The following is a 72089-nucleotide window of genomic DNA, read 5'->3' on the forward strand; positions in this document are numbered from 1 at the left end:
ATAACAATTATAAAACAAGCACCTCCGAGAGACACAGAAGAATAAATACAGCCCAATTCAATCCCGTTACAGAGAAGCAAATGTCCTGTTACCCTCTCGACCTTACTTTATTGTTTTACGATTGCCATTTGGCCTTTGACAACAGAGAAGAGAACCTGACTATAGTAGACTGCAGTAAGTGTCAGATACACATGCTCAGTCTCAATCTTCAATCTTCTTTGAAGTACAGTATTATTATGGCAGATGAAGTGGACTTTAAGCATTTTTAGACACTCTACCTATCCCTGGCTTCTTGAAGCTTTGCCATTTATTTTTGACAGGGTGCATATCAAGTGAGCTGCCCCGTCCTGCCTGGTGGTAATGTCAGGGTTAAACAGACCATGTGAACTAAAATGGAGTTGTCGGCTAAATCAGCAGCTCAGCATTTCAAACCCTGATTAGATAATTAAGTAGATGGTTTGGAAGAATGTTTGGGCTAATTCAAAGGGACCAGTAGATCATGAGGACACCTGCAAGTCCATTCAGATAAGCTTTGCTTTCCCAGAGACATCCGAGACCAGATCGGTATCTGATAGGACACATAACTCACGCCATTAAGGTACCAAGGAGGATAGCATATAATCAGCTGTTGTCCTTGGAGATAAAGATGATTAAATAGGTGACATTTCAGGTTTAGAACCTTCTTCAGATTCTGAGGAAGGATCTCAATCTGAAACGTCACCCCATTCCTTCTCTCCAGAGATGCTGCCTGTTCCGCTGAGTTTCTCCAGCTTTTTGTGTCTATCTTTGGTTTCAACCAGCATCTGCAGTTGCTTCCTACGCACAAGGTTAGTGTGGGAATGGGAAGGGGAGTTAAAGTGTTCAGCTACCTGGAGATAATGTCGGTCTAGGCGGACTGAGGGGGGGGGGGTGCTCATCGAAACGATCGCCGAGCCCCCGCTTGGTCTAGTCTGTGATTTATTCAGATACCAGCAGAAAACATAGCTACATCCCCATTGTTTCTGGCCAGGCCAGAACAGATCAGAACGTCACCACAGAGATAGCAAGTGCTGAATTGAATTAATAATAATAATAATGGATGGGATTTATATAGCGCCTTTCTAATACTCAAGGCGCTTTACATCGCATTATTCATTCACTCCTCAGTCACACTCGGTGGTGGTAAGCTACTTCTGTAGCCACAGCTGCCCTGGGGCAGACTGACGGAAGCGTGGCTGCCAATCTGCGCCTACGGCCCCTCCGACCACCACCAATCACTCACACACATTTACACACAGGCAAAGGTGGGTGAAGTGTCTTGCCCAAGGACACAACGACAGTATGCACTCGAAGCGGGATTCGAACCGGCTACCTTCCGGTTGCCAGCCGAACACTTAGCCCATTGTGCCATCTGTCGTCCCAATTGAATTGAATCCTTTATTTGTCATTCAGACCTTTCGGTCTGAACGAAATGTCGTTGCCTGTAGCCATACATGTAATAATAAACAACACACAATAAACACAAATTAACATCCACCACAGTGAGTTCACCAAACACCTCCTCACTGTGATGGAGGCAAAAGTCTTAGGGTTACTGTCTCTTCCCTCCTCTTCTCCCTCTGTGAACAGGTTGAGGGAAGCAGCATATACTTGCAGTCTTAGTTGGCACTCGGCCACCTATGTTGTGAGGACCAGAGGACGAGGGACATTAGTGGAAGTTAAAAGAGAAGTTTTCTGAAGAAGTGCTTCAAACTATTGCATTCAGCCAGGATATGGTTTCTCGAGGCTTGCACTCGCTTGGTTTTTGTGACTTTACTCCTTTCAACGAAGCTCAGAAAGTAAGATTTCCATGTGAGGCAAATGTGAGAGAGAATTCTGCTTATTGGCTGTGCAACTCACCAGCGTCCTCTGATGAAATGAATCCTCGTGCAAGTTGTGACAAGGAGGCAGAATGAGGAAGTGAGTCTGAATTGCGAGCGAGCAAACCAGCACAAGATCTGGAGCAACATTCTGGTTGATCAGCCAGCAGCCGCCAGCACAGGTGGAGTGTCAGCAAACATGGTCGATGCCCGATCTCTCCTGTGTTCTCTCCTCTTCTGCTCCATTCTGCAAGAGGCTGGTAAGTCTATGCTCTCTACTGTTAAACCATATGCCTTTACTCAACCTGAACTATGTGCAATCAGTTCTTTGACATTTACTGTGAGACTTGAATTTATCCTCCTGCCTTCATACCGTCGAGTTTAGTTTTGTTTTGTTTAGTTTAGACGCACAGCACGGAAACAGGCCCTTCGGCCCACCGAGTCCGCGCCGACCCGCGGTCCCTGCACACTAATACTATCCCACACACACACGAGGGACAATTTACAATTTTACCAAGCCAATTAACCTACAAACTGCACGTCTTTGGAGTGTGGAAGGAAACCGGAGCGCCCGGAGAAAACCCACGCAGTCACGGGGAGAACGTACAAACTCAGTAACAGACAGCACCCGTAGTCAGGATCGAACCCGGGTCTCTGGTGCTGTGAGGCAGCAACTCTACCGCTGCGCCACCTTGCCACCGTTCAAATACTTTATTCCTGACTGTATAGAAAGTGGACATTTGGCCCATTGTTCACGAGGCTATCCCTTTGCACTGCTAATTTTTCCCTCTTTTCTCCCTCACATTCCCATCAACTCGCCCTCCCCAAGGTTCTGCACCAGGCCCTAGTAAATGACCAATCTGGTGCCTCAAGAGGACCCGGTGGAAACCAGGGACGTGCGGTCAGGGGAGGCAGGGGGAGGCAGAGCCTCACCTGTCATACTCCCAATGGACATAGCTGTTAAGAAAAGTAAAACACTGTCCTTTAAGTCCTTTACTGTTTGATATCGCTTTGGAACCTTTGGCCACCGCTATTAGGGAATCCCCTAATATTTTTGGTATTGTCCGTGGGAATAAGACATATAAGCTATCCCTTTATGCAGATGGTTTGTTATTATTCATCTCTAGCCCTGAAAAATCTATTCCGGCAATAGTAGCTTTACTTAATCAATTTAGTAGCTTTTCTGGTTATAAACTAAATCTTAGTAAGAGTGAGCTTTTTCCATTAAACAATTTGGTTTCGAATTATGGACAGTTTCCATTTAGATTGACAACCGAATATTTTACTTATTTAGGCGTTAAGATTACCAAGAAACACAATGATTTATTTAAAGCCAATTTTACGCCTCTAATTGACCACATCAAACAACAGTTCACTAAATGGTCACCAATATCCTTATCTTTAATAGTCCGAATCAAGGCTATTAAAATGTTTATCTTACCTAAATTTTTGTATTTATTTCAGACAATATCAATTTTTATTGCTAAACCTTTCTTTGATATTATTGACTCCAAATTTTATTTGTATATATGGCAGAATAAACATTCTAGACTAAGTAACAAATACTTACAGAAATCAAAAAAAGACGTTGGTTTGGCATTGCCGAACCTTAGACTTTACTATTGGGCAGTTGATGCTCGCTATCTAATGTTTTGGACAAAAGATTTAGAAGATGCCCAGGATGGATACATCTTGAACGGGATTCTATACAAGGGCTATCATTGGCTTCTATTCTAGGGGCCTCGTTACCTTTTCAAATTACGAGATTGACTAAATATACGACTAACCCAATAATAAGGCATACACTCCGAATATGGTTTTAATTTTGTACGTTTTTTGGATTGAATGATTTTATCTTATCGAGTCCTATCATATCTAATTTTTTCTTCCAACCTTCTAGTACTGGACAAGCCTTTCTGTTATGGTTGAGGAAGGGATTAGTAGCTTTTCGTGATTTGTTTTTGGATGGTTCTTTTATGTCTTTTACATATTTAGAAACATAGAAACATAGAAATTAGTTGCAGGAGTAGGCCATTCGGCCCTTCGAGCCTGCACCGCCATTCAATATGATCATGGCTGATCATCCAACTCAGTATCCTGTACCTGCCTTCTCTCCATACCCTCTGATCCCCTTAACCACAAGGGCCACATCTAACTCCCTCTTAAATATAGCCAATGAACTGGCCTCGACTACCCTCTGTGGCAGAGAGTTCCAGAGATTCACCACTCTCTGTGTGAAAAAAGTTCTTCTCATCTCGGTTTTAAAGGATTTCCCCCTTATCCTTAAGCTGTGACCCCTTGTCCTGGACTTCCCCAACATCGGGAGCAATCTTCCTGCATCTAGCCTGTCCAACCCCTTAAGAATTTTGTAAGTTTCTATAAGATCCCCTCTCAATCTCCTAAATTCTAGAGAGTATAAACCAAGTCTATCCAGTCTTTCTTCATAAGACAGTCCTGACATCCCAGGAATCAGTCTGGTGAACCTTCTCTGCACTCCCTCTATGGCAATAATGTCCTTCCTCAGATTTGGAGACCAAAACTGTACGCAATACTCCAGGTGTGGTCTCACCAAGACCCTGTACAACTGCAGTAGAACCTCCCTGCTCCTATACTCAAATCCTTTTGCTATGAAAGCTAACATACCATTCGCTTTCTTCACTGCCTGCTGCACCTGCATGCCCACTTTCAATGACTGGTGTACCATGACACCCAGGTCTCGCTGCATCTCCCCTTTTCCTAGTCGGCCACCATTTAGATAAAAGTCTGCTTTCCTGTTTTTGCCACCAAAATGGATAACCTCACTTTATCCACATTATACTGCATCTGCCAAACATTTGCCCACTCACCCAGCCTATCCAAGTCACCTTGCAGTCTCCTAGCATCCTCTTCACAGCTAACACTGACCCCCAGCTTAGTGTCATCCGCAAACTTGGAGATATTGCCTTCAATTCCCTCATCCAGATCATTAATATATATTGTAAATAGCTGGGGTCCCAGCACTGAGCCTTGCGGTACCCCACTAGTCACTGCCTGCCATTGTGAAAAGGACCCGTTTACTCCTACTCTTTGCTTCCTGTTTGCCAGCCAGTTCTCTATCCACATCAATACTGAACCCCCAATGCCGTGTGCTTTAAGTTTGTATACTAATCTCTTATGTGGGACCTTGTCGAAAGCCTTCTGGAAGTCCAGATACACCACATCCACTGGTTCTCCCCTATCCACGCTACTAGTTACATCCTCGAAAAATTCTATAAGATTCGTCAGACATGATTTACCTTTTGTAAATCCATGCTGACTTTGTCCAATGATTTCACCACTTTCCAAATGTGCTGCTATCCCATCTTTAATAACTGACTCTAGCAGTTTCCCCACTACCGATGTTAGACTAACTGGTCTGTAATTCCCCGTTTTCTCTCTCCCTCCCTTCTTAAAAAGTGGGGTTACGTTTGCTACCCGCCAATCCTCAGGAACTACTCCAGAATCTAAAGAGTTTTGAAAGATTATTACTAATGCATCCACTATTTCTGGAGCTACTTCCTTAAGTACTCTGGGATGCAGCCTATCTGGCCCTGGGGATTTATCGGCCTTTAATCCATTCAATTTACCCAACACCACTTCCCGGCTAACCTGGATTTCACTCAATTCCTCCAACTCCTTTGACCCGCGGTCCCCTGCTATTTCCGGCAGATTATTTATGTCTTCCTTAGTGAAGACGGAACCAAAGTAGTTATTCAATTGGTCCGCCATATCCTTGTTCCCCATGATCAACTCACCTGTTTCTGACTGCAAGGGACCTACATTTGTTTTAACTCATCTCTTTCTTTTCACATATCTATAAAAACTTTTGCAGTCAGTTTTTATGTTCCCTGCCAGTTTTCTTTCATAATCTATTTTTCCTTTCCTAATTAAGCCCTTTGTCCTCCTCCGCTGGTCTCTGAATTTCTCCCAGTCCTCCGGTATGCTGCTTTTTCTGGCTAATTTGTACGCATCATCCTTCGCTTTGATACTATCCCTGATTTCCCTTGTTATCCACGGATGCACTACCTTCCCCGATTTATTCTTTTGCCAAACTGGGATGAACAATTTTTGTAGTTCATCCATGCAGTCTTTAAATGTCTTCCATTGCATATCCACCGTCAACCCTTTTAGAATTAATTGCCAGTCAATCTTGGCCAATTCACGTCTCATACCCTCAAAGTTACCTTTCTTTAAGTTCAGAACCATTGTTTCTGAATTAACAATGCCACTCTCCATCCTAATGAAGAACTCAACCATATTATGGTCATTCTTGCCCAAGGGGGCACGTACAACAAGACTGCTAACTAACCATTCCTCATTAGTCAATACCCAGTCTAAAATAGCCTGCTCTCTCGTTGGTTCCTCTACATGTTGATTTAGATAACTATCCCGCATACATTCCAAGAAATCCTCTTCCTCAGCACCCCTGCCAATTTGATTCACCCAATCTATATGTAGATTGAAGTCACCCTTTATAACGGTTTTGCCTTTGTCGCACGCATTTCTAATTTCCTGTTTGATACCATCTCCAACTTCACTACTACTGTTAGGTGGCCTGTACACAACACCCACCAGCGTTTTCTGCCCCTTAGTGTTTCGCAGCTCTACCCATACCGATTCCACATCCTCCAAACTAATGTCCTTCCTTTCCATTGCGTTAATCTCCTCTCTAATCAGCAACGCTACCCCACCTCCTTTTCCTTTCTCTCTATCCCTCCTGAATATTGAATATCCCTGGATGTTCAGCTCCCAGCCTTGGTCACCCTGGAGCCATGTCTCCGTGATCCCAACTATATCATAGTCATTAATAGCTATCTGCACATTCAACTCATCCACCTTATTACGAATGCTCCTTGCATTGAGACACAAAGCCTTCAGGCTTGCTTTTACAACACTCTTACCCCTTATACAATTATGTTGAAATGTGGCCCTTTCTGATTTTTGCCCTGGTTTTGTCTGCCTGCCACTTTTACTTTTCACCTTGCTACCTATTGCTTCTACCCTCATTTTACACCCCTCTGTCTCTACGCTCACACATTTAAGAAACCCTTTCCCTTTAACTCCATCCTCCACTATCCCATTCGACACCCATTTATGTCCAATAAATATAATTTACCTAAACTCACACTTTTTTAGATATTTACAAATTAGACATTTTTTGAGGGCCACTCCACCCTTTTTTCCGTTACCACATCAAACCGAAAACTTGGAAACATTTTTACATTTGAACCCTTATCAGAAGGGCATAATAACGACTATTTATGAGTTGATTTTGAAAGATACATTTGATAAAATTAAGAATGACTGGGAAAGAGAAATCCAAATTTCTCTTTCTATAGAGAAATAGGAGAACCCAACTGCCCAAGTACAAGCCCAGCTGCTCCATTCTATCAGCATATGACAGTCCCGCCATCCCGGGAATTAACCTTGTAAACCTACGCTGCACTCCCTCAATAGCAAGAATGTCCTTCCTCAAATTAGGGGACCAAAACTGCACACAATACTCCAGGTGTGGTCTCACTAGGGCTCTGTACAACTGCAGAAGGACCTCTTTGCTCCTATATTCGATTCCTCTTGTTATAAAGGCCAACATGCCATTCGCTTTCTTCACTGCCTGCTGTACCTGCATGCTTACTTTCATAGACTGATGTACAAGGACCCCCAGATCCCGTTGTACTTCCCCTTTTCCCAACTTGACACCATTTAGATAGTAATCTGCCTTCCTTTGGGTGCAATGGTGCAGTTGGGGATTCGGCTGCGGCGCTCAGAATGGGACGGCTGCGGGTTATAACATGCCATCGTTCCTCTCTCCCTTCTCTCTCTCCCCCCATTCTCTCTCTCTCCCCTTTCTCTCTCTCTCTCTCTCTTTTATATCTCTCCCCCCATTCTCTCTCTCTCTCTAATTTTCTCTCTCTCTCCTCTCTCTCTTATTTTCTCTCTCTCTCCCCATTCTCTGTCTCTCTCCTTTCTCTCTCTCTCCCTTCTCTCTCTCTACCTTCTCTCTCTCTCTCCCCTCCCTTCTCTCTCTCTCCACCTCCTCTATCTCCCTCCTCTTCTCTCCCTCTCCGCCTCCCCTCTCCTCATTCTCTCTCCTCCTCTCTCTCGTCTCTCTCTCATCTCTCTCTCAGTCTCTCTCTCTCTCTCTCTCTCTCTCTCTCTCTCTCTCTCTCTCTCTCTCTCCCTTCTCTCTTTCTCTCCCTCCATTCTCTCCCTCCCTTCTCTCCCTCTCTCCATCCATTCTCTCTCTCCCTCGCTTCTCTCTCTCTCCCTCCCTTCTCTTCTCTATCCATCCCTCCCAGCCACGGCTCCACCCCCCTCTCTCCTCGGGGAGATGCGTTGATCAATACAGGGAGGGCCGGGCCACTGATACAAGCTTGTCTATCCCTCCCCAGCCATTGCTCTCAACGCACGTCACTGATGGAAATCCATGCAGTCACAGGGAAAACGATGTGTTATATCTGGACTTTCAGAAGGCTTTCGACAAGGTCCCACATAAGAGATTAGTATACAAACTTAAAGCACACGGCATTGGGGGTTCAGTATTGATGTGGATAGAGAACTGCTGGCAGACAGGAAGCAAAGAGTAGGAGTAAACGGGTCCTTTTCACAATGGCAGGCAGTGACTAGTGGGGTACAGCAAGGCTCAGTGCTGGGACCCCAGCTATTTACGATATATATTAATGATTTGGACGAGGGAATTGAATGCAACATCTCCAAGTTTGCGGATGACACGAAGCTGGGGGGCAGTGTTAGCTGTGAGGAGGATGCTATGAGGCTGCAAGGTGACTTGGATAGGCTGGGTGAATGGGCAAATGCATGGCAGATGCAGTATAATGTGGATAAATGTGAGGTTATCCACTTTGGTGGCAAAAACAGGAAAGTAGACTATTATCTGAATGGTGGCCGATTAGGAAAAGGGGAGATGCAACGAGACCTGGGTGTCATGGTACACCAGTCATTAAAAGTAGGCATGCAGGTGCAGCAGGCAGTGAAGAAGGCGAATGGTATGTTAGCATTCATAGCAAAAGGATTTGAGTATAGGAGCAGGGAGGTTCTACTGCAGTTGTACAGGGTCTTGGTGAAGCCACACCTGGAGTATTGCGTACAGTTTTGGTCTCCTAATCTGAGGAAATACATTCTTGCCATAGAGGGAGTACAGAGAAGGTTCACCAGACTGATTCCTGGGATGGCAGGACTTTCATATGAAGAAAGACTGGATAGACTCGGTTTGTACTCGCTAGAATTTAGAAGATTGAGGGGGGATCTTATAGAAACTTACAAAATTCTTAAGAGGTTGGACAGGTTAGATGCAGGAAGATTGTTCCCGATGTTGGGGAAGTCCAGAACAAGGGGTCACAGTTTAAGGATAAGGGGGAAATCTTTTGGGACCGAGATGAGGAAAACATTTTTCACACAGAGAGTGGTGAATCTCTGGAATTCTCTGCCACAGAAGGTAGTTGAGGCCAGTTCATTGGCTATATTTAAGAGGGAGTTAGATGTGGCCCTTGTGGCTAAAGGGATCAGGGGGTATGGAGAGAAGGCAGGTACAGGATACTGAGTTGGATGATCAGCCATGATCATATTGAATGGCGGTGCAGGCTCGAAGGGCCGAATGGCCTACTCCTGCACCTATTTTCTATGTTTCTATGTTTCTATGTTTCTATGAACCAACTTTACACACAGAGCATCTGTAGCCAGGATCGAACCCGGGTCTCTGGCGCTGTGAGACGGCAGTTCTACCCGTGTGCTGCTGTGCCACCCCCTAATTATATGTTGGTTCAGCCTTCGAAGGCACACACCTCAAGAATTAATACTTAAATCTCAAACACATCCGGGTGTGACAAAGGGTCTTGACCCAAAACGTCACCTATTCCTTTTCTCCAGAAATGCTGTCTGACCCGCTGAGTTACTCCAGCTTTTCATGTCTATCTTCTGGTAGTTAGCTAAATTGGTTCATGTAAATGTCCCACATGCTGGAGGGCAATGAGAACATTGGAGGGATGAGCTGCTTATGGACACATCAGAGAGAATTGGTTTATATGGAATATAAGTGGGCAATATGATTTATGACAATGTTCTCAGAGTTGCAGAGACTAAACAAGAACAGTTTCCTGAGCCCATTTCCTTCCCTATTTTTAGCAGTCCCTTGAGTCGGTGAAACAGTTGCAATTTTCTGCACCACCCTGTGGTGCGGCAGTTTTGCATAGCGCTATAACTGAGCCAATAAACCCCAGTGGCCGAACCTGTTGAACAAGATGTGGGATGATTAGAAGATTCTTGGATCATCTTTGTGTCCAGAACATACCTGGGGCTTGTACCAGTAACTACGCAACCTGCCCGTTACCACGGAGATATCAGACCTCAGCTGTTGTCGTATGACAGACCCCGATTGTAAGCTTAGCTTAGTTTAGTTTAGAGATACAGTGTAGAAACAGGCCCATCGGCCCATCGAGCCTCTGCTGACCACCAATCAGTTCCATCTTACACACTTGGGGCAATTTACAGCAGACATTGAACCTGCAAACCCGCACGTCTTTGAAATGAGGGAGGAAACCAGAGCACCCGGAGGAAATCCACACGGTCACAGGGAGAACGTGCAAACTCCGCACAGACAGCACCCATAGTCAGGATCAAACACGGAACTCTGGTGCTGTGAGGCGGCAACTCTACTGCTGCGGCAGTGAAGAAAAGTATTTTTCTGTATCTGAAATGTTATAGTTTTCCCTGGAGGAGAGAGGAGACTTGAATGAGGGATATAAAATGATGAGTTGACATGGATAGGGTGGACTGCAGGAAACATACCCGCATATCTGTAGGCAGAGATGAGTTTAAATTGGCATCATGAGTGATAGGAGCAGGATTAGGCCATTCTGCCCATCAAGTTTCCACCTGGCTGACCTATCTTTCCCTCTCAACCCCATCCCCCTGCCCCAATTTCATAACCCTTTACTTCTCCCTTGAGCAGAAACCAAGTCATCCACCCACTACCAACTTCCTTCACCTGCTGAAACCAACCTCACGTTGAATAACTTCCCTGTTACACCTCTCACCTCCTCTAAATCAAGGCTGTGACTAAAGGAACCCATGTTGGTCCAAGCTGTGCCTGTTTCCATCTGGGTTAGGTTGATCAAATCCTTGATCCAGTCCTTCTCAACGCCTCCCCTGATTTGTATATCGACTTTATTGGTTCCCCCCTTCCTGCCCTCTCAGAATTCAGTTTCATCATCTTTGCTCCAAGTTTAGTTTAGTTTCGCGATACAGCCCGGAAACAGGCCCTTCGGCCCACCGAGACGTGCCGACCAGTGATCCCCACACATTGACACTATCCTACACATACTAGGGTCAATTTACACTTATACCAAGCCACTTATACCAACCTACAAACGGGGAGAACGTGCAAACTCCGTACAGACAGCACCCGTAGTCGGGATCTAACCTCGGTCTCTGACGCTTCCTCTTCTTGCGTATGGCGTGCACAGCCTAAAGTTGTAAGACAACTTGTTCTATTTGATCTTATTTGATTGTGCACGCCAGGTTGATTGCATTAGTTGAAACAGGGCGGACAGAGTGAAGGTTGCAATCTCCCACCCCGTCTCCGATGCTGTCAATGCTCCAAGGCAGCAGCTCTACCACTGCACCAGCGCTCTGATTCATTGTTGTCTTGATATCCCAATCTCTGCCTAAAGGGTTGGGCTAGGGTCTAACACCACAGATTCCTAGACCTACCTAGGTCGCACCTCCCTACCGCTCCCAGTAAGGACTCCATTCCAGTCTCCCTGTTTTTCCTATGAACATTGACTCCTCTAACTACAAGTAGCCCTTACTTTCCCTCTCTCTCCATCCCTCCCCCTTCCCAGTTCTCCGGCCAGTCTTACCGTCTCCGACTACATTTTATCTGTTTGCTTTGGTGTTACCTTCTCCCGGCAAGCAATGATCTATTCTACATGTTCCTTGATCTCCATTCCCTTTGCCGTGTTTTCACACCTTCACACCTCCTTATCTAGTCTCCCGACTGGTCTAGCACGACAGCTACTCTGCTCCTTTCCATCTGACATTTTGGTTCCAGGATGGTGCCTGATCAATGTCCGCTGTTTGTTTGCAGTGACCTCGACCACAAGGCTACAAGGTGTACAGAATTACCAGGTGGTGAAACCACGCAAACTCCACGCCAAGCAGAAACGAGAGACGGAGGTACGGTGCAAAACCCAGTCACTTCTTAATGCATGGATCCTTCACACATGGGGTGTTTGAACAGTGGTGGACAGAGAGTAATGGGCAGCTTGGCAGCATAGCAGTACAGTCATAGAGTCATAGATTAATACAGTGTGGAAACAGGCCCTTCGGCCCAACTAGTGAATGTGATCTGTATTCTACTAAAAGCATTAAACACCTTTTAAAACATTGAAATGCCTGAAAAGAAATGACATTAGCAAACAGACTAGTTTAGTTTAGTTTAGTTTAGTTTCTAGATACAGCACGGAAACAGGCCCTTCAGCCAGCGTTTCCCACACACTAAACAATCCTACACACACAGGGGACAATTTTACAATTTTAACCTACAAACCTATGCATGATTGGGATGTGGGAGAAAGCCGGACCACCCAGAGAAAACCCATGCAGGTCACGGGGAGAACGTACAAACTCCATACAGACAGCACCCGTTGTCAGGATCAGACCCGGAACTCTGACGCTGTAAGGCAGTGAAGGGCCTGACGCACTTGGGCGTCATTTACGCAACATCATTTACGCGGCGCCCCAGGATTTTGGGATGTACAAAATTTCCGCACGCCACCTGCGTGACGTGCAAATGACGCCCAAGTGTTAGAGGCCCTTCACTTTGCACGACACACAGATGGCGCGCGAAGATTTTGTACATTCCAAAATCCTGGGGCGCCGCGCGCAGCCGCCCGTCACTGCCTACGTCACCACGCACCATGCGTGCGTAATGCGTCGTGATGCGTAAATGATGTCGAGTAAATGACGCCCAAGTGGGCAGGCCCTTAACTCCACCGTTGTGCTACCCCATATTGCCGTTAATCAAACTAATTCTATCAAGACATACAAGCAGTAATTGTTAATTAAATCAGAAGGTGTAGCTATGTAAACAGAAAATATCGCTCTAAGGACAGCACAGAGTGGGAAGCCACGAGACAATGATTGTTCCCTCAGCGTCGATGTATTTGTTAGGAAATAATTTGAGATTGTATCTGAGTCTAACTTCGTAGATCTGCGGATAGCAAATCAGCAGATAGCGAGGTCTGAATCCGCAGAAGTCTAGAGTTGACGAGAGAGATTTAAATAATATATTTAAATTTAAAAAATGAGGGCAGCACGGTGGCGCAGCGGTAGAGTTTCTGCCACAGCGAATGCAGCACCGGAGACCCGGGGTTCGATCCCAACTACGGGTGCTGTCTGCACAGAGTTTGTATGTTCTCCCCGTGACCTCCAAGATTTCGGTTTCCTCCCACACGCCAAAGATGCACAGGTTTGTAGGTTAATTGGCCCTAGTGGGTGTAGGATAGTGTTAATGTGCGGGGATCGCTGGTCGGTGCGGACCCGTTGGGCCGAAGGGCCTGTTCCACGCTGTATCTCTAAACTAAACTAAACTAATGGTGAAGGAGGTTTCTAATGGGACAGGAATATGGTGTGGCTTTGGTTAATAACGAGAAGATAACAGGCAGAAAACCGATAGCTGATAGTCTGACTTTGAGTGTGATAAGACTTGCCAATTGAGTCTTTGTATATATTTAATGCATTCAGTGTTCATTTTCCAGTTTGGTTCATCTGAGACCTTTTCTGTTGCAGGGGCTTTATCCATCGGTTGTCCAGTATGAAGTTCCCGTAGAAGGCAAGGAGTTGGTTCTACATCTCGAGAAGAATGAGTAGGTGGCCTTGAGTTGTCCCTGTCTATTGGCATGAAAACCCGGAGAGGGTTGGTGTCTTCTGCCATGTTTCCTTGGGATTGGGTTGGTCCTGACCAAACGTACCATGGGAGTGTGCCCTGTGCTTCCAACACAGTATCTCAAAAATTGCTGAGAAATCAGGGACATCTATCAGAGAGGTACCAACATCCACATGGGTGATTAGGCCTCCAAAGTGTAGGAATGAAGGGGGTGGCAGCTTCAGGGAAGGGATGCAGATCAAAGGGCAAAACCAGAGGGTCTAGAGGGCCCTACTCTTCATGCTAATCAATGCAATGTTCATCCTTCTCATACTCACCCGATCATTTTTGAAATCAAGGGACAGATCGGCATGTAGCATAAAAAGACACAAAGTGCTGGAGCAACGCAGCAGGTCAGGCAGCTTTGGGGAACATGGATAGGTGAAAGATTCCAAGGGGAGTAAGAGGTGACCGTGGCTGACAAGGGAAGTCAAGGACAGTATAAAAAGAAAAGAAAAGACGTATAACAAAGCAAAGATGAGCGAGAAGCCAGAGGATTGGGCAACTTTTAAAGATCATCGGAAGGTATCTAAAACAGGTTAGGAAAATGGGAAGTACAACGAGACCTGGGTACATCAGTCCTAGTACATCAGTCACTGAAAGTAAGCATACAGGTACAACAGGCAGTGAAGAAAGCTAATGGCATGTTGGCCTTCATAATAAGAAGAGTTGAGTATAGGAGCAAAGAGGTCCTTATGCAGTTGTACAGGGCCCAAGTGAGACCACACCTGGATTATTGTGTGCAGTTTTGGTCTCCTAATTTGATGAAGGACATTCTTGTTATTGAGGGAGTGCAGCGTGGGTTCACGAGGTTAATTCCTGGGATGGCGGGACTGTCATATGATGAAAGAATGGAGCGAATGGGCTAGTATTCACTGGAATTTAGAAGGATGGGAGGGAATCTTATGGAAATATAAAATTATTAAGAGATTGGCAATGCTAGATGCAGGAAACATGTTCCTGATATTGGGGGAGTCCAGTACCAGGGGCCACAGTTTAAGAATAAGGTGTAGACCATTTAGAACTGAGAACTTTTTCTCAGTGGTGAATCTATGGAATTCTCTCCCTCAGACGGCAATGGAGGCTGATTCACTGGATGCATTCAAAAGATAGTCAGATAAAGCACTTAGGGCTAGCGGAATCAAGGGATATGGGGAGAAGGCAGGAACGGAATACTGATTGAGGATGATCAGCCATGATCACATAGATTGGCAGTGCTGGGTCGAAGGGCCGAATGGCCTACTCCTGCACCTATCGTCTATGTATCTATGTATCTATGTGACATTTTGGGTCGGGACCCTTCTTCAGACAGAAGACCAGCATCAGTCTGAAGAAGGGTCCTGACCAAAAATGTATCCTATCCACATTCTCCAGAGATGCTGGCTGAGTTACTCCAGCACTTTTGCGATCTTTTGTGCAAACCGGCATCTGCAGTTCCTCGTTTCTACATTTTGTCTGCACACTGCATTTTTGTTTTATTTTACTTCACTCCCACTGACTACAGCCAACTACAGCTGAATAAACGTTACTCCCATCGACAGCGATTCCTCCTGTCTAAACCCCTCTCCACTGTTTCCCCTCTCTCCACCGTACAGGGGTCTGTTCGCCAAGAACTACTCTGAGAGCTACACTTTGGAGAACGGGACAGAAGTGTGGGAGACCCCCGTCTATCCGGTGAGTACCACACAGCGTTCCCAATGTCGGCAAAGCTGCGAGTGTGCTACAGGTCACAACGTGCTTCCCTGACAAAAATCCGGAAATTCCATTCGTGAATCAGACTCGGGAAAGTCCAAAAATCGTGTCAGCCCATGAAATATGAAGCACTGCATGCAGTTCTGGATGCCCCATGGCAGCAATGTCGTGGAGGCTTTGGAGAGGGTGCGTAGGAGGTGTACCAGAATGCTGCATGCATTGGAGGGTGTCAGCTACAGGGAGAGGTTGGATGGACTTAGACTGTTTTCTGGAGAGTCGGAGGTTGAGAAGTCGCTTGATAGTAGTATATAAAATTACGAGGCACAGATAGGCTCAAGGGGCCTGTTGCACTTTCACGACCTCTGCTGAGTTTGCCCTTGACTCATACTCGCAGCATGGTCGTAGGAGGTCGTAGGAGGTCGTAGCAGGCCGTGATGCTAGTCGTAGGTACTCGTGGCATCAAGTAGGTCGGGGCGTTTTTCTAGCCTGAAGAAAAATGCCCACGATAAAAGAGGTTGTGAATTAGGTTGTGAAAGTGGGACAGGCCCTTCATCCTACCACAAGCAGTGCTGAACTACTATCCACCTCTTTGGTGACCCTCGGACTATCCTTGATTGGACTTTGCTGGCTTTACCTTGCACTAAACGTTATTCCCGTATCATGTATCTACACACGATAAATGGCTCAATTGTAATCATGTATTGTCTTTCTGCTGACTGGGTAGCACGTAACAAAAGCTGTTCACTGTACCTCGGTACATGTGCCAATAAATAAACTAAACTGGACAGTCGGAATCTTTCTCCAGGGATGGGAATGTCCAGCACTATTGGACATAGCTTTAAGGTGAGGGGGTAGACAAAAGTGCTGGAGAAACTCAGCGGGTGCGGCAGCATCTATGGAGCGAAGGCAACATTACGGGACGAAACCCCTCTTTTAAGTTGAGGGTCTTGGAACACATTGCTGGGGTGGTGGTGAAGGCTAATGCACTAGTGCTTGCTGCTGCATGAGGCTTTTAGATACGCACATTTAAGTCCAGGAGCTAGAATGATACACATCGTGTGCAGGAAGGAACTACATCTGCTGGTTTACACCGAAGCTGGACACAAAAATGCTGGAGTAATTCAGTGGGTCAGGCAGTATCTCTGGAGAAAAGGAATGGGTGACGTTTTGGGTCGAAACCCTTCTTCAGGCTGCTGTTAATCCAGCGTTTTGTGTGGAGCAAGATATGGATCATGTATAGGAAGGTAAGGTCAGTTTGACTTGGCATCATGTTTGGCACAAACATTGTGGGCGGAAGGGCCAATTCCTGTGCTGTCCTGTTGTATGTTCCATGTTCCAAATCGGTCTGTTTTAAAATGAATGACTAAATCTCCTCTCTTCATTCTGCCCCCCTTTAGCATGTGAGGAATATAAACGCAACACACCTTGTGCCCGCTCACCCTTCAACGGCTGATATAATCACTGGCTCCTTCCCTGTAATCTTTGAGTCCAAATCCCATCTCTGTCTCCTTATGGGGAGAGGCCCATTAACATAGCAAACCAGCAACCCCAGGCCTACCTGCTTGTGTGGAGTGTGCATGTTCTCCCTTTGACTACATGGATTTCCCCCGGGTGCTCTGGTTTCCTCCCACATCCTGTCCCGCTGAGTTACTCCAGCATTTTGTGTCTGCCTTCAGTGAAGGCCACAGACAGGTAGGTCAGCGTGAGAGTGGGATGGTGAATGAGGGTGGCAAGCAAACCGGAATGCAAGTTAATCAGTTATAGGAGCAGAATTAGGCCTTTCTGCCCATGAAAGTCTACTCCGCCATTCAATCATGACTGATCTATCTTCCACTCTCAACCCCATTCTCCTGCCTTCTCCCCATAACCCCCGACATTCGTACTAATCAAGAATCTGGCAATCTCCATTGACAATGGATAATGTGACAATGAATTCCACAGATTCACCACCCTCCAACTAAAGAAATTCTTCCTCATTTCCTTTAGTAAAGGTACATCCTTTTATTCTGAGGCTGTGCCCTCTGGTCCTAGACTCTCCCACTGGTAGAAACACCCTTTTCACATCCACTCTGTCCAGGCCTTTCACGATTATGAAGAAAGACTGGATAGACTCGGTTTGTACTCGCTAGAATTTAGAAGATTGAGGGGGGATCTTATAGAAACTTACAAAATTCTTAAGGGGTTGGACAGGCTAGATGCAGGAAGATTGTTCCCGATGTTGGGGAAGTCCAGAACAAGGGGTCACAGTTTAAGGATAAGGGGGAAGTCTTTTTGAACCGAGATGAGAACTATTTTTATCACACGGAGAGTGGTGAATCTCTGGAATTTTCTGCCACAGAAAGTAGTTGAGAGGGAGTTCGATGTGGCCTTTGTGGCTAAAGGGATCAGGGGGTATGGAGAGAAGGCAGGTACAGGATACTGAGTTGGATGATCTGCCATGATCATATTGAACGGCGGTGCAGGCTCGAAGGGCCGAATGGCCTACTCCTGCACCTATTTTCTATGCTTCTATGTTTCTATGTCTCACAGAGGGTTGAATAAACAGAATGTTTTAATTAACGAAAGGTGATTAAGACGACAGCCGTTGCCAGCTCACAGAACATCTTGTTTACAGCGGGGCTGTGAATGTCCTTGTTGGTGGTGCAGTCCAAAACATGTTGGAACCTGACGAAGGAACCTGCTTTTAAGCCGATGATTAACTCAATAAATAACTCTTGCCCCAGGCTAGCCAGCACGCACTATTTTTAGGTTTCAGAGATCTAGTGTGGAAACAGGCCCTTCGGTCGACCGAGTTGGTACTGACCATGATCCCCGCACGCTAGCACTATTCTACACATTAGGGACAATTTACAATCTGTACCAAAGGCAATCAACCTAGAAAACCGTGTGTCTTTGGAGTGCGGGAGGAAACCAGAGCACTCGGCAAGAACTCACTTAGTCACAGGTAGAATGTACAAACTCTGTACAGACAGCACAGCAGTCAGGCATTGTAGACACCAACTCTCCTGCTGCTTGCAAAAGCTTTGGAGATGCAGCGTGGAAACAGGCCCTTCGGCCCACCGAGTCCTTGCCGACCAGCGATCACCTGGACAGTAGCCCCATCCTCCACACTAGGGAAAATGTTACAGTTTACAGAAGCGATTTAACATGCAAATCTGTATGCCTTTAGAGTGCAGGGGGAAGCCAGAGCACCCAGAGAAAACCCACGTGGTCATGGGGAGAAGGTTCAAACTCCATACACACAGTACCCGTAGTCAGGATCGAACCCAGATCTCTGGCACTGTAAAGCAGCGACTCTTTGGCTGTGCCACTCTGTTGCCCTACAATGCCCTATCTGTGCCATCTAGGTCTGAGAACTGGTTGAGATTGTGGTCTCTAACATTAACACCCTCCTGCTGTCAACAAGCTAATGTGTAAACTTACTGTAACTCAGACGGTGGCCATTCGGTCCATTAAGCCCATGCCTGTTCACACTGAGCAATTGTATCAGTCCCATACCCCCTTCACATCTCCCCTCTACTCCTGCAACCTATTTGTCTCACAGTCGCATCAACTTCACTCCCCCCCCCTTGATCCTGCACACTCACCTAAGCTAAAAACCCTCACGTCTTTGGGATGTGGGAGGAAACCGGAGCCTCTGGAGAAAACCCATGCGGTCACAGGGAGGACGTACAAACTCCATACTGACAGCACCTTATAGAGCCACAGCATTACCTCACTGTTTTTATATTCTAGCCCTCTTGAGATAAATGTTAGCATTGCATTTGCCTTCTTTGCTACCGATTCGACTTGCAGATGACATTTTTAGGAATCCTGCACCAGCACTCCCAAGTCCTTTAGCACCTCCGATTTCTGGATTCTCTCCCCATGTAGAAAATAGTCTACGCCTTTATTCCTACTACCTAAAATTAATTGGTTAATGTTGAGCACCTCTTCATTGACCTGTTTTAAATGTAAGTTTTCTGGGTGACTTGATTGCTGACAATCCCCATGCCTATTTTCTGCCACATTTAGGATCACTGCTATTACCATGGTTACATAAAGGGTGAAGAAGATTCCTCGGCCAGCTTCAGCACCTGTGACGGGCTCAGGTAAGGTCAGGACACCTGCAAAACCTCCCAGCCTGGGGCTCTACATTAACAAAGAAGCCATTCAGATAGTCATCGCAATATACAGACCCTTCGGCCCACTGAGTCCATGTTCACCTTCAACCATCTATTTGCCCTGATTCTTTTTTTTTTATCCTTTTCACATTCATACTAATTCCTCCAAGATTTCATGGTGGTATATATGATCACGAGGGGAATAGATAGGGTAAAGGCACAGAGTCTTTTACCCAGAGTAGGGGAATCAAGAACCTGGGGACACAGGTTTATGGTGAGAGGGGAAAGATTTAATAGGAACGTGAGGGGCAACTTTTTCACTCAGACACACAGTGTTGGGTATATGGAATGAGCTGCCCTGGGTGGCAATTGAGGTGGGTACTCTAACAACATATGGACAAGGTATATGGATAGGAATGATTTAGAGGGATAAGGGCCAAATGCAAGTAGGCGGGACCAGTGCAGATAGAGCATTTTGGTCAGCTTGGGAAATTTGGGCTGAAGAAACAGGCCCTTCGGCCCAAATTGCCCATGCTAACCAAGATGCCCCATTAGTTCCACCTGCCTGTGTTTGATTCATATCCCTCTAAACCTTTCCTATCTATGTATCTGTCCAAATGTCTTTTTAACATTGTGGGACTCGATAATTCATTGATTTTGACTATCCACACACTATATTGGCTAATTAACCTTCCAGCCCACACATCTTTGGGATATGGGAGAAGATTGGAGCACCGCTCGTGCACGTGCAAACTCCACAGAGACTGCACCCGAGGTCGGGATTGAACCGTTGGTGCCGTGAGGCTGCAGCTCGACCAGCTGTAACAATGTGCCACCAGATGGTTTGTAACGAGTGGCGCTAAAAGGATTAGCCTCATTGGATTGGACTGGCTGGCGCTCGCTTCGACATTCTTGTCCATACTTACAATTCTGACCATAGCCGGAGAGTCTGATATTATCTTTGGATCTTTGCCTTTCTTTTCAAGTGGTTACATCCGCACCAAGGGCCAACGTTATCTGATGGAACCTCTGAAAGAAACAGCCAGCGATGAACATGCACTCTACAAATATGAAGAGCTCACCATGCCTCAGAGCATGTGTGGCGTGGTCAACACTTCGTGGGATAGCCTGGAGCCAAGAGTGGAAGAGACATTTGGCTCTGCAAGTGAGGTACCTCTAACCATAGAGTCACAGGATCACAGAACCAGGCCCGTTGACTCATTTCATTCATGGAGGCCAGATCTCAGCTCATCCCATTTCCCAATGCTTGGTCCCATCTACACTAGTCCCACCTGCCCGTGTTTGGCCCATATTCCTCTAAACATTTCCTATCCATGTACGCCCAAATGTATTATGTAACGGCCAAATGGCGTTATGCAGGCTCGAAGGGCCAAATGGCCCACTCCTGCACCTATTTTCTATGTTTCTATGTTTCTATGTTATAGTATCTGTCTCAACTACCTCCTCTGGCATCTCATTCCATATACCCACCAACCTCTGTGTGAAAAGGTTGCCCTATCCATGTGCATGTCCAAATGTCCTTTAAATGTTTTTATGGTACCTGCCTCAATTACTACCTCTGGCAGCTCATTCCATATACACATCAAACTCCGTGATAAAGTAACGCCTTAGGTTCCTTTTAAATCTTTTCCCTCTCACCTTAAACCCATGTCCTCGGGATCTTGATTCCCCTACCCTGGGTAAAAGATTATATGCATCTACCCTATATATTCCCCTCATGATCCAATACACCCCTCATCTAGGAATAGAGTCCTAGCCAGCTATCCCCTCCCGATAGCTCAGGCACCCGAGTCCTGGCAACATCCGTGTAAATCATCCTTGTGAAGTGTGCATTGCTTGTGAAGCTGTTTCTTTACATTGGGGTAGATTTCTTATTTGTTTGCACACTGCTTTTGTAACAACGAGAACAATAACATGGGGTGTCACGGTGGTGCAGCGGTAGATGTTGCTGCCCTACAGCACATGCAGCGCCAGAGACCCGGGATCGATCCCGACTACGGGTGCTGTCTGGACGGAGTTTATACGCTCCCCCCGTGACCTGCGCGGGTTTTCTCCAAGATCTTCGGTTTCCTCCCACACTCCGAAGACGTCCAGGCTTGTAGATTAATTGGCTTGGTATAAATGTAAATCTTCTTCTTATCGAGTTCACATAGCAAGATTATAAATTGTTCAGCCACACTTCTCAGCATCTGCATATGGCGTCTTGCGCTTCTTGTGCTTCTTGCGCGTGTTGGTGGAAAGATTGGTGGAAACAGGGCCGCGACGTGAATGCTCCTTCCTTCACCCCGTAAATGTAAACCATCCCTAGTCTGTGTAGGGTAGTGTTAATGTGCAGGGATCGCTGGTCGGTGCGTACTCGGTGGGCCGACGGGCCTGTTTCTGTGCTGTATCTCTAAACTAGACCAAACTAAGACTAAATTGCTGGGGTCATGTTGCATTGACTATACCTTTCCATTGCAGAGGAGTGACTTCCTGAAGGCAATGAAATACATTGAAATGTTCGTGGTAGCAGATAACGCAGAGGTGAGTGAGGCTTCCGCTGAATTGGGTTGGCAAAGGTTTCGGTGCCTCTGGTGTTGGTGATTTATTGCCACTGGTTTATAATTCTCACCCGTACCAAGATACAGTGAGAAACTTTGTATTGTCTGCTAAGGGAAATCATACCACGCCATGTGTACATCAGGTGGTGTAACAAAAAGTAAAGAAACTGAATGTAGAATACATGTAAGTGCAGATTTTAAAAACCACATGGCCACAGTGAGGTAGATTGGAAGATCGTGAAATTAATCATTAGCTCACAGGAGGTCCATTCAAATGTCTGATTAAAGTGGTGAAATACATTTTTCTCGTGTCTCTTTCCCAACCCAGTGTGGTTTGTGTTGTATGTTGGCCAGGTAGGTCAAGCTGAGTTCCATTGTGCCATTGGTAATTCCACAGTGACACCTCCGGGGAATGTGGGCAATCATACATGTACATACTGAGGCGTCCCACTTGTTGTCTATTAATCGGTGGCACAGAGGTAGAGTTGCTGCCTTACAGCGCTTGCAGCACCAGAGACCCGGGTTCGATCCTGACTACGGGTGCTGTCTGTATGGAGTTTGTATGTGACCTGCGTGGGTTTTCTCCGAGATCTTTGGTTACCTCCCACACTCCAAAGACATACAGGTTTGTAGGTTAATTGGCTTGGTATGAATGTAAATTGTCCCTAGTATATTTAGGCTAGTATTAATGTGTGGGGATCGTTGGGCAGTGCAGACTTGGCGGGCCGAAGGGCCTGTTTCCGTGCTGTACCTCTAAACTAAACTAAACTAAACCCTCTCAATGTTTACTACCAAAACCAAACATTCATCTTTCATTCCCTTCAATAAAGCTGTGATGCGGAATGATACCATATGATGCCAACGCTATTTATCTGCCAACAGTCATAAAAAAAATACATGAAACATGAAATTGAAATAACGAGCGGAAAGGCTTTGGGGATGTACAAAGATTAGGGAGGGGTGGGAAGAATAGGAGTCAGTCTCAGTCTACCCCACGACAGAAGGGGGAGGAGTTGTAAAGTTTGATAGCCACAGGGAAGAAGGATCTCCTGTGGCGTTCTTGGTGGAACCAGTCTGTTGCTGAAGGTGCTCCTCAGGTTGACCAGTGTGTCATGGAGGGGGTGAGCTGTATTGCCCAGGATGCTCCGCAGTTTGAGGAGCATCTTCCCCTCCAAGACCAATCTCCCATGAATCCAACTCCAACTCCAACTCCAACTCCGCCCCCAGGACGGGGCCGGCTTGCCTGATGAGAAAGACACAAGATGCTGGAGTAACTCAGCGGGAATTCCCACAATGTAATGGTGTGGGCTGGAGGATGATTCAAGACTGCGGCTTGCTAGGTTCTAGGAAGGGCGTCATGAGATGGCTAATAGCGCTCTGTGAGACAGGACGGAGGCAGAGCACAGTAGCTTGTGTAAGAAGGAGGGCAACACTTCCTCATCACTGCCCACACACAGGAAGAACTGTGCGATGTTTTATATAAAGTCATACAGCGTGGAAACAGGAACTTCAGCCCAACTTGCCCACACCGGCCAACATGTCCCATCTACACTGGTCCCACCTGCCTGCGTTTGGCCCATATCCCTCTAAACCTATCCATGTACCTGTCTAAGAAGGAACTGCAGATGCTGGAAAATCGAAGGTAGACAAAAGTGCTGGAGAAACTCAGCGGGTGCAGCAGCATCTATGGAGCGAAGGAAATAGGCAACGTTTCGGCACGAAACGTTGCCTATTTCCTTCGCTCCATAGATGCTGCTGCACCCGCTGAGTTTCTCCAGCACTTTTGTCTACCATGTACCTGTCTAAATGTTTCTCAAACGTTGTGATAGTACTGGCCTCGACTACCTCCTCCGGCAGTTCGTTCCAAACACCCACCACCGTATGTGCCGAAAAGTTACCCCTTAGGTTCTCGAATCCCCTACTCTGAGCAAGCGAATCTGTGCATCTACCCATCTATCCCGATCCATGTACACCTCTATTACATCACCCATCATCCTCCCGCGCTCCAAGGATTAGTTCCCTATAAAGCTACCAAGCCGTCTTGATGGATTCAGGTCTAATGGCTCCTCCTCTTCTTGCCTCTCAGTTCCGACACTTCGGGTCAGTGGAAGCTGTGCGGAGCAGGGTGTTTGAAGCCGTCAATCACATCAACCTGGTGAGTAACTCTAAAATCTTGACCTCCTGTTGCAGTGCGTCTACAGTCTAATTGGACCAGGACCCTTCCCATTGCAGAGGGCTCTCTTGCAGTTATAAATCATGTGGCTTACTCTTCCCTGACTGATATCCAGCTCACAGTTCTCTTTGTGTATGAGTCTCAAGAAGTGCCTCGACCCGAAACGTCACCCATTCCTTCTCTCCGCATGTCCCACTGAGTTACTCCAGCATTTTGTGTCTCTCACGGTTCTCTTTGTTATGTTCTTGCATCCTTATCCAAAAACCATCACACACAATTGCCATTGCAACCTGGCTCTTTGGCTCATTGGGAACCATTGTCAACTATGGCCACAGTATGACCTACAGGCCTGTCCCCTAAGCCAGTGATTCCCAACCTGGGGCCATATGGCCCCAAATGAGCCATGGCAAATATTCAGGGGGGGCCACAGAAAAAAATTGGGATTTAGGGGGCCACAGGTTCAATGAAGGGGGCCACAGAGCTGCCTCCTAAATTTCAGTTCTAATAAATTTAAATCTATGTCGTTGAAATATTTTTGATGTTTGTGGAATAGAATAAAAGAGAATATATACGTGCAATTAATAGACACTGATATTTTTATGGAAGGTATTATAATATTGAAGTACTTTTTTCCACTAATAATGTCAGGGGGGGGGGGGGCACAGAAAAATTAAAAGATTCCAAGGGGGCCATGAGCTAAAAAAGGTTGGGAACCACTGCCCTAAGCCATTCCCCCAGTAGTTACGGGAAAAAGGCAGGAGAATGGGGTTGAGAGGCAAAAATAGATCAGCCATGATCGAAGGGCAGAGTAGACTCAATGGACCAAATGGCCTAATTCTGCTCCGATGTGTTGTGGTCTTATGGTTTTCTGTACTGCCTGCCCAATGGTAGCAGTGAGAAGAGGGCATGGACTGGACTGTAGCGATGATAGATGCCACCAGTTGAGGCAGGAACTCGTGAGGATGCTTCCGATGGTGGGGAAGGCTGTGCCTGTGATGAACCAGGCTGAGTGGCAAAGTGTTTTTTTCACAATGCCACAAGATTTCACAAACCTGGTTAGAGGTTAACCCCGCTACTTTCCATTTGGTTCTTTGAAATATTTTACCCTCCTGGAAGAAAATATCGTTTAACATCTCAACTCTGAAGGATAGATGTCGGCCCTGACTGTGCCGTCTCCCTCAGCATCACACTGGGACGGGGAAGAGTTGGTTGTGTGTCCCAGCCCTCTGGAATGAACATAGACCATAGAACAGTACAGTGTGTAGGAAGGAACTGCAGATGCTGGCTTAAATCGAAGATAGACACAAAACCCTGGAATAACTCAGCGGGACAGGCAGCATCTCTGGAGAGAAGGAATCGAGATGCTGCCTGTCCTGCTGAGTTACTCCAACATTTTGTGTCTATCTTCGATAGAGCAGTACAGAGGGGAAAAGGCTCTTCAGCCCACAATGTCTGATGCCAAATTAATCTCCTCTGCCTGAATGTAATCCTTAATCCCTCCTATCCCTGCATATCCATATACCTATTTAAAAGACACTAATTTATCTGGTTCCGCCACTACCTCTAGTAGCAGGTTCCAGGCACCTACAATTCTCATGCAAATAATTTGCCCGACACATCACCTTTAAACGTTCACCCTCTCACCTTACATCTACTGTATATTTGGTGGAGTGCAGAAGACCCAGGTGGCTGTGCCTAATGAGAACAGGTACGCCCTCTAGGGAACTGTCCGGGGAGACAACGTTCCCAGTCCGAGCGGCAGACACGTCGGTGGCTCCAGTCCTGGAGATGGGACTCGACCGGCGAGACGGACGTCGGGCAGAGCCCTAGTGGTGGGTGACTCCATTGTCCGAGGAGCGGACAGGAGATTCTGTGGCGGCAGACAAGATGCGAGGATGGTCTGTTGCCTCCCTGGTGCCAGGGTTCAGGATGTCCTACTCCTGCACCTATTGTCTATTGGCTCTCTAGTCATAACATTTCCACCATGGGAGAGAGGTTCTATCTACCCTATCTATGCCTATCATAATTGATTGACCGATGGTTTGATCAATCGATGGATTCATTGATCGGTGTGGATTGATCGCTCGATGGATCAATCGATGGATCGATCAGTCAGTCGGTCGGTGGGTGCTGGATATACTTGTGATGTACTTCTATCAGATATCCCCTACGAACAGAGTGAAACATGAATCCATAACGTTATCCCAGAGGTGGAAGTGCAGTTCGCAGTCGTCCGCAAAGACACGTCGTTCTTTTCCTGACATTTACCAAAATACATGAAACTGTCATCAATTGAAATAGAAAGTGGCCATTTGGCCCCTCGTGCGTGTTTGCCCTTCAATCAGGTCCACAGCGGACCAAGGTGCCACTCTCCAGTGCCAACCACATTAGCCGTGATTGCCCTAATGTCAAATCTCCTTTGAAGGAGTTTACAGTGTCCTAAGAGGTCGTAATCGATGATATACAATCCCAACACTTACTTGTTGCTTTCCGCAGCTGTACAGGCCGTTGAGAACACACGTGGCCCTGGTTGGTCTGGAGATCTGGTCCAGGCAAGATAAAATAAATGTTCTAAAAGATTCCGACCAGACTCTGAAAAACGTCTTGTCCTGGCGCAATCAGCACCTTCGACCAAAGCAAGGTCATGACAACATCCAATTCATCACGTAAGTGCTGGTGGAAACAGGGCAGTGGCTTCCTTGCAGTTCGTTCATTTAGTTTAGTTTAGTTTAGTTTAGGGATACAGAGCGGACACAGGCCCTTGATCCACCGAATCCGTGCCGACCAACAATCACCCTGTACACAAGCACTATTCTACACACTAGGTAGCAATGTTACAACATTTTGAGATTTTAAAAATCAAGTCTGCAATTTATCCCATCAGATAAAGCACAAAAATAAGTTTAATTTGACACCTAATTCACTTTCATATCTTCAGTATTAAAAATGTTATGGCCATTTTCATACTCGGAAATTAGCATCTTGTTCCCTATTGATTTTCCATTGACTTAACACAAAAGCTGTGATCGAGGACAGTGAAATGGCCATAACTTTCTTAAAAATTAAGAGAACTGAAAGAAATTTTCAGTTATTATAGATTGAAGCATTCTGAAACAAATATGAAACAATCCTACTTGGATGACCTGAAATTAAAGCATATAATTAGTTAGTTACCCAATTGTAGCTAATTCCAAACTTCAATTACTAGATCTAAACATCTATCCATTTCTTAAAAAGATTAACATTTTTAAATAGCCTAAGTGTCCAAATAACATTCACAAAGAATTCACAATAAAACATGATTTTTAAATCTCATTTACATTAATTTATAGGCCAAATGGAAGGAATTTAGTGTTCAATTGCTGTAAATTAATGGCCATTTAAATCAGCTTTCAAGTGGGATCCTGTGGAACTCTGTGGAACTCGCTGGTTTAGAACGTTCCCATTGTGGTGAATTTGTACCCCAAATGCCCAGAAAAATACTGCGGGATTTTAATGGGGCTACTCACAACATAAAACTTTGTATAAAGGGATCTTAAGAGGCCCTTTTTAATGTAAAAATAAACAACCTACCTTCCGTTGTCCCCTGTGTGAGATCCATCCCGTTGTCGGCGGTCGCGGGTTTAGAGGATAATTTTTAACCTACTATAACAATTAAATTAACCATTTAAATTAAAAAATAGCTCCAGCGAAAGAATCTCCCAGCGATTTTTCGTCAGCAACTAAGTAGGCTGAACAAGCTCGATTTGAATAGCCTAGGGAAAATCGCGTTTTAAACCCGCCCCCCTCTCAACGGCGCCAAAATCACGCACACGGGCTTGGACAGATCTGCAGTGACGCTTAGGTAGGTTTTTGCAACATACCTACACTAGGACAATTTAAAAATCTACCAAAGCCAACTCATGTCCATCTTTCTCGCCTGAAGACACCCCTGGAATTTCACAAAGACAACAGGGATGTTAGACCTGTGATGGATAAGGTAGTCACATGGACAAAAGGAGTGAGTGATAGAATGATGCTTGATTGTCAATTGAGATAAGTCATAGTGATAGTCCTCATTTTGCATGACCAAGGTATGCAAAGAGTCACCATGTAAAGGGGGCCGTCGAAGTTGCAAAGTAACCCACACAGTCCTCCTTTGTTCTATCCCCCCCCCCCAAACCCACCCCACCCCCCCCCCCCCCCCCTACGCCGGGTCCTTCTTTGTAACTAAGCGCATAATGTCGTCTCCTATTTCCAGTTACGTGGATTTCAATGGAGACACCATTGGCTTGGCTCAAGTGGCAGCCATGTGTACAGGGGGCTCTGGAGCGGTTAATCAGGTACGCTTCACACTCACAGAGCGGGCTTGATGCGATGAGTTGCCTGAACCAATTTGCACGGTTGTTCCCAATTATTAGACTTGAGGCTTTAAGCCTTTAGCACACACAGCTTTTCAATGCATCTTGGTACATAGAAACGTAGAAAATAGGTGCAGGAGTAGGCCATTCAGCCCTTCGACCATTCAATATGATCATCCAAAATGAGTACCCCGTTATGGCTTTTTCCCCCATATCCCTTGATGCCCTCAGAGCTACATCTAACTCTCTCTTGAAAACATCTAGTGAATTTTCCTCCACTGCTTTCTGCGGTAAAGAATTCCACACATTCACAACTCTCTGGGTGAAAAAGTTTTTCCTCGTCTCAGTCCTAAATGGCCTTACTCTTATTCTTCAACTGTGACTCCCCCAACATCGGGAAAATTTTTCCTGCATCTACCCTGTCCAATCCTCCAAGAATTGTACATGTTCCCATAAGATGCCCTCTCATCCTTCTAAATTCTTGCGAATACAAGCCCAGTCGATCCATTCTTTCATCATACGTCAGTCCTGCCATCCCAGGAATTAACCTGGTTAATCTACGCTGCACTCCCTCAATAGCAATAATGCCCTTCCTCAAATTAGGGGACCAAAATTGCACACAATACTCCAGGTGTGGTCTCACCATTACCCTCTACAACTGCAGAAGGACCTCCTTGCTCCTAAACTCAAATCCTCTCGCAATGAAGGTCAATTGGCTTTCTTCACCGCCTGCTGTACCTGCATGCTTACTTTCAGCGACTGATGTACAAGCACACCCAGGTGTCGTTGCACCTCCCCTTCTCCTAATCTGACACCATTCAGATAATAACCCGCCTTCCTGTTCTTGCCACCAAAGTGGATAACCTCACATTTATCCACATTATACAGTACGAGTGACAAGAATAAATGAAACAACCAAACTAAGCTTTAGACTTTAGAGATACAGCGCAGAAACAGGCCCTTCGGCCCACCGAGTCCGTGCTGACCAGCGATCCCCCCGTACACTAGCACTACCTACATAGTGGGAACAATTTTCAATTTTTACTCGAGCCAATTAATGGGCTTTCTCCGGGTGCTCCGGTTTCCTCCCACAAATCAAAGACATGCGGGTTTGTAGCTTAATTCGCTTCTCTAAATTGTAAAGTGTCCTGAGTGTGTAGGATAATGCTGGTGTACGCGGTGACCACAGAGTAATACAGTGTGGAAACAACTTTCGACCCAACTTGCCCACATGAAGAGCATGTCCCAGCTCAGCTAGTCCAACCTGCCTGCTTTTGGCCCATATCTCTCTAAAAACCTGCCCTATCCATGTATCTGTCTAAATGTTTCTGAAACATTGCAAGTGTAGGATTGAACAAGTGATTATTGAACTGGTCGGCGTGGACTCGGTGGGCGAAGGGCCTGTTTCTTCGCCGTATCTCTAATTACTCAATTACTCTTGGCAATAGAGGTTCTGGGTTTGGGAAATGCTCTCGGGTCGATCACGGGTGGATAAGTCTGACGTCTTTTCTAAGGATCATACGTCCAATGTTCATGGAGTTGCCTCGACCATGGCTCATGAGATGGGACACAACTTGGGCATGAATCACGACAATAGTGCTTGCTTGTGCAAATCCGCATCATGCATCATGTCTCCGGTCTTAAGGTAAGTGAGATGCAATCCCCCCCCACCCTGGAACAACAGGGCTCATCTGTGGCTACAATTCTTCTTCTTCTTCCCGCGTAACCTAAAGTTGTAGGACAACTTGTTCTATTTGATCTTACTTGATTGTGCACGTTGGGTTGATTGCATTCGTCGAAACAGGGCAGACCACGTGAAGGTTGCAATCTCCCACCCCTGGCTACAATTCAAAGGGCTGGAAGGCCATTGCCTGGACTCTATAACCAGGGTAACTCTACCATCAACCCTTCATGGATGAGAACCAAGAGATTGATGGAATCAATGGGCTATTACACTGAAGATAGGCACAGAAAGCTGGAGTAACTCAGCGAGGCAGGCAGCATCTCTGGAGAGAAGGAATGGGTGACGTTTCATGTTGAGTCCCTTCTTCAGACTCTCTGAGACAGTTTTTGTGAACGAGGGAGAGCTAGAACTATGTTCATAAGGTATAGGAGAAGAATTATGCCATTCAGCTCATCAAGTCTACTCCGTCATTCAATCATGGCTTTCCCTCTGAACCCCATTTTCCTGCCTCCACACCATTACCCCTAACACCCATGCAAATCAATATGAAGGCCTTGAGTGCTTATAACATGTTCTGTAACATTTTCTTTGCTTAAAACACATGGATATTAGCAAGTAGACGTTTGTGTTACATAATTACTTTCATATGAAGAAAGACTGGATAGACTGTATTCGCTAGAATTTAGAGGATTGAGGGTGGATCTAAGAGAAACTTACAAAGTTCTTAAGGGGTTGGACAGGCTACTTTTTAGTCATTTTACAGGAGCCCACTTTCTGCACCAAAGGACTCTGCGAGTCCATGTAAATGTCATTTCTTCTATTCTTTCTCGATAGCGCTTCCTTGCCGACAGAGTTCAGTTCGTGCAGTCACCAGAACTTCCAGAGCTTCACCTTGTCGCACACGGCGTCGTGCATGCGTGACGTTCCCAGCCTGGAAGAGATTGTGGCGGCACCCATCTGCGGGAACCACTTTGTAGAGAAGGGGGAAGACTGTGACTGTGGAACTGCCAAGGTAAGGACCAAAGATCTTGCTCTAGTATCTATGATAAGGACGTAAATGTATACAGAGTGCTGGAGTAACTCAGCGGGTCAGGCAGCATCTCTGGAGAAATGGGATGGGTAACGTTTTGGGTTGATGCGCACCCTCCTTCAGGCTCCAGTTTCCTCCCATATCCGAAAAGCCAAGAGGGTTAATGAGATGTAGAAACAAAGAACTACAAATGCTGCATTATACCAAAGATAGGTGCAAAGTGCAAGAGAAAATCAGCGGGTCAGGCAGCATCTCTGGAGAAAAAGGATGGGTGATGTTTCAGGTCAGGACCCTTCTTCAGACGTCTTCAGACGGAAGAAGAATCCCGACTCAAATGTCACCTGTCCTTCTTTCCACTGAAGAAGAATCCTGACCCAAAACGTCACCCATCCCTTTTTCTCCAGAGATGCTGCCTGACCTGCTGAGTTACTCCAGCACTTTATGTCGATCCACCATCTGCAATTCCCTTCCAGACACTGCAGGCGCTCGAATCTTGAGTAAAGCACAAAGTGCTGGAGTAAGTCGCACATGTGGAGAACAAGATTAGATGCTGTTTCGGGCCCATGTCCTCCAGAGATGCTACCGGACTCGCTGAGTTCCTCCAGCACGTTCTGGCTTACAGACACATTTTTCTCGCCATTGTGCAGCTCTGCGATGCCTTAGCAAATGATCAGTGTGTTTCAATGAGACCATTGCTTGTTCTCACCCCTTGTTTGATCGTGCAGCATTTGTAACTCCCAGTCCAGAGGTTGGGCAGACAGGTAGCGGTGAGCAGATCCACAGGGTAAGAGTCAGAGGGAGAATTAATACAGGTAGGGTGATGCATGATGCAAGTAGGTGATGCAAGGTGACGCAGTGGGTGGGAAGCTAAGCTCAGAACTTACCGTTCCGTCTCCTTAAGGGCCTGTCCCACTTGTGCGTCATTTGCGTGACACGCAGATGGCACGCGAAGATTTTGTACATCCCAGAATCCTGGGGTGCCGCGCGTGACCGCCCGTCACTGCCTATGTCACCACGCACCATGCGCGCAAATGATGTCGCGTAAATGTCGCCCAGGTGGGACAGCCCCTTTACCTCTCCCTGCATCCCCTGACTACCTGTATTATCTCTCCCTCTGTCTCAATGTATCTCCTTCCCTGTGCTCAAAGACACAGGCAGCCAGGCTTCCTTTCCAGCATTATAAAGGTGGCACGGATGGCACAGCGGTAGAGTTGCTGCCTAACAGCGCCAGAGACCCGGGTTCGATCCTGACTACGGGCGTTCGGCTGCACGGAGTTTGTATGTTCGCCACATAAACGGCGTGGGTTTTCTCCGGGATCGCCGGATTCCTCCCACACTCCAAAGACGTACAGGTTCGGTAGGTTAATTGGCTTGGTATAAAGGTAAATTTTCTCTAGTGTGGGTAGGATAGTGTTAGTGTGCCGGCACAGACTGGGTGGGCCCGTCTCCGCGCTGTATCTCTTAACTGGGAAAAAAAAAAAAAGGCCATTCAGTCCATACTAGTTCACGAAGAGCTACCTTGGCTAATACCAGCTTCTATCTCTCGGTGAGTGGCCCTACAGTGCAGGTCACAACTCTTCGAGGTCATTTACGCCTGCTGTTTAAATGTGGTGCAGATTCCGACCTGCACCACCGATTAACACACGCCAGGTGGGTCAGGCAGTCAGTCAATAGGCAACAGGTGCAGGAGTAGGCCATTCGGCCCTTCGAACCCGCACGAGTCATCAGATGTAAGTTTTCGAAGGTACACAAAAATGCTGGAGAAACTCAGCGGGTGCAGCAGCATCTATAGAGTGAAGGAGATAGGCATGTTTTGGGCCGAATCCCTTCTTCAGACATGTATCAGAGATGTACCTTCTCCCCCGATATACTTTGACGGTGGTGCAGCGGTAGAGTTGCTGCCTTACAGCAAAATGCAGCACCGGAGTTCCGGGTTCGATCCCGACTACAGGTGCAGTCTGTATGGAGTTTGCACGGTCTTCCCGTGATCTGCGTGGGTTTTCTCCGAGATCTTCAGTTTCCTCCCACACTCCAAAGACGTACAGGCTTAATTGGCTTGATAAAAATGTTAAAAATATCCGAGTTGGCGATATGCAGAGTGCTGCCCTGCTGACTCAACATTCAGAAGGTCTTGTAATCTACACCTAGGTACAGTGAAATGCTTTGTGTTGCGTACAACCAGGTAATATCATGTGGCAGACCTCACCTAGGCAGTACACGAGTGTCACCACAAAGATACAAAAGTTCACCAAACTGTCCTAGCCTCCCTCCTCATCTCCAGGGGGCAGCAGCTCTCACCCCCCCCCCCCCCCCCCCCCTCCACACCTTCCCCCGCCAGGCCCACCCTCCTATCTCGGTGGCCCCCAACCAGGAAGCTCTCGACAGCCCCCCTCGCTCTCAGCGGTTGCTCACGGGCCCCTCCTCGCTCTCGGCAGCAGGGTCCCGTCAACGCCGGTGGCTCAGGGCCGAGTTCGGAGTCCACGGTGGGCGAGCCCGGCTTGAGTCCCCCGATTGGAGTCGAGCGACCCTCGGTGGGCAAGCTTCCCTCTGTCGGCGAGGGTGTGGTGGTGTTGGTGGAGGTCGCCCCTCATGGTATCTTCTTGTCACCCACAGGAATGTCAGAATCCTTGTTGTGAGCCTCGGACATGCAAACTGAAAGAGGAAGCCCAGTGTGCAGATGGAGAATGCTGCCAGGATTGCAAGGTACCTTCGATCCATCTAGTCCGTTCTATCTTCCTTCATCTGGTGCTACTCTGAGCTTCGTTACCCATTCACTGCTTCTCCTTACACCTTCCTGCACCCCCCCCCCCCCCCCCCCCCCCCCCCCCCCCCCCCCCCCACCCCCCACCCCTCTCCCCTCTCCCCTCTCCCCCTCTCCCTCTGGTCTCTCCCAGTGTATGTGTCTCCTTTCTCCTTCAGTAGAATGCAAATTGTTGGGGAAACTCAGTGGGTTGGCCGACACCCCTGGAGGACATGGATAGGTGACGTTTTGGGTGAGGTAGAAGGGTCCCGACCTGAAACTCCATCAAACCATGTCCTCCAGATGTGGTGCCCGATCCGCTGAGTAACTTTGAGTTTGAAACGAGATTTCAGAATTTGCAATAAATTGTATCTACTTTCTCTTTTTTGCTCTCAGTTTATTTTGTCCATGCCTGCGTGTGTGTACGTGTGTTTATGTGTGTGTACGTGCATGTGTGCGTGTGTGCGTGTGTGTGTCCGTGTGTGTACGTGTGTGTTTATGTGTGTGTGTGTGTGTGTGTGCATGTGTGTGTGTGTGTGTGTGTGTGTGTGTGTGTGTGTGTGTGTGTGTGTGTGTGTGTGTGTGTGTGTGTGTGTGTGTGTGTGTGTGTGTGTGTGTGTGTGTGTGTGTGTGTGTGTGTGTGTGTGCGCGCGCGCGCGTACGGGCATGCGTGTGTGCGTGTGTGTGCAAATCCGAGTGTGTACATGAGTGTTCATGTGTGTGTGTGTGCATACGTGCGTGTGTGTGTGTGTGTGTGTGCAAATCCACGCGTGTACGTACGTGTGTGTGTGTGTTGGTGCATGCCTGTGCGTGTATGCCTGTGTGCGTAAATGTGCATGTGTGTGTGTAAATGTGTGTGCATAAGTGTGTGTGTGTGTGTGTGTGTGTAAGTTTGTGTGCATGTGTAAGTGTGTGTGTGCATACGTGCATGTGTGTGTAAATCCGCGCGTGTACGTACTTGTGTGTGTGTTGGTGCATGTCTGTGCGTGTATGCCTGTGTGTGTAAATGTGCATGTGTGTGTGTAAGTTTGTGTGCATGCGTAAATGCATGTGTAAGTGTGTGTGTGTTTCCCTGCCTTCATTATTTTTCTCTCTTGCTCCCTCATTGTTCCTGTGTATTATCATAGTCGGAGAGAGCTGCAGCACAGAAGCAGACTCTTCAGCCCAACCTGACTACATCAACCATCCAGCATCCATTTACACCAATCCATCCCAAAGCCATTCTGTACTCCCCACCTTCCCATCTTCTACCCCCTGATGCTACCACTCACAAGCACCCTAGGGGCCATTTCCAATTAATTTACCAATCGGCATGCATTATTATGTGGGAAGAAACCAGAGAATCCAGGAAAACCCACACAGTCAAATGGAGAACATGCATACTCCACACAGGCAGCATCCGAGGCTAGGATTGAATCTGTTCACTGGAGCTGTGATCTTTGCACACGGAACCACTGTGCCATTCAAACCCCTGTCTGTCTGTTTCCCTCCAACTCCCACCCTCCCCCACCCTCTCTCTCCCTCTCCCTCCCATTTGTCCATGCTCTCTCTACATCTTTCTCTCTCTGAGTCTCCATCTCTCCCCCCTCTCCCACTAACTCTCTCCTTGTCAGCCCGCATCTGCCTCTCTCTGTCTCTCACTCCCTCATTCTCTCTGTCTGCTTGTGTCTACTTCCCCCCGCCTCTCTCGTTGTTCCCTGTGAACGAGAGGCCTTGCCACATCATGCAGAGGTGAGGGTCCCTGTGGAGGAAGAGACTGTGAATCCGCTCTCCCCGCTCTTCGTAGATCAAAGCCGCAGGCGAAATGTGCCGGAGAGTCAGAGACGAGTGCGACCTTTCGGAAAACTGTGACGGCACGTCCAACATATGCCCGAAAGATGCATTCCGCCTGAACGGGACCCCTTGTAAGAAAGGGGCGGGTTTCTGTTACAATGGAGGATGCCCCACTCACCAGGAACAGTGCACATCACTGTGGGGGCCTGGTAAGTCAACCTTCTTCATTAGTGCCGCAGAAATCCTTCAAAACCCTAAAATGTAAACACTGCCAAAGCTCTGTGTTGAAAGGAACCGCAGATGCTGGTTTAAACCGAAGATCGACACAAAGTGCTGGAGTAACTCAGCGGGCCTGGCAGCATCTCTGGAGAAAAAGGATGGATGATGTTTCGGGTTGGGACAGATTCACAATCTATGAGTCTTCAGAGTCTGATTAAGACTCTTCAGACATAATCTCTGAAGGTCTGAAGAAGAGTCGCGACCCGAAATGTCATCCATCCTTTTTCTCCAGATATGTTGCCTGACCCGCTGAGTTCCTCCAGCACTTTGCGTCTATGTTCACAACCAAAGGTCTACTGTCCTCTCCTATCCTCACCCCTGCACTCTCTGCTCTAAATCAATTCCTGGTAATGCAACTTCTATGTCTAAACTTTGCTATCCAATGCCCACATCTCAACGATCTCCTCCTGCTGGGAAACCGGCTTCTCCTCTCCTCCGTCTCCAACTCTTGACAGCCCCAAATGCTCCTGTTTCACTGCTGGCAACCGTGCTCTCAGCTAACCCCAGTATATCCCTCGCCACATCGAAGGTGGCCATTCAGCCCGTTGATTCTATGACAGCTCTCAGAGCTATCCCATTGCTCCCTTTATTTTCACCATCGTCTGATCTCTCTCACGTGCCCATCAGCATAAACTTGGGAGTTTCCTTACTTAAAGTCTCCGTCTCTCTGTCTCATTCCTCCTTTGGGGGCAGCGGTAGAGTTGCCACCTTACAGACCCAGAGACCCGGGTTCGGTCCTAACCATGAGAGCTGTCTGTACGGAGTTTGCACGTTCTCCCCGTGACCTGCGCCGGTTTTCTCCGGGTTCTCCCACACTCCAAAGACGTTCAGGTTTGTAGGGTGATCGGTTTTGGTAAAATAAAAATGGTCCCCAGTTGTGTGGGGCAGGGCTAGTGTACGGTGTGATTGCTGGTCAGCGTAGACTCTGTGGGCCGTTTCCAGGGTGGAAGATTGCAACCTTCACGTGGTCTTCTTCAGACCTTCAGAGATTATGTCTGAAGAGTCTTAATCAGACTGAAGACTCGTAGACTGTCTCAACCCGAAACATCACCCATCCTTTTTCTCCTGTTTCAATGAATGCAATCACAATCAAATAAGATCAAATAGCACAAGTTGTCCTACAACTTTAGGCTGTGCACGCCATACACAAGAAGAAGAAGGGCCTGTTTCCGCACTGTATCTCTAAACTAAACCAAACCTTGAGCGTGGGTTTATCTAATAATCCTTGGCCGTTCCTGTTGAATCTCCTTCCCACAGCCTCTTCAGGGAACACATTCCAAGTCATGAAAAAAAATGTCCTTAATCTCTTGAAATAACACCATTGCTGACTGGAGAAAGGACTGAAGTGATGTTAACTAATATTTGACGTATAAACGATGATGAAATAGAAATACCAGGGAAAATATAACGTTAAATATGAAGCTGGAAGTAAAATAGCACAATGAAGGAAGTGTTGACATGGTCACTTTTGACTGTACATTCTTATCATGAGAACCCAGAGGGCATGGGTTTAAGGTGAGCGGGGGAGGGAAGTTTTAATAGGAACCTGAGGGGTATTTTTTTTACACAAAGGGAGGTGGGTGTATGGAATGAGCTGCCGGAGGAGGTAGTTGAGGCAGATACTATGGCAATGTTTAAGAAACATTTTGACAGGTACATGGGATAGGGTAGGTTTAGAAAGATATGGGCCAAAAGCAGGCAGGTGGTATTAGTGTGGATGGGGCATGTTGGGCGGCATGGGCAAGTTGGGCCGAAGGGCCTGTTTGCACACTGTGTGATTCGATGACTCTATTTCTCATCACATGGACGGCACGGTGGCGCAGCAGTAGGGTTGCTGCCTTACAGCGCTTGCAGCGCCAGAGACCCGGGTTCGATCCCAATTACGGGTGCTGTCTGTACAGAGTTTGTACATTCTCCGGTGCGGACTCGGTGGGCCAAAGGACCTGTTTCCTTGCTGTATGTCTAAACTAAACTAAACTAAGGAGGCTATTTGGCCCATTGAGTCTATGATGGTTCTCAGAGCAAGCCCATTCCCCTGTTTAGTTTCACCATCGTCTGCTCCCTTTCCCATGCTCAACAAAAACTGTCTCAATGGTTAAACTCTGGATTTTGTTCTTAATAATGTCCATCTCTCTGCCTCGCATTCCTCCTTTAAGATGCTCGTTAAAAATCTCACTCTGTTCGACAATCAGCAGTTAATGTTTCAATGCGTGACGTTGGATAGACTCGGCTTGTAAGACTGGATAGACTCTGCTTGTAAGGCTGGATAAACTCGGCTTGTACTAACTAGAATCTAGAAGATTGAGGGGGGATCTTATAGAAACTTACAAAATTCTTAGTGGGTTGGACAGGCTAGATGCAGGAAGATTATTCCCGATGTTGGGGAAGTCCAGAGCAAGGGGTCACAGTTTAAGGAAAAGAGGGAAGTCTTTTAGGACCGAGATGAGAAAATCATTTTTTACACAGAGAGTGGTGAATCTGTGGAATTCTCTGCCACAGAAGGTAGTTGAGGCCAGTTCATTGGCTATATTTAAGAGGGAGTTAGATGTGGCCCTGTGGTTAAAGGGATCAGTGGGTATGGAGAGAAGGCAGGTATGGGATATTGATTTGGATGATCAGCCGTGATCATATTGAATGGCGGTGCAGGCTCGAAGGGCCGAATGGCCTACTCCTGCACCTATTTTCTATGTTTCTTTGTTTCTATGTTGGATCGATGGGCAGGATTGGAGGTTCTTGAATGTGGAACCACAGGCAATGATGGTTCTTTCACTCAAGATAGATTCACTGTGACGTACTGATTTTGTCAGTAGCAAAAATCAAAATCTTTGAACCAAATTTAGTTGTTAACAAATTAATGTCATCAAATGTGGGAAATGTGATGGTGGAGTTCAGATATTCAGATGAATTGTGACCTGAACTACCTGTTCCAATGTTAACCAAATATTGACATTGCGTTATTGATGATGAAATAGAAACTGTAAATTAAAAATTGACATTAAATATGAAGCAGGAAGTGAAATAGTCTAGGGAAGGAAGCGATGATGTGCTAATTTTAAACAAGTTCTTCATTTACACACAAATGTTTAATGGATATAATGCTTCACTCAGTTGAAGTGTTAGACAATAGACGCCGGTTTGCACAAAAGGTTTGCACAAAAGGTCGCAAAGCAAAGATCCTATAGCGGAGCTCCGCTATAAGATCTTTGTCGCAAAGTGCTGGAGTAACTCAGCCAGCATCTCTGGAGAATGTGGATAGGTGACATTTTTGGTCAGGACCTTTCTTCAGACTGATGCTGGTCTTCCGTCTGAAGAAGGGTCCCGTCCCAAAACGTCACATAGATACATAGATACATAGACAATAGGTGCAGGAGTAGGCCATTCGGCCCTTCGACCCAGCACTGCCATTCAATGTGATCATGGCTGATCATCCCCAATCAGTACCCCGTTCCTGCCTTCTCCCCATATCCCCTGACTCCGCTATTTCTAAGAGCCCTATCTAGCTCTCTCTTGAAAGCATCCAGAGAATCTGCCTCCACCGCCCTCTGAGGCAGAGAATTCCACAGACTCACCACTCTCTGTGAGAAAAGTGTTTCCTCGTCTCCGTTCTGAATGGCTTACTCCTTATTCTTAAACTGTGGCCCCTGGTTCTGGACTCCCCCAACATCGGGAACATGTTTCCTGCCTCTAGCGTGTCCAAGCCCTTAACAATCTTACATGTTTCAATGAGATGCCCTCTCATCCTTCTAAACTCCAGAGTGTACAAGCCCAGCTGCTCCATTCTCTCAGCGTATGACAGTCCTGCCATCCCGGGAATGTTCTGGTTGATTCTTGTGCGAGTGGGTAAAATATTGATTGAAGGAAATGAAAGACAATAAATTGAAGACTCTGTGGTTTTCCCAGTGTTAGGTTCCCAGCTTTGGTGGTTTAGTTTAGATTAGTTTATTATTGCCATGTGTACCAAGGCCCAGTGAAAAGCAATTCTGTTGCGTGCTATCCAGTCAGTGGATTTACATAATTGCAATCAGGCAGTCCACAGCGTACAGATACAGGACACCTGGAGGCTGTAGCGAATCGTCCGATCAGCAGAGAAGGTTATTAGCTGCAACCTTCCCTCCATTGATGAACTGTTCACTGCAAGGGCCAGGAAGCGAGCGGGCAAGATCATCTCTGACCCCTCTCACCCTGGCCACAAACTCTTTGAATCACTACCCTCTTGAAGGCGACTCCGGACTGTCAAAGCTGCCACAGCCAGACATACAAACAGTTTTTTATCCACGAGTAGTTGCTCTACTCAACAGCCCAAAATCTGTAGCCTCCCTTTGATCTGGTATTTTGTTGGTTCACATGCTTGATCAATGGTGTTTTATCATTAATGTTTTATTATTATTCATGTTTAGTGTTTTCTGAGTCATTCGTAACTGTCACTGTATGTCATTTTGTTACTTGTGGGTGGAGCACCAAGGCAAATTCCTTGTATGTGAATACTTGGCCAATAAACTTACTTACTTACTTACTTACTTAAGATTTAAGATAAAGAGAATAACGGTTAATGCAAGATAAAGTCCAGTGTAGTCTGACTAAAGATAGTCTAAGGTAAACAAAAATGCTGAAGAAACTCAGCGGCTGAGGCAGCATCTATGGAGCGAAGGAAATGGGGATGTTTCGGGTCGAGACCCTTCAGACTGGAGTTTCTCCAGCATTTTTGTCTACCTTCGATTTTTCCAGCATCTGCAGTTCTTTCTTATAAATAGTCCGAGGGTCTCTAATGAGGTAGATGGTCGGTAAGGATTGCTCTCTAGTTGGTGGTAGGATGGTTCAGTTGCCTGATAACAGCAGGGAAGAAACAGACCCTGAATCTGGAGGTGTGCGTTTTCACACTTCTGTACCTCTTGCTTAGTGGGAGAGGGGGGTAGAGGGAGTGATTATGAGTTTGAGCTGGTTAACTGGATTAGTTGAGTATCGCACAGCTTGGTACAGTGTATAAATCCAGGAGGAGCTGCAGAGGGTGAAGCAAATTGCTTTTCTGTTGCATGTAAAATGCATCTAATGCGGATACACTTTTATCATGTGGTCAGTTCTGCGATGAGGGAAATGACTCATCCAATTTACAAACACCCACGATTGGTATTGTGGCCACCAACAGGATATGTTGTTTTGAAGAGATAGATGTTAATGTTGACAAGAGAGATGCTATTGAGATTGTTCCACTGGTCTTTCAAGCAGTTGATATGAGATTGTACTCATTGAAATCACTGGCACAAGTTACAACTGTGAGTAATTTTGGCTGCTGTATCTGAGGAAGGATGTGCTGGCTCTGGAGAGGCTGCAGGGGGGGGATTACGAGAATGATCCCAGGAATGAGTGGGCGAACATATGATGATCGTCTGACGGCACTGGGTCTGTCCTCGCTGGAGTTTAGAAGGATGAAGCCTTGAAACTTACAGAATAGCGACAGGCACCGATAGAGTGGATGTGGAGAGGATGCTTCCACCAGTGCTACAGTCTAGGACCAGAGGGCACAGCCTCTTTCGTCAGAGGGTGGTGAATCTGTGGAATTTATTGCCACAGACATCTGTGGAGGCCACAAGTCAGTGGATGTTTTTAATGTGGAGACTGACAGATTCTTGATTAGTGCGGGTGTCAGGGGTTATGGGATTGAGCGGGAAAGATAGATTAGCCATGATTGAGTGGTGGAGTAGACTTGATGGGCCGAATGGCCTAATTCTTCTCCTATAATTTATGAACTTATGAACATATAAAACACAATTTCCCCCCCCCCCCCCCTATTGATCCTCACAAAAACCCTCAGAATTCAAAGCTTACTCTCACGGTTTGCGGTACAGGATAGTGACCAGTGGAGCACAGTGTTATTTGTCAGAATATCAAGTGTTAATAGTGTTGGGGGCAGAACAGTAAATAGCCTGTCCCACTGAGAAGCGCGGAGGGATATATAGTTGTGCACGAACTAAATCTTCACGCGCCAAATGCCTGTCGCGTAACTGACGGCCAATGTGGGACAGGCCCAAGACCCTGGCGCGACGCAATGTCTCACCCCCAACAGCAGCAGAAGCAGGCAAACGATCGCCTGGGTCTGGGGCTCACGGCCGTTGGGGATCCGGATCCGCCCCCACTTCTCTTCCAAGAGCAAGGCCAAGAAAATTGAAGATAGACACAAAATGCAGGAGTAACTCACCGTGACCGGCAGGATCTCTGGAGAGAAGGAATGGATGATGTTTCGGGTCAAGACCCTTCTTTCAGACTGAAGAAGAGTCTCGACACGAAAAGTCACCCATTCCTTCTCTCCAGAGATGCTGCCGGTCCCGCTGAGTTACTCCAGCATTTTGCGTCCATCTTCAAATGACGTCACGTGCTCCAGACGGCTGTGCTGGCGCATGAAATCGCGCGCGACCTTCGCGGGACCGTCGCGTAATTAGCGTGCCAAGGACACGTAAGTGGGACAGGCCCTTTACGCAGCGGTAGAGTTGTTGCCTTACAGCACCAGAGACCTGAGCTCGATCCTGACCTCGGGTGCTGTCTGTTTGCACGGAGTTTGCACGTTCTCCCTGCGACCACGTGGGTTTCCTCCGGGTGCTCCGGTTTCCTCCCACACTCCAAAGATGTGCAGGTTTGTAGGTTAAATTGGCTTCTGTAAATTGTCCCAACATGTTGGGTAGATGACTGGTTGTCGCAGACTCCGTGGACCAAAGGGCCTCTTTCCATGCTGTAACTCTAAAACTAAATTGCCCGTTAGAGTGTAGGATGCGAATGTGGGATAACACGGAACTAGAGTACCGGTGATTGTTGGTTGGCATGGACTCGGGCCGAAGGGCCTGTTTCCCTGCTGTATCTCAAAACTAAACTAAGTGTGTTAGCATCTAAGTGTTAAAACTTTAGCCACTTCTCTATCAAAACTGGCTTGGTGGAAGATCCAGGGAGGATGTTCCTGGTGGATGGAGAATCTTTTTTCTTAATATGTATTTTTATTAGAAGCAGGCACATATCATCATAAAAACATTTCATGTATATCAGTCATACATCAATAACATTGCCAGTTGTGTATTGAATCTTCTTCTAGTTTTTTTTTTATAGAAAGAGAGCAAGAGAGAAAGAAAACAAAAACAAAACAAAGGGCATGATAAGGGAGAATGGAATAATTTATTAATAATACATCATTGGAGATAGGTTCGTAAATTAAAGTGTAACTTTTCATCTAATCCTGAGTTCAAGCTTCAGTTAGGTTCCCGTGCTGAACCATTCTACTACCCCTTCAAATAATCAATGAATGGAGACCATATTCTGACAAAAAGTTCTTGTTTGTCCATTGACAAGTCTAATTCTTTCCAAGTGTAGGGTCTCCGATATTTCCATAATCCACATTTTAATTGTGGGGGTTATAGGGCCTTTCCAAAATGTTAATATTAATTATTTCCCAGTTATTATACTATAGTCAAGAAAGTTTATTTGGCTTGTTGTAAGTATTAGGCTTTGTTCTGATATTCCTAGTATTATTAGTTTTGAGTCAGGATCCAATTGGGTATTAACAACTTCAAAGATTATTCTAAAAATATCAATCCAGAAATTTTTGATTTTTATACAATTTACAAAAGTATGCGTTAAGTTAGCTTCTAGATGCTGACATTTATCACAAATAGTAGAGGATGGAGAATCTGGAAATAGGTTTCTCGGCCTCAGGTTATAGGGCGTGCCATTTAGAACATCTATCAGGAGAAATTGCTTCAGCCAGAAGATGGTGACCCTGTGGATTTCTCAGCCATTGACATTGTGCCAGTGGAAATATTGACCTGAAGTTACTGAAGTTATTAAGGCAGTTGTGTTATTCATGAAAGGAAGTCGATGTATTTCTCCCTGTAAGAGGGTCCAATGATATGGACAGAAGGTGGCGCAGCGGTAGAGTTGCTGCCTTGCAGCACCAGAGTCCCAGGTTCGATCCTGACGACGTGTACCGCCTGTATGGAGGTTGCACGTTCTCCCTGTGACCGCGTGGGTTTTCACCGGGTGCCCAGGTTTCCTCCCACACTCCAAAGACGTGCAGGTTTGTAGGTTAATTTGTTTCGGTAAAATTGTAAATTCTCCCTGGTGTGTAGGATAGGGCTCGTGTACGGGGTGATCGCTGGTCAGCATGGACTCGGTGGGCCGAAGGGCCTGTTTCCGCTCTGCATCTCTCTAAAATCAATCTCTCTGCTGGAAGACCCCGTCGCAAAAGCTATTATTAGGTTTAAAGGCCTTGAATAATAGTTATAGTAGTTTAAAAATCAATCTTAAACCCGCGACCGTCAGCAACCGCAGGGTCTCATAAAGAAAATAGCAGAAGGTAGGTTGTATATTTTTACATTCAAAAGGGCTTCTAAAGATCCTTTATACAAATTTAATATTGCGAGTAGCTCAATTTGGGCCCATTATATCGCGCAGTATTTTTCTCGGCATTTGAGGCACAAATCTACCGCAATGTGAACGTTCTAAACCAGCGCGTTCCACAGGGATCCCACTGGAAAGCTGATTTAAATGGGCATTTATTTACAGCAATTAAACACTAAATTCCTTCCATTTGGCCTATAAATTAATGTAAATGAGATTTAAAAATCATGTTTTATTGTGAATTATTTGTGAATATTATTTGGACATTTAGGCTATTTAAAAATGTTAATCATTTATTAAGAAATGGATAGATGTTTAGATCTATCTAAAGGTGCGAGGATCAGTCATAATGCTGTGGAGCAGGCCCGATGGGCTGAATGGCCTGATCCTCTCACTGCCGTTATCTTCTGTGCTCCGATGCTGAATACCACGGAGACTCAACCGCATGTAAAAGTTCACATTGATCAGTCACGTACTTCGTGCCGGCTAATCTTGGGAGTTTTCTCTTTTTGTTATCAGGGGCTCGGACAGCACCTAGACAATGTTTCCAAACCAACACAGGGGGCTCGCAGTACAGTTACTGTAAGAAGACAACCACGTATCGACCCTGCAGGGATAAGTGAGTGTTAAAATGGTGAAACCATCACATCAAATATTTTACACTTGCCCATTTATAACTTGCTGATTGCTCGGTGTAGCACACAGTCTCCCTCTGTACACGCAATGTGTGTTCCAGTTGCACAGTGGCGCAGCGGTAGAGTTGCTGCCTTACAGCGCTCACAGTGCCCGAGACCCGTGTTCGATCCCGACTGCGGATGCTGTCTGTACGGAGTTTGTACATTCTCCCCGTGGGTTTTCTCTGAGATCTTCGGTTTCCTCCCACACTCCAAAGATGTGCAGGTATGTAGGTTAATTGGCTTGGAGTATGTGTAAATTGTCCCTAGTGTGTGTAGGATAGTGTTAATGTGCGGGGATCGCTGGTGGGTGCGGACTTGATGGGCCGAAGGGCCTGTTTCCGCGCTGTATCTCTAAAACTAAGAAAAAAACGAAAGTTGCCCATTTATTTCCTTGTCACCTATTCTCTCTCACAGAATCACAGGAAGGAACTGCTCGACCCAAAACGTCACCCATTCCTTCTCTCCAGAGATGCTGCCTGTCCCGCTGAGTTACTCCAGCATTTTGTGTCTGTCTTCGATTGAAAGCAGCATCCGCAGTTCCTTCCTACTCAACCGATTTCAAGTTTCCAAAGTCAAATCTCAATGCTGAAATGTCTATCAGCCCCACACTGTCAATGGATTTTGGGAGGGAGAGATGTGGGTTATCACTGGCCTTTCCTCCTGTCCGTCACTGTAGGGAACTGAGGATCGGTAGGTGGTGTCTGGCAGTGCGTTACCTCTAACATTCTCCTTCCTCCCCAGGGACATAATGTGTGGGCAGCTGCACTGTAACGGTGGCAACACAAGGCTGCCATCTCTCAGCACTGGGACAATAACCATTAGAAGTCAAGTGTGCAAAGTTGTTCTGGACCGGGATGGAGTTAACCCAGGATTAGTACACAATGGCGCAAAGTGTGGAGACAACAAGGTAATGAGATGCAGACACAAACAGCTGCAGATGCAGGTTTGTACTAAAGATACGCTGGTATAAGTAACTCAACGGGCCAGGCAGCATCTCTGGACAAAAGGGATGGGTGACATGTCTGGTCGGGACCGTCTGAAGAAGCATCCCGACCCGAAAAGTCATTTATTGAATTTCTCCAAAGATGCTGCCTGACCCGCTGAGTAACTCCAGTACTTTGTGTCTTTTTACTCGTCATTCAACTTCTGCGGTTCCTTGTTTCTACATTTTGAATGCTCATTGTAAATCTGCCCTCTCCACAGATGTGCGTGAACGCAGAATGTGTCGAAGTCCGATTGAAGAACTGCTCCAGCAAGTGCCCTCAGCATGCGGTAAGGTTGATGCTTGGCCTGGCCACGTTTGTGCCTCTCCATCTTCCACAGGGTCCTTGTCTAAACCCTCCGGCGTGGTCTACCCTGGGACTTGGCATTAGGCAGGCGCTGCCTAAGTCAACAGGCACCCTGTTCACCATCTCAGTCCCTGCTCAGCTACAGTACTATGCAGTGGTGTGTGGGAATTAAACATAGAACATAGATCAAACAGTAAGGCCCAGAACTGGCCCTCCCAGCACACAATGTCCACGCCAGTCATGATGCCAAGTTAAACTAATCTCATCTGCGTGGACATGATCCATTTCCCTCTATTCCTTGAACAGCCATGCGCCTCGCTAAAAGCCTCTTGAACACCACTATCGTATCTGCCTCCACCACCGTGCATTCCAGGCCTCCACCACTCTCTGTGTCAAAAGCTTCATTAAACTCATTAAATCTCCATTAAACTCTCCCCCTCTCACCATATAGCTCTGTCTTCTAATGTCGGATATTTCCACTCTGGGAAAAGGTTCTGACTGCCTACTCTATGCCTCTCATCTTTTTATGCGCTTCTATCTAGTCTCAACCTCTCCTATCATCCCAGCATTAGTCTGGAGTTTTCAGGGACTGAATAGAAACATAGAAAATAGGTGCAGGAGGAGGCCATTCGGCCCTTCGAGCCAGCACCGCCATTCATTGTGATCATGGCTGATCGTCCCCTATCAATAACCCGTGCCTGCCTTCTCCCCATATCCCTTGATTCCACTAGCCCCTAGAGCTCTATCTAACTCTCTCTTAAATCCATCCAGTGACTTGGCCTCCACTGCCCTCTGTGGCAGGGAATTCCATAAATTCACAACTCTCTGGGTGAAAAAGTTTTTTCTCTCCTCAGTCTTAAATGACCTCCCCTTTATTCTAATACTGTGGCCCCTGGTTCTGGACTCGCCCAACATTGGGAAAAAAATTTCCAGCAGCTAGCTTGTCCAGTCCTTTTATAATTTTATATGTTTCTATAAGATCCCCCCCCTCATCCTTCTAAACTCCAGTGAATACAAGCCTAGTCTTTTCATTCTTTCCTCATATGACAGTCCCGCCATCCCAGGGATCAATCTCGTGAACCTACATTGCACTGCCTCAATCACAAGGATGTTCTTCCTCAAATTAGGAGACCAAAACTGTACACAATACTCTAGATGTGGTCTCACCAGAGCCCAATACAGCTGCAGAATATAACTGAACAAGCAATACAGCATGGAAAAGAGCTATGTCCACACCAGCCACCAAACTCCTAGTGACATAAATCTGACACTATTACCACTTCTACTCACCCCATATTCACATCCGCTCTCTCCACCATCTACCACTCACTCGCACACTAAGGGTGATTTACGATGGCCGATGAACCTATAACCTGAGGCACAGTGTCACAGCAGGTAGAGCTGCTGCCTCGCAGTGCCAGAGACCTGGGTTTGATCCATATCTCCGACGTGGTCTCTGTAGAGTTTGCACCTTCTCCCGGTGATCGCACGGGCTTCCTCCGGGTGCTCCAGTTTCTTCCCACATCCCAAAGACGTGCTGGTTTGTGGGTTGTATAGGAATGAGCTGCAGATGCCGGGCAGGGCCTGGCGCGGCCTTAATGGCCGCGGGACTTGCCATCGCCCGCCGGGGGCTTTGACATCGGGAGAAGAATGGAGAGACTAGACTTTGCCTTCCATCACAGTGAGGAGGAGATTCACTGTGATGGATGTTTGTGTAAATTGTGTTGGTGTGTGTCTTGGTTCTTTTCTTGTTGTATGACTGCAGAAACCAAATTTTGTTTGAACTTCATTTGAGGTTCAAATGACACTAAACGGTATTGTATTGTTTGTGTTGTATTGTAAAATGCTGGTGTAACGCAGCGGATCACGCAGCATTTCAGGAGGAAAGGAATCGGTCACGTTTTGGGTCGGAAGCAGTCGGAAAAAGGATTCCGATTAGAAAACTCACCTATTCCTTTTCTCCAGAGACGCTGCCTGACCTGTGGAGTTACTTCTGCATGTTGTATCTATAATTCAGGTTTGTAGATTAATTGCTGTCCAAGGGTGTGGGAATTGAACCTGAATCTTTGGCACTGTGTGACTCTACTCACTGTGCCAACGAGCTTACAGATACTTGCAGAGAACATTCAATAGGAAAGTCATGGGGGAAAAGGTGCTGGAGAAGGGTGGCACAGTGGCACAGCGGTAGAGTTGCTGCCTCACAGCGCCAGAGACCCAGGTTCCATCCTGACTCCGAGTGCTATCTGTGCAGAATTTGTACAGTTTTGGGTTTGGAGTTTGGATTTTCTCCGGGTGCTCCGGTTTCATCCCACATCCCAAAGACGTGTGGGTTTGTAGGTTAATTCACCTCAGTAAATTGCCTCTATGTGTAGGATGCGAAAGTGGGATAACATAAGAACTAGCATATGGATGATCGATGGTCGGCATGGATTCAGTGGGCCGAATGGCCTCTATTTAAAAAAAAACATGGGTGAGCATTCCTTTTGAATGCAGTGTCTTGCAGCCATCTTTTCTAGTTTAGTTTAGAGATACAGCACTGAAACAGGCCCTTCGGCCCACAGAGATCGCGCTGACCAGCGATCCCCGTACACGAACATTATCCTACACACACTGGGGACAACTTACAATGTTGCCAAGCCAATTAGCCCACAAACCTGTACGTCTTTGGAGTGTGGGAGGAAGCCGAAGCACCCGTAGAAAACCCACGGGGAGAACGTACAAACTCCATACAGGCAGCACCTGTGGTCAGTATCGAACGTGGGTCTCTGGCGCTGCAAGGCAGCAACTCTACCATTGCGCCACTGTACAGTCCAGTGAGCGAGGAACAAAAAAAGAAAGGCTTGATCTTTTACAGCAAGTTTCCTACCTTCTCTGGCATACCACCCATCCCAGCAGTGAGTTTATACTGAAATACAGATGCCATGTTCGTACTAAAGGGCCATGGTGGTGGGACATTGTGTTAGAGTGCCCTCTGTGTGAAGTGTTTAGGAATTGCTCAGTATTTGGTTCCTCATTGCATCTTCATGTTTGGTTTTCACAGACCTGTAACCATCTGGAGGAGTGCCAGTTCATGGCGGGCTATAGTAAACACAGCAGCATTTTCCCTCTTACAGGTAACGTTACCACAAGACTATCGCAAGTCAAGGCCGCGGTTCCCCCATTGAGTTTGATAATCCCCACTTCACCATGTTGCTATTGTATCTGCCCCCCCCACTCAGAACCCTGAATCACCCCTTCCCCACAAAACCACCCTTTGTGAAAATGAAACATCTTTGCCGGAAATCCGAACTAAATGAGTGAGGGTTTGCAGAAAACAAATACCTTGGCATAAATGCCACTTGTTTTCTTAGCCTGAGTGCAATTGATCACTGACTCAATGGTGCTTCAATGCAGCTTTTATTGTCACATGTGCAAAGTGCAAACACACGTTGGAATTCTTTAATTGAGCCAGAAACCATCACAATCTGCAAGAAACCTTTCGACAGGTACATGATAGGTTTAGTATGAAATGGGCCAAACGCTTCCTGGTGTGTAATGTAGATGTTCACAGAAAGCTGGAGTGACTCAGCGGGACAGGAGAGAAGGAATGGGTGCTGTTTTGGGTCGAGCCACTTCTTCAGATGTTGGTTGGTGTGGGCAGGTTGGTCCGAAGGGCATGTTTCCACACTGTATGAGTCTATGCCCACGACTTTAATCTCATCGGTTCTTGCTGTGGATGGATGGGAGACTTAAGGGCCTGTCCCATTTTCGCGCCATTTGCGCGAAGTTTTCGTGAATCCCCAAATCCTAGGGCCCCACGCGACCACGCATCACCACACATCACCACGCACCATGCACGCACCATGCACGCACAATGCACACCATGCGCGCGTAATGCACGCCGTGTGCGCATAATGCACGCCATGTGCGCGTAATGAACGGCGTGCGAGCGTAATGCACGCCATGTGCATGTAATGCACGCCATGCGCGTAAATGATGTCACGTAAATGACGCGCAAATGACACCCAAGTGGAACAGGCCCTTTACATTGTATAACTCAGCTGTAATAAGCCCATGGTCCTAGGTAATAACCCAGTGATAAACCACTCTACTGCTGCAACCTAAACTCAAGGTAACTATGAACGGCTGTGTGTCTCGGGTGTTAATGTGTTTTTGCTTCATACCCTGCAGTAATAGTGATCATCATTGTGGTTGTGATACTGATCATTGCCATGATTGGAGTGGGATGTTTCATATACTGGAGGAGGTACAAGGCAAAGAGCCCGTCCCTGCCACGGTGAGTCACCCTGCTGAAGGGCCGGTTGTCTTTTGTCCACCTCGCTCACAGCCGGGTTGCTGAGCTTGGAGTCTTGGCCTGTCTCCTGTAGCCCGGGCCACAGTACAAGGTGGTGCAGCGGTAGTGTTGCTTCCTTACAGCGCCAGGGAGCCGGGTTCGATCCCGACTATGGGTGCTGTCCGTACGGAGATTGTACGTTCTCCCCGTGACCTGTGTGGGTTTTCTCCCGATGCTCCGGTTTCCTCCCACACTCCAAAGACGTGCAGGTTTATAGGTTCACAAAAATGCTGGAGAAACTCAGCGGGTGCAGCCGCATCTATGGAGCGAAGGAAATAGGCAACGTTTCGGGCCGAAACATTGCCTATTTCCTTCGCTCCATAGATGCTGCTGCACTCGCTGAGTTTCTCCAGCATTTTTGTGTACCTTCGATTTTCCAGCTTCTGCAGTTCCTTCTTAAACAGGTTTATGGGTTAATCAGCTTCTGTAAATTGTCCCTAGTGTGTAGAACAGTACTAGTGTACGGGGTGTGTAGGATGGAACTAGTGTACGGGTGATCGCTGGTCAGCGTGGACTCGGTGTGCTGACGGACCAGTTTCCACCCTGTATCTTTGAACCAAACTAAGTAACCGCAACACCTCCAACTCAGAACCGTGGACTCAAGTTATACTCTTGAGCCTTGGGTCCAGATTGCAGCTGACATCTCAGAGTTGAAGGGGTGCAACAATATTGGAGGTACTGCTATTAAACTGAGGCCCCTCTCTCCTGTCAATAGACAACAGGTGCAGGAGTAGGCCATTCGGCCCTTTGAGCCATTCATAGTGATCATAGCTGATCATCCACTATCAGTACCCCGTTCTTGCCTTCTCACCATATCCCCTGACTCCGCTATCTTTAATAGCTCTCTCTAACTCTCTCTTGAAAGCATCCAGAGAACCAGCCTCCACTGCCTTCCGAGGCAGAGAATTCCACAGATTCACAACTCTGGGTGAAAAGGTTTTTTGCCATCTCCGTTCTAAATGGCCTACCCCTTATTCTTAAACTGTGGCCCCTGGTTCTGGACTCTTCTAACACCGGGAACATGTTTCCTGCATCTAGCGTGCTAAATCCCTTAATAATCTTATATGTTTCAATAAGATATGAAAGAATCAGGGAGCTCCCATGCCCATAATCTGGGACGACAGATGGCACAATGGGCTAAGTGTTCGGCTGGCGACCGGAAGGTGGCCGGTTCGAATCCCGCTTGGAGTGCATACTGTCGTTGTGTCCTTGGGCAAGACACTTCACCCACCTTTGCCTGTGTGTGAATGTGTGTGAATGTGTGTGAGTGATTGGTGGTGGTCGGAGGGGCCGTAGGCGCAGAATGGCAGCCACGCTTCCGTCAGTCTGCCCCAGGGCAGCTGTGGCTACAGAAGTAGCTTACCACCACCGAGTGTGACTGAGGAGTGAATGAATAATGCGATGTAAAGCGCCTTGAGTATTAGAAAGGCGCTATATAAATCCCATCCATTATTATTATTATAATCATCCCTCAGTCTATGTGACAGGACTTGATTACCCAGTCAATCTGCTGCTGCTGCTGCCTGATGTGTTGTAGACACATTGCAACATCTCAAGATGCAACATGGCCCGAGTGGTTTAACAGGCTCTGTGATTTATTCTGCGTCCCTTGCCTGACACCTCTACCACAGTCACCGTCAACCCTGGCCTCAAACCTACCCCTCTCCACATCTAAACACACTGAGGTTATCTGACCTGCAGAATGGCGGTGATCCCCTGTCCCCAGCCTCAGACAGAAAGGCAGGGAATGGTGAGAGTTAGTGGATGAGCAGGGAAGGAGTGGCTCACTCTACTCAATATAATTGCCCACCTATTCACCTCAGGCACTCACCAGTTCCACTCTCAGATGAGGGGCGGACGTCCTGCTTTCTGCTATCAAACACAGCTCAGAACTTCATTGGGTAGTCATTGATTCTGAGTTTAGTTTAGCTTAGTTTAGCTTAGTTTAGCTTAGTTTAGCTTAGTTTAGTTTAGTTTAGTTTAGTTTGGCTTAGTTTAGCTTAGTTTAGCTTAGTTTAGCTTAGTTTAGCTTAGTTTAGTTTAGTTTAGTTTAGTTTGGCTTAGTTTAGTTTGGCTTAGTTTGGCTTAGTTTAGTTTAGCTAAGTTGTGTTTAGCTTAGTAAAGTTTGGTTAAGTTCAGCTAAGTTAGGTTAAGTTAGTTTCTGTTTTGTTTAGCTCAGCTTAGCTTAGTTTAGCTCAAGTTAAATTAGGTTAATTTAGTTTAGATTAGCGTAGCAGTTTAGTTTAGATCGGTTTATTGTTACAGTGAAAAGCTTTTTACTTGCAACTATTGTAATTCAATCAGTGGAAAGACTGTACATAATTACAACCAAGCTGCCCACAGCGTAGAGATACAGGAGAATAACGTTTAGAGCAAATCCAGTAAAAGTATCCGAGGGTCGCCACTGAGATAGATGGTCGGTCAGGACCACTCTAGCTGGTGATAGGATGGTTCAGTTGCCTAATGACAACAGGGAAGAAACTATCCCAGAATCTGAGACTGTGTGTTTTCACACTTCTGCACCTTTTGCTTGATGGGAGAGGGGACAAGAGGGGTGAGACTCGTCCTTGAGTGCCTCTTGCTGCTGTTTATAATATGTTCCTAGTTTTCAGCTTTTCCAAGATATATATGAAAATCCCCGCGAAATGCAGCTATTCTCACGTTCCCATGAAATGTAGTTAGTTTAAAGTTTTCTTCAAGGGCTTCTTGCTGCTTATGCAGCAATGAGGGAGGCACAGCAGTAGAGCTGTTGCCCCACAGCGCCAGAAGACCAGGTTCGATCCTGACCTTGGGTGCTGTCTGTGTGGAGTTTGCACATTCACCCTGTGACTGCATGTTTTTCCTCCCAGTGCTCTGGCTTCCTCCCACATCACAAAGGGTAGCATTAGGAGGATTTGGGCAGGTGGGACTAGTATAGACGAGACATGTTGGTCAGCGGGGCCATGTTGGGCTAAAGGGACTATTTGCACCCTGTATGACTCCATGTGTGTGTTTGCAGGTTATTTGGCCTTTGTAACATTGCCCCTAATTGTTGGGAAAGAATGAGAATGTGGGATAGCATAGAATTAATATGGGTTATCAATGGTCGGCTGGGACTTGGTGGGACAAAGGGGCTTTTTCCACGCTAGTATCTCAAAACTAAACTGAATTAGACGTTACCCAATGTCATGTTGATATGTGGTAGAGATATCTGGCTTCCAAACCTTGACCCTTGACGCTGGGATCCGAAGTTTTGCTGAAGGTAGACACAAAATGCTGGAGTAACTCAGCGGGACAGGCAGCATCTCTGAGAGAAGGAATGGGTGACTTTTTGTGTCGAGACCCTTCTTCACAATGAGAGTCAGGGGAGAGGGAGTCTAGAGATATGGATGGGGTAAGGTGTGAAATCGACAGATTAAAGCAGACTTTGATTAAGAAATCAACGGTTCATTGTTGACCGAGGCAAAGGTGACAATGAGGAATATAATCAGTAAAATTAATTGGAAGGACAGTGAAATTAGGAGAAGTAGTGGGGGGGAGGGATGGAGAGAGAGAGAGAGAGGGAAAGCAAGGGTTAGTTGAAGTCAGAATAAATCAAGGGAGATGCCGCTGGGTTGAAAACTGCCAAAGCGAAATATGAGGTAATGCTGTTCCCATTTATTGACGATCATCTGATTCTGTTCTTAGGTTCCAGTCAACAACCTTCGGACTCACAAACCCAACCTTCGCAGGAAGTGCACCAGCCACACCACAGATGCAAAGAACCCACAACCCTAAGGCAAGTCCGAGCAATGTTTCGATCTGCTGTCTGATGATCAGAGCACTCCTGTCTGAAGAAGGGTTTCGGCCCGAAACGTTACCTATTTCCTTCGCTCCATAGATGCTGCTGCACCCGCTGAGTTTCTCCAGCATTTTTGTGTACCTTTGATTTTCCAGCATCTGCAGTTCCTTCTTAAACACTGTTGTGGCTTTATTGCTGAATTAGTGTTCCAGAGAACTACTACCACACTGAAGTCATGAATCCACATCCTTCAATTTGAGTTATGTTTTTTTTTAAAGCAAAAAATTAGGAAAGACTTTAAAAGTTGCCCAACTGTGTAAAACTCTGATAGTCCAGCATCCTCGCAACTTTAGTGGCGTTACACAGGAGTATAACGTGGATATGGGGAGGATGTTTCCACTAGTGGCAGAGTCTATGACCAGAGGTGAGGTGGAATTTCTTCAGTCGGAGGGCGGTGAATCTGTGGAATTCATTGCCACAGACGGCTTCTTCTTTCGTGTGGCGTGCACAGCCTAAAGTTGTAGGACAACTTGTACTATTTGATCTTCTGTTTGTGCACGTCGAGTTGATTGCATTAGTTGAAACAGGGCGGACCACGTGAAGGTTGCAATCTTCCACCCCCCACAGACGGCGATGGGGGCCAAGTCAGTGGATGCTTTTAAGGCCGAGATTTATGATTAGTACGTGGGTCAGGGGTTGTGGGGAGAGGGCAGGAGAATGGGGTTGAGAGGAAAACACAGATCAGCCATGATTGAATGGTGGAGTAGACTTGATGGGCCACATAGCCAAATGCCCCCGTCCCACTTAGGAAACCTGAACGGAAACCTCTGGAGACTTTGTGCCCCACCCAAGGTTTCCGTGCGGTTCCCAGAGGTTTTTGTCAGTCTCCCTACCTGCTTCCACTACCTGCAACCACCTGCAACCTCTGGGAACCGCAAGGAAACCTTGCGTGGGGCGCAAAGTCTCCAGATGTTTCCGTTCAGGTTTCCTAAGTGGGACAGGGGCATAATTCTGCTCAAATAACTTATGAACTTATAAGACCCTTTACAGTGAACCTGGTGATTTTAAATGGAGCATGGGAACTGTGGACTTGATGAGGTGAAAGACAGCACCCTGGTCCCCAGTGAGGAGAAAGGGGCCCTGATGAGCTGATAAAAAAAGTTGGAAACAGGAGGCACAAGATGTGCTGGAATCTGTAGCAAGGTTAGGAGAGCAGTGGGAGGTACTCAGTCCAGAAGAGGTTTACTAATCTATTTCTGTGTGGAGTTTGCACGTTCTCCCTGTGACCACTTGGGCTTCCTCCAGTTTCCTCCCACATCCCGAAGACGTGCAGGCTTGTGTGTTAATTGGCCTCTGTGCAATTGCCCCTGTTGCGTGGGGTGTGGGTGAGAAAGAGGGATAGCACAGAACCCTTGTCAGCTGGCCAGCCATGGGTGGATCCAGGGGAGGGAGATACATTGGTAGATGGAGTCGGGTTGGTGGAGTGGATCGACACAAAATGCTGGAGTAACTCAGCGGGTCAGGCAGCATCTGTGGAGAGTAGGAATGGGCGACGTTTCGGGTCGAGACCCTTCTTCAGACTGATGTCAGGGGAGGGGGCGGGACAAAGATAGAATGTAGTCGGAGAATCGAATGGTGAAGATCTATGGCCAGTATGGATCTGGAGGGCCAAAGGGCCTGTTTCCAAACTGTACCTTTCTAAATTAGAATGGAGAAAAATCCTTCATTACACGAGTGGCCTATTTATCAGCAAGAGAGAAGGGTAGGCAATATTACAATATATATGGAGCAGCACAGTGCTTGAGCTGCTCTCTTAAACAGCCAGAGACCTGAGTTCAATCCTGACTATGGGTGCTGTCTGTATGGAGTTTGTAAATTATCTCCCTATGACCAGGTGGGTTTTCTCCGGGTGCTCCGGTTTCCTCCCACACTCCAAAGACGTGCTGATTTGTAGGTTAATCGGCATCGGTAAAATTGTAAGTTGTCCCTAGTGTGTATTATAGTTAGTGCTAGTCTGTGGGGTAATTGCTGGTCGGTGTGGACTCGGTGGGCCGAAGGGCCTGTTTCTGCACTACGCTGGATGGATTTAAGAGAGAGTTAGATAGAGCTCTAGGGGCTAGTGGAGTCAAGGGATATGGGGAGAAGGCAGGCACGGGTTATTGATAGGGGACGATCAGCCATGATCACAATGAATGGCGGTGCTGGCTCGAAGGGCCGAATGGCCTCCTCCTGCACCTATTTTCCAAAAAAAATAATAAAAAAATCTCTATCTATCAGAGTAGGGTAAAACTCTGCCAGTTGTTGAGACTAAAGGTCATCCCTTCCCATTCTCACCTGCCCCTCTTTTCTCTCTTCTCACTAATTCTTGCTTCAAATTGCAGGGTCCAATGCAAGTGGCTCCACCCCCTCTTCCTTACGCCAGGGCACCTCCTCCTCCTGCACCTGCCAAGGTAAGTCCACGTGCCACCACTGGGTTATTCTGGCTCCATCGGTCCACAAACACCATCAGTTCATTGAGGATAACCTCTCATTTCAGAGCACCATTTCTTGTAGTCATTTGCTTCTCAAAGTCCAGTGTATGAGTTTAGTTTAGAGTCATCGAGTTATCGAGTCGTACAGTGTGGAAACAGGCCCTTTTTGGCCCAACTCACCCACACCGACCAACATGTCCCATCTACACTAGTCCACCTGCCTGTGTTTGGCCCATATCCCTCTCAACTTGTCCTATCCATGTACCTGTCTAATTGTTTCTTAAGAGTTATAATAGTTGCTGATGTATATACCTCCTCTGACGGTTCGTTCCGTACACCCACCACCCTTTGTGTTTTGTTTTCATTTAGTTTTGTTTCGTTTCGTTTTGGTTTATCGTCACATGTACTGAGGTACAATGAAAAGCTTTATGTTGTGTGCTATCCAGTTAGAGAAAATACTACACTTGAGTTCACAGTGAACAGGTACAGGATAAAGGGAGTCAAGTTTGGTGCAAGATAAAGTCCTATTATTGGCTTTTCCTTCAAGATAACCTCACTAATTCTCACGTTATATTCCAGGGTCGAATGACTACCGCCGCTCCCCCCTTTCCTCCATATGCCAAGCCACCATCTGCACCCTTCCCCCCTGCCAGGGTAAGTCCACATCCCAGCAATGGGTTGTTACCAAAGATCGCCACCGAGTGTTATGCCCCTGTCCCACTTAGGAAACCTGAACGGAAACCTCTGGAGGCTTTGCGCCCCACCCAAGGTTTCCGTGCGGTTCCCGGAGGTTTTTGTCAGTCTCTCTAATGGTCGAAAGTGGTTTCCGCTTCTTCTATGTTCCGGCGATTATTTAAAAAAATTTATAAAATTCAAAACCAGCCGCGACTAAAAATAGGTTGCTGTTTTAAAAATCGGTAATTTTTTAGTCAAAGCCGGTTGCGATGCTAGTTGAAGGTGGTTGCCGGAGGTTGCAGGTAGTGGAAGGTAAAACGGCAGAGGAACATAGAAGAGGAAACCACTTTCGACCATTAGGGAGACTGACAAAAACCTCCGGGAACCGCACGGAAACCTTGGGTGGGGCACAAAGTCTCCAGAGGTTTCCGTTCAGGTTTCCTAAGTGGGACAGGGGCATTACAACTCGGACAAAAGCATCGGCTGATCAGACTTAATATTAATATTATTTCTCGTCTATTTCTTCCAGCCATTTCCACCTCAAGCTCCAGTGAAGAAGCCGGTTTTGCCTCCACCATCGGCCAAGGTACTTCAACCTGATTAGCAACTTACACAGAAATAGGTTGAGCAAGTAGATAGTAGCTCAGGACCGCTCGCTAGTTGTCGGTAGGATGGTTTAGATGCCCGATAACAGCTGGGAATAAACAGTCCCTGAATCTGGACGTGTGCGTTTTCACACTTCGATACCTCTTGTCTGACTGGCCCCCTGGTTATGCTGCTGGCCTTGCCGAGGCAGCATGAGGTGTAAATGGAGTCGATGGAAGGGAGGTTGGTTTGAGTGATGGTCTGGGCTGCGTCCACAATTCTCTGCAATTTCAAAATGCTGCGGGTTGGGCAGCATCTCCGGAGAAAAGGAATAGGAGACATTTCGGGTCGAGACCCTCCTTCAGACTAGCGTGTCTGTTTTAAGGAACGTACTGAATGTACCAATATCTTCTTTCCAGGTCTTGATGCCTCCAACCAAAGCGAGAAACTGAACATCAGACGGGAACCGACTGCTCCAACCTCCCAGTTACCTGCAGCTTGTATTATTTGTTCCGTTTATTTATATGTGGTCGCAGTGAAATTCGCAAAGCTTTTTTCTTCTCTATTTATTCTGTTGATTTATAGCCAAAGATGCAAAGCAACTGGACTCCTATATCTCTACCTTGGCCGGGGAATGGGCTGGAGAGTGCATGATGTACCAATAGTCTCTGCTAATGATCAGTCCGATGTTACATTGGAGATTTTTCATGTGTGCAAAGTGGCGATGTTTTTATAAGGGCCAGAGTGAGAGAATGCATGTTTCTTGTGGAGTGAAGGGCAAGGCAGGTGGGAATAAGGAATCCCTAGAGAAATCGAGGCTTTGGGCTGGAAAAATGGAGGAGGCATGGTGTGTAGGTAGGAACTGCAGATGCTGGTTTACACTGAAGGCAGACACAAGATGCTGGGGTAACTCAACGGGTCAGGCAGCATCTCTCGATAAAAAGATTATGTTTCCGGGAAGTTGGTAACAGAGGAATGAAAAGGTACAGATAAGTGGAGGCCAATTCACTGGATGTTTTCAAGACTGTGTCTGATTACTGATTGTGGATGATCAGCCATAATCACATTGAATGGCGGTGCTGGCTCAAAGGGCCGAATGGCCTGCTCCTGCACCTATTGTCTACTGTCTATTGTCTAGAACAAATCGGAGCACCAAGGAATGAACAATGGTCCATTGCTGGCAGTGGAGGAGGTGATAACGAAGGGATGCGAACAGTGACACTAGCAGGACAGCTAGAAACATAGAAAATAGGTGCAGGAGGAGGCCATTCGGCCCTTCGAGCCATTCATTGTGATCATGGCTGATCGTCCCCAATCAATAACCCGTGCCTGCCTTCTCCCCATATCCCTTGATTCCACCAGCCCCTAGAGCTCTATCGAACTCTCTCTTAAATCCATCCAGTGATTTGGCCTCCACTGCCCTCTGTGGCAGGGAATTCCACAAATAGGGTGGGGGAGGGATAGAGAGAGAGGGAAATGCAAGGGTTACTTGAAATTAGAGAAATGCAGTTTAATTCCGATAACTGAGGAATGGCATTTCGGGAAGTCAAACCGGAGCAGGACCTTTATATAGGACCCTGGGAAGGGCTGTAGAGCAAAGGAACCTACATGTATAACTACATCATTCCCTGAAAGTGGTTTCGCAGGTAGATGTGGTGTAGCAGAAGGCATCTGGCATGTTGGCCTTCATCAGCCAGGGGAGTGAGTTTAGAAGTCAGGACATTACATTACAGTTGTACAGCATGCTGGTGTGACTACACTTGGAGTATTGTGTTCAGTTATGGTCCCACTGCTATAAAATGCCATCAAACTGGAAAGGTGCAGAGATTTACGAAGTTGTTGCCAGAACTCGAGGGATTGAGCTCCAGGGAGGTTGGGCAGGCTAGGACTTTTTTCCTTGGAGCGCAGGAGGCTGAGGGGTTGATCTTATAGTGGTGTATAAAATCAGGAGGTGAATATATGGGGTAAATGCAATCTTTCTTTTCAGGGTAGAGGAATCAAGAACTAGAGGACTTATATTTAAGGGGGGAGAGTAAGGATGTAATAGAAACCTGAGGGGCAAATGTTTCATACAGAGCGGTAGGTATATTGAAAGTTCCACGAGAGGTCACACCACTGCCATTGTATATAGCCTTATTTCTTGGGGTGGCACAGTGGCACAGTGGTAGAGTTGCTGCCTCACAGCGCCAGAGACCCGGGTTTGATCCTGACTACGGATCCTGTCTGCACGGAATTTGTACGTTCTCCCCGTGACCTGCGTGGGGTTTTTTCCAGGAACTCTGGTTTCCTCCCACACTCCAATGACATACAGGTTTGTAGGTTAATTGGCTTGGTATCATTGTAAATTGTCCCTAGCGTGTGTAGGATAGTGTTAATGTGCAGGGATCGCTGGTCAGCGCGCACTCAGTAGGGCCGAAGGGCCTGTTTCCGTGCTGTATCTCTAAACTAAAATAAAAGTATTGATTGCGGCAGGCACAATAACAATATTTAAACAAATATTTTGACGAGTCATCTTCTTCTTGCGTGTGGCATGCACAGCCTAAAGTTGTAAGACAACTTGTTCTGTTTGATCTTCTGTTTGTGCACGCCAGGTTGATTGCATTCGTCGAAACAGGGTGGACCACGTGAAGGTTGCAATCTCCCACCCCATTTTGACATGTCAAGGATAGGAAAGGTTTAGTGGACTAATGGGACTAGCTTAGATGGACATCTTATGATATTTCCAAGCTGTATGGCCGACTCTATTTGACATCCCATTTAAAGGTGGAGGTAATGTGCAATTTATTCTCAAATAAAAATAATCAAACAAAAAGTCCTTGTTTTCTATTTATTCTCTTGTCATTGTTGAAAAGGCCTCCTGTGAACATGACCATGTTGATTTCTCCAGCAGAATAATTCACTAAACTATCCAGGTCTGTGTATCAGGAGGATATATTGGCCTCAGTAGATGTAATGAACATAGGTAATCAATAAGATCATAGGGCATGAGACCACATCTGGAGTATAGCGTACAGTTTTGGTCTCCTAATTTTAGGAAGGACATCCTTGTGATTGAGGCAGTGCAGCGTAGGTTCACGAGATTGATCCCTGGGATGGCAGGACTGTCATATGAGGAAAGATTGAAAAGACTAGGCTTGTATTCACTGGAGTTTAGAAGGATGAGGGGGATCTTATAGAAACATATACAATTATAAAAGGACAGGACCAGCTAGATGTAGGAAAAATGTTCCCAATGTTGGGCGAGTCCAGAACCAGGGGCCACAGTCTTAGAATAAAGGGGAGGTCATGTAAGACTGAGGTGAGAAAAAACGTTTTCACCCAGAGAGTTGTGAATTTATGGAATTCACTGCCACAGAGGGCAGTGGAGGCCAAATCACTGGATGGATTTAAGACAGAGTTAGATAGAGCTCTAGGGGGCTAGTGGAGTCAAGGGATATGGGGAGAAGGCAGGCACGGGTTATTGATAGGAGACGATCAGCCATGATCACAATGAATGGCGGTGCTGGCTCGAAGGGCCGAATGGCCTCCTCCTGCACCTGTTTTCTATGTTTCTATAAGAGCAGAATTAGGTCATTCAGCCCATCGAGTCTACTCCGCCATTCGATCATGGCTGCTCTATTTTCCCTTAATCAAGAAGCTATCAATCTCCGCTTTAGAAATACCCTATTACTTGGTTCCCACAGCCACCTGTGGCAATGAACTCCATAGATTCACCACCCTCTGGCAACCTGACACCCTTCCCCCATCCACTCTATCCAGGCCTTTCATTATTCGATAGGTTTCAATGAGTCCCCCTCATCCTTCTAAACTCCAGTGAGTACAGACCCAGGGCCATTGAACGCTCCTCACACATGTGCCAAAGATGTCTCTATGACTCTAGTTGGCATAGACTCCATGGACCAAATGGATGTCGTTAGGAAATACATGAACGTACACAGGATATGGAAACTGCAGGGATGGTGAGATGACAGCTCAGCTCTGACTGACTTGGTTGATCAATGCTGTGGTTTGGTCGCATGGAGCTGTGACGTTGCTGCACAGTGCAATTGCTCAACGTGGTCAGGCCAAAACAGCTGCACCACACGTATCCAACATCTCCCTTTGAGGAGACCACGTTGATTCAGCTGTGGTCAGCAGAGGCCGTGGCCTTGTGTGATGCAGTGTGACTCAGAGCCCAACAACTAGAGCACAGAAATCAAAGCCCGGCCACAGGACACAGGGTTCTGGTGAAATGCCACCGGAACACGACTATAACAGGAGGTCTGATGGAGGGACCGAGAGCAGGAGGTGGAGAGGGTTATAGACAATAGGCACAGGAGTAGGCCATTTGGCCCTTCGAGCCAGCACCGCCATTCAATGTGATCATGGCTGATCATCCTCAATCAGTACCCTGTTCCTGCCTTCTCCCCATATCCCCTGACTCCGCTATCTTTACGAGCCCTATCTAGCTCTCTCTTGAAAGCATCCAGAGAACCTGCCTCCACCGCCCTCTGAGGCAGAGAATCCCACAGACTCACCACTCTCTGTGAGAAAAAGTGTTTCCTCGTCTCTGTTCTAAATGGCTTGCTCCTTATTCTTAAACTGTGGCCCCTGGTTCTGGACTCCCCCAACATCAGGAACTTGTTTCCTGCCTCTGGCGTGTCCAAGCCCTTAACAATCTTATATGTTTCAATGAAACATATAGGATTGGTTCAATGGTTCATTATTCTCACATGTACCTGGACACAGTGAAATTATTGTTTGTGCACAGATCAGTAACGTTATTGCCCAATGTATGTACAATCCCCAATTGAGTAGAGAACGTATAGAAACAGACCACTGAGTACACATATGATACGATACAATGCGATATATGATACGATAGAACGATATTATCCCAGGAGGGAAATTAATCTGCCAATGGTCATTAAACACAAGAAACATGAAATATGAAATTGAAATGATGAGTGGAAAGGATTGGGGATGTGCAAAGATTATGGGGGGGGGGGGGGGGGGGGGGGGGGGGGGGGGGGGAGAGGGAGAGGGAGAGGGAGCATCAGTCAGAAGGGGGAGAGTGCAAGAGTCCCCAGGTTTGGGCACCATTCTCAGAGTCCCAGCTGCGGCTGGCCATGAAGGTTTGTTGCAGACGTGGGCATGATCTGAATTGTCCTTCTCCTCGCCCGGCCACCTTCAGCCTTCGTCTAAACAACCATTTGCCTTGTGAGTGAGCAGAGGGTCGGCACTGCCACTGCACGGCCCCTTCCTCAGTAACATGTCACAACGTGCAGCATTTGCAGCCTGTGTGCTTTGAGATGATTACTGGTGGCTTGTTTCAACAGGAGAACAAAGTTAGGTGCAGACACAAATGCTGGAGTAACTCAGCGGGACAGGCAGCATCTCTGGAGAGAAGGAATGGGTGACGTTTCGGGTCGAGACCCTTCTTCAGACTGATCAGTCTCTCGACCCGAAACGTCACCCATTCCTTCTCTCCAGAGATGCCGCCCGCCCCGATGAGTTACTCCAGCATTTTGTGTCTATCTTGTTTCAAACCAGCATCTGCAGTTCCTTCCTACACCCAATGTTTTATGTGGTTAGCGCCCTTAAAATCTCACCGCTGATGATGAAACCATCTTGTGTTTCTGTAAGAGATGGTTCGTGTTGCTGGGACAAGTGCTGGAAGGTCATTAACAGCAGAACCTGCCCTCATGATGAATAATGATAGGAGAAGATCAACTCCATGGCTTTTGGACTTTGCACTGAGGTCCACGGGAAAGATGTGGAAAAAAAGGAGAGAGATGTGTGCAGGGCAAGGAGCCCATCACAAAGTGCTGGAGCAACTCAGCAGGTCAGGCAGCATCTCTGGAGGACATGAATAGGTGACGTTTTGGGTTCGGGATTCTTCCTCAGGCCTTTATGTAGTCTGCTCTCACTGCCTCCCAGTTCCTTTGGCTCAGCACCTGACAGCTTTGCAAACCTCTTGTAAAACCAACACAATGATGTATTCCAGCGAGAGTTAGATATAGCTCTTAGGGCTGAAGGAATCAAGGGATATGTGGAGAAAGCAGGGACAGGGTACTGAATTTGGATGTACAGCCATGATCATATTGAATGGCGGTGCTGGCTCAAAGGGCCGAATGACTGGCCTACTCCTGCACCTATTTTCTATGTTTCTATAATCAAGGACAAATCTTCATCTTCTTCCCTCTCCGATTGATCAAGAGGTACAAAAATGTGAAAACGCACACCTCCAAATTCAGCAACAGTTTCTTCCCACCTGTTATCACCTAGTTAAATCCCCAACTAGACAGTGGTCCCAAGCTTCTATCAACATCAGTGGAGATCCTTGGACTTTACTGGACTTTATCTTGCACTAAACGTTCTTCCCTTTAACATGTACACTAAGGATGGCTCGCTTGTAATCATGTGTAGTCTTTCTGCTGACTGGTTAGCCCGCAACAGAAAATACTTTCATTGTACCTGGGTACATGTGACAATAAACCAAACTAAGTGGCAGGAGAAACCACACTTTGTGGTTTGTCCTGACACCCAGTGGACCCAACCGGTACTGCAATGCAAAGGTCTCTATTCCAACCAGAACTATCAGTCTGAAGAAGGGTCTCGACCCGAAAGGTCACCTATTCCTTTGCTCCATAGATGCTGCCTCACCCGCTGAGTTTCTCCAGCATTTTTGTCTACCATAAGAACGGAAGGAATCCGAACAGGATTCCCGGCATCCCCGGGCGCGTGCTCAGGGCCTGTGCTGCGCAGCTGACAGACGTCTGGACTGACATCTTCAACCTGTCACTTGCCCAAGCAGTTGTCCCCACATGCCTTAAAACCACCTCCATCGTGCCAGTGCCAAAAAACTCCACTGCGGCAAGCCTCAACGACTTCTGCCCAGTTGCACTTACCCCCATCATCACCAAGTGCTTCGAGTGGCTGGTCCTGGCACACCTCAAAAGCTGCCTACCCCCCACACTGGATCCCTATCAGTTTGCCTACCGCAAGAACAGGAGTACGGAGGATGCCATCTCAACGGCACTTCACTCCGCCCTCTCCCACCTCGACAACAGAGACACTTACGTAAGAATGCTGTTCATCGATTACAGCTCAGCATTCAACACCATTATACCATCAAAACTGATCACCAAACTCGGTAACCTGGGCATCGACCCCTCCCTCTGCAACTGGATACTGGACTTTCTAACCAACAGACCCCAGTCTGTTAGGTTAGGCAAGCACACCTCTTCAACCCTCACCCTGAACACCGGCGTTCCACAGGGCTGTGTGCTGAGCCCCCTCCTCTACTCCCTCTTCACCTATGACTGCACACCTGTACATGGTACTAACACCATCATCAAATATGCAGATGATACAACGGTGATTGGCCTCATCAGCAACAACGATGAGTCGGCCTACAGGGAGGAGGTCCAGCACTTAGCAGCATGGTGCGCTGACAACAACCTGGCCCTTAACTCCAAGAAGACCAAGGAGCTCATTGTAGACTTCAGGAAGTCCAGGGGCGGCACGCACACCCCCATCCACATTAACGGGACGGAGGTGGAACGTGTTTCCAGCTTCAGGTTCCTGGGAGTCAACATCTCCGATGACCTCTCTTGGACCCACAATACCTCAACTCTGATCAAGAAGGCTCACCAGCGTCTCTTCTTCCTGAGGAGACTGAAGAAGGTCCATCTGTCTCCTCAGATCCTGGTGAACTTCTACCGCTGCACCATCGAGAGCATCCTTACCAACTGCATCACAGTATGGTATGGCAACTGCTCTGTCTCCGACCGGAAGGCATTGCAGAGGGTGGTGAAAATTGCCCAACACATCACCGGTTCCTCGCTCCCCTCCATTGAGTCTGTCCAAAGCAAGCGTTGTCTGCGGAGGGCGCTCAGTATCGCCAAGGACTGCTCTCACCCCAACCATGGACTGTTTACCCTCCTACCATCCGGGAGGCGCTACAGGTCTCTCCGTTGCCGAACCAGCAGGTCCAGGAACAGCTTCTTCCCGGCGGGTGTCACTCTACTCAACAACGTACCTCGGTGACTGCCAATCACCCCCCCACCCCCCGGACACTTATTATCACTTATTATTATTTATTCAAATCATTTGCTATGTCGCTCTTCCAGGGAGATGCTAAATGCATTTCGTTGTCTCTGTACTGTACACTGACAATGACAATTAAAATTGAATCTGAATTTGAATCTGAGGAGTCGGCCACTTGATGTTAGCACAAGGGTGAGGGTGGAGGCAGGGTCAGAGAGTTGGTCCAAGCAGACTCTGTCCCCAGCCTGGTCAGCTCAAACCAACCTCCCTTCCCACCCCATTGTGCATTAATGAACTCCCTTAACTAGAGATACAAGGAACCAGAGTGAAAATGGAGGAGGCCCAGGGCGACCCAGTGGTGCCATGGTAGTGTTACTGCCTTACAGAGCCAGAGACCTGGGTTTGATCCTGAGACGAGATCTTGTCTGTACAGCATCTGTACATTCTCCCTGTGACCGCGTTGGGTGCTCCCGTTTCCAAAGACGTGCAGGTTTGTAGGTTAATTGGCTCTGTAAATGGTGGGCCAAAGGGTTTGTTTCCACGCTGTATCTCCAAACTAAACTAAACTGCAGATGCTAGAATCTTGAGAAAAACACAAAGTGCTGGAGTAACTCAGCAGGTCAGGCAGCATCTGCGGAGGGAATTGAAGGGTCCCAACCTGAAACGTCACCTATCTATCCATTCTCCACACAGATGCTGTCTGGCCTGCTGAGTTATTACAGCAATTTGTGTCACCGTCAGATATTTGCTTCAACCGCTGATTATCATCTTGAATTATTCAACAAATTCAATTGGAGATTTAGGGATATTAGTTAGTGCAGGAAAGTGGTGCTGGATTGGCCATGGTCTTACTGAACGGTGGAGCAGCCACGATGGGTTATTTACAGAGACCTAGAGAAATACAGCACAGAAACAGGCCCTTCAGCCACCCTGGTCCTGATGAAAGTTGGAAGAGAAGATAGGATGGGACATAGCCTAATGGGTAATAGGTGGATACAGGTGAAGGTGCGTTTTTAAACGGGCAGATGTTTGGACAAAGGCCAGTAATGGAAAGACAAAAGGTTTGAGATAAGGATAGAAGAGGTGTGAATTATTTAGCTTAGTTTTGAGAAACCACGGAAACTGGGTGATCTCACCCCCCCTCTGCACATTGTGCAATCCCTGCACGTTGACACTACCCTACATACACAGTGCACTAAGGAAAATATTATATTTAAATTAAACCAATTACCGACAAACCTGTACTTCTTTGAAGTTTGGGAGGGAACCGAAGATCTTGGAGAAAACCCACGCAGGTCCCCGGGAGAGCGTTTGTACAAACTCCGTCCGAACAAGCACACATCGTCAGGATTGAACTCGGGACTCTGGCGCTGTATGCAGCAGCTCTACCGCTGCGCCACCCTACATGAAACGTGGTGGTAGACTAGAGCTGCTGTCTTACAGTGCCAGAGACCCGGGTTCGATCCTGACCATGGCTGCTTATCTGTGCAGAGTGTACGTTCTCCCCGTGACCAGCGTGGGTTTTCCCCGGGTGCTCCGGATTGATCCCACACGGCAAAGAAGTACAGGTTATTGTGCAATCCACAATTTCCTGACGGGCAGACCACAGGTGGTGCCTGTGGGCCATCACATGTCACCCTCCCTCACCCTCAACACTGGGGGCCCCCCAGGGCTGTGTGCTGAGCCCTCTCTACACCCACGACTGCAAGGCCATCTCAGACTCTAACATCATAGTCAAGTTTGCCGATGACACAGCAGTGGTAGGCCTAATCTCAAACAATGATGAGGCAGCCTACTACTCTGAAATCATCCACCTGGCAAACTGGTGTAGGGAGAATAACCTGGAGCTGAACACCTCCAAGACCAAGGAGCTCATAGTGGACTTCTCCAGGAAGCAGCAGAGGAACTTCCTCCCCCTCAGCATAAACGGAGCCCAGGTGGAGAGGGTGGAGAGCTTCAGGTACCTCGGCATCCACATCTCCCAGGACCTGACGTGGTCACACCACCTCAGCAGCCTGGGAAAGAAGGCCAACCAGCGTCTTTACCACCTCAGACGGCTGAGGGACTTCAAGTTCCCCCTCAGGGTGCTCAAGAACTTCTACACCCATACTGTGGAGAGCATCCTGAGTGGGAGCATCATCACCTGGAGGGGGAACACCACCAAGAGGGACCAACTGGCTCTGAGGAGGGTGGTTCGCTCAGCTGAGCGGACCATCAAAACCACCCTTCCCAACCTGCAGGACATCTACACCAAGAGCTGCAGTTCAAGAGCCAGGAGGATTATTCAGGACCACACTCACCCCAACAACAGACTGTTTTCCCTGCTGCCCTCAGGGAAACGGTACCGGCTGCTCAGGGCCAACACGGAGAGAATGAGGAGGAGTTTCTTTCCCCAGGCCATGAGACTGCTGAACGAGGACTGAGTGTCGCCGCCCCCCCAACGCCCAAACCCTCCCCACCCTCCTCACCAGCACCTGCACCCCCGCCCAAACCCCCTGCCCCGCCCCGTCCTGCCTCGCCACCATCAAACACACACACAGACAGGCACTTAAGCATTTCACTACTGGTTATACCTGTATAATTGAGTATGTGACCAATAAACTTGAATTGAATTGAATTGAGGTTAATTGGGTTGGTAAATGGAAAATTGCCCCTGGTGTGTGTAGGGGTTGTGTTAATGTGCGGGGATCGCTGGTCGGTGCAGACTCGGTGGGCCGAAGGGCCTGTTTCCGTGGTGTGTCGCCAAACTATACTAAACATAACTAAACTCATCCTTCCCCCCCTCCTCCTCATATCAGTCTGAAGAAGGGTTTCGACCCGAAACAATGCCTACTTCCTTCGCTCCATAGATGCTGCCTCACCCACTGAGTTTCTCCAACATTTTTGTCTACCATAACTTAACTCCCCACGGATTCAGCCTGTCCTGCAGAATCTTTGCAGCATTCAAATATTTCCCTTTTTATTGGAATCAGCATTGATTCAGCCAGTGGGCACTAGAGGGAGCTAGAGTATAACTCAGAGAGTGGATAGACACTGTGGCAGAGAGTGGGAGGGAGAGAGTGGGAGGGAGAGAGAGATGGAGGGAGAGAGGGAGTGAGATAGATGTAGAGAGACGGAGGGAGGGAGAGGGAGGGAGAGAGACAGAGGGAGGGAGGGAGGGAGGGAGAGAGAGAGAGAGAGAGAGAGAGAAAGAAAAAAATGATTTGAAGGGGAAAGAGGAAAAAAGAATAACGTTGGGGGAAGATGGAGAGTAGAAATGCAAAGAAATGTAGAGAGTCGGGATCGAACCTGGGTCACAGATGCTGTAAAGATTGAGAGGGGATCTTATAGAAACTTACAAAATTCTTAAGGGGTTGGACAGGCTAGATGCAGGAAGATTGTTCCCGATGTTGGGGAAGTCCAGAACAAGGGGTCACAGTTTAAGGATAAGGGGGAAATCTTTTAGGACCGAGATGAGAAAAACATTTTTCACACAGAGAGTGGTGAATCTCTGGAATTCTCTGCCACAGAAGGTAGTTGAGGCCAGTTCATTGGCTAGATTTAAGAAGGAGTTAGATGTGGCCCTTGTGGCTAAAGGGATCGGGGGTATGGAGAGAAGGCAGGTACGGGATATTGATTTGGATGATCAGCCATGATCATATTGAATCGAAGGGCTTGCTCCTGCACCTATTTTCTATGTTTCTATGTAAAGCAGCAACTCTACCGCTGCGCCACTGTTGGGAGAGGCAAAGTGTAAAGGACGTGTTGCAATGTCTTTAACACAGAGAGTGTTGGGTGCCTGGAATGTACTACTGGGGATGATGGTGGGAAGGAACTATGATAGTGGCATTTAAGAGGCTTTTAGATATTTTAGACACGCATGGAATGGAGGGATATGAAACACTTGCAGGCAGACAAAATTAATTGTGGGATTATTGTTGCCCATGTTACTGTGATGTACAGTTTTATGTTCCATGCTCACATTGACGTCTACCTAATCCATAATTCATAAAGCGAATAATGTGTCCTCGTGAATCCAGCAAATAAAACAGATAATTTGCTTTCCTTAGAAGTGGATTTATATTCATATTGCTCACAGCGGGAGCAAGGGGCTAAATCAAAGTGTTATGATAAACAGATATATAAATAAAACTGTTACCTCTCTCTCTCTCATATCAAGAACAAGCTGACACTGCACCAAAATGAATCATCGAGGTAGTTTTAAAACAGGAAAAGACCACTCGGCCCTTTGAGCCTGTTCTAGCATTTAATGAGATCACGGAGGTTTCATGTACCAGCTCGAGCCGCCTGCTGTACCTCTCAACATTGTGGATCAACTTCAGGCTTAACATTAACAGTGGCTGCAGCATCGAATACTGTAGGGAAAAAACACAGAGGCTGAATGAGTCAGCCAGTCTGGCTGCGACTGATCGATGTGCACTGCTGTGGGCCTTGCATTACAACATGCGTCTAACTTTGAGAGGTCTGTGGCAGCAGAGGGCGACAACACTCTATGCAACCGTGGCCTGAGAACACAGCAGTTGGACACATGATGCAGGGAAAACTCAGCGGGACAGGCAGAGTCTCTGGGATGAAGGGATGGGTGATGTTTCTTCTTCAGACCCATCCCCAATATCACAGAGTCTGGGGGGGGGGGGGGGTGGAGGACTGGCAGGGGACAGGGGGGGGGGGGAGATGGGGAGGGGGGGGGGCACCTCGCAGGGGCTGATGTTCAGACAGGGTGGGCAAACGTCCGTCAGAATGACATGATAATAAATGAGTAGTCCATTCAGCCCCTCCAGCCTGTCCTGCTGTTCCAAAAAATCATGACTGATCCCGATGGGCAGGAATATCTTAAGCCAGAGGGCGGTGAATCTGTGGAATTCAATGTCACAGACAGGCAGCCGTGGAGGCCATATCATTGGGTATTTTTAAGGAAGGGATAGATAGACAGACAGACAGACAGACAGACAGACAGACAGACAGACAGACAGACAGACAGACAGACAGACAGACAGACAGACAGACAGACGGACGTACAGGGAATTGAGGAAAATCGATTACATGCAGGCAGGTAAGAGTTGGTCTTGGCATCATGTTTAGCACTGACATTGTGGGCCGAAGGGCCTGTTCTTGTGCTATAGTACACTATGTTCCATGCTCTAAGTCACCTTGGCACAATGAATGGGATTTCAGCACCAGTTAGTGAGTGACGCTGTCCGCAAAGCCTCACAGGAAGGAAGACGTCCGAACCTTGACCAAGACATCAGCTCAGGAACAAACTGCTCTCCTCCTTCGAGCATCCAGGTCTTGCCCGCGTTGGGAGTGGCCGCGAAGATCAGCAGGGAAGAGCGATCTGCGAGGAATCGGAGCGCAGGATGAGGGAGGAAAGGAAGGAAAGGCCACACGCTGGAATTGAGAAGAAGCTGGTGTTGAATACAGAGAGCGAGAAGGACCTGCCGAGCGTGTGGCCTCTTCCTGAACCATTATTCCTGCACCAAATACCCTGAGATAATCAACATATTCAAACCAAACCGGGCTCCTCTCCCAGCAATGTTCTCCTCTCCCCCTTCCCCCTCCTCCTCCCCACTGCTTGCTTAAATAGACAATAGGTGCAGGAGTAGGCCATTTGGCCCTTCGAGCCAGCACCACCATTCAATGTGATCGTGGCTGATCATCCCCAATCAGTACCCCTTTCCTGCCTTCTCCCCATATCCCCTGACTCCGCTATTTTTAAGAGC

General features: G+C 47.1%; 1 protein-coding gene across 2 annotated transcripts; it reads left to right on the forward strand.

Moving 5' to 3' along the window:
• Window positions 1–1927: 1927 nt before the first annotated feature.
• On the forward strand, window positions 1928–59683 carry adam28 (ADAM metallopeptidase domain 28). 2 transcript variants are annotated; one of them, XM_033013834.1, is made up of 24 exons: window positions 1928–2098; window positions 11959–12047; window positions 13662–13738; window positions 15393–15471; window positions 19504–19580; window positions 20579–20762; window positions 22074–22136; window positions 24240–24308; window positions 26823–26992; window positions 28567–28648; window positions 30181–30311; window positions 31185–31362; window positions 33994–34083; window positions 35907–36102; window positions 45068–45167; window positions 45967–46132; window positions 46429–46497; window positions 49555–49627; window positions 50685–50790; window positions 54514–54604; window positions 56989–57057; window positions 57658–57732; window positions 58283–58339; window positions 58758–59683. In XM_033013834.1, exons 1-24 carry the CDS (start codon window positions 2038–2040, stop codon window positions 58788–58790), a joined length of 2385 nt encoding a protein of 794 aa, XP_032869725.1. In that variant the 5' UTR covers window positions 1928–2037; the 3' UTR covers window positions 58791–59683. The 2 variants fall into 2 exon arrangements, with proteins under 2 accessions (XP_032869725.1, XP_032869726.1); XM_033013835.1 differs by lacking the exon at window positions 57658–57732 and having other exon boundaries at window positions 46429–46499; window positions 49557–49627.
• Window positions 59684–72089: the final 12406 nt, after the last annotated feature.

The sequence above is a fragment of the Amblyraja radiata genome, chromosome 39 (genome assembly GCF_010909765.2).
Source record: "Amblyraja radiata isolate CabotCenter1 chromosome 39, sAmbRad1.1.pri, whole genome shotgun sequence".
In the NCBI taxonomy this organism is placed as follows: Eukaryota; Metazoa; Chordata; class Chondrichthyes; order Rajiformes; family Rajidae; genus Amblyraja; species Amblyraja radiata.

Coding starts and splice junctions, on each gene's coding strand:
- adam28 (XM_033013834.1), top strand. CDS start 2,038: ATGGTCGATGCCCGATCTCTCCTGTGTTCTCTCCTCTTCTGCTCCATT. Junction 46,498..49,554: donor GCAAGTGCCCTCAGCATGCG/GTAAGGTTGATG, acceptor TGGTTTTCACAG/ACCTGTAACCATCTGGAGGA. Junction 57,058..57,657: donor CTCCTCCTGCACCTGCCAAG/GTAAGTCCACGT, acceptor GTTATATTCCAG/GGTCGAATGACTACCGCCGC.